This window comes from Malania oleifera, chromosome 3, assembly GCF_029873635.1.
Source record: "Malania oleifera isolate guangnan ecotype guangnan chromosome 3, ASM2987363v1, whole genome shotgun sequence".
Classification (NCBI taxonomy): Eukaryota; Viridiplantae; Streptophyta; class Magnoliopsida; order Santalales; family Ximeniaceae; genus Malania; species Malania oleifera.
Window position 1 is genome coordinate 106,087,415 of NC_080419.1, and position 72,089 is coordinate 106,159,503.

A 72,089-nucleotide genomic window follows, 5' to 3' on the forward strand; every position below is an offset into this window, starting at 1 on the left:
GATTTTTTTCAGGACACTACTCTTTCCAAGTTTTTTTCTCTTCGTTTATTGTTTTAATTCCGAAGGTAGATAATTCTTCTAGTTTTGATAAATTCCAACCTATTAGTTTATGCTCTGTGGCTTATAAAATTCTTTCCAAGATTATTGTTTTTAGACTAACCGAGGTTGTTGATAAGTTGTTCTTTCATGAACAAGACGCTTTTATTCCTGGGCGTAGTATTTTTGAAAATATTACACTTACTCAAGAAATGGTTCAGTCTTTGCACAAAAAAAAAAAAATGGCTGGCGGTAATGTGATGGTAAAACTCGATATGGCTAAGGCTTATGACAGAGTGAATTGAAATTTTCTTCTAGAGGTTCCTAAGGCTTTTGGTATCTCTGAGAGATTTTGCAAGCTCATAAAAAATTGTGTGGAGTCCCCATGGTTTTCTATTTTGATGAACGAAACCTTTAAAGGATTTTTTCAATCTACGAGAGGCTTGCGGCAAGGGGATCCACTCTCTCCTTATTTATTCATCATAATGGAGGAGGTTTTGACAATGTTTCTTAGGAAAAACTATGAGACTGGTCGGATTGGTCAATTTAGTCATCTGATTGGGGGCCCCATTGGAAATGTATGAGAAGTGGTCAGGTCAAAAAATTAGTAAGACAAAGTCAGCGTTATTCCTTTTGAAATGCATCACTCCTACTCGGAAGCGTGGTTTATTGAGAATCACAGGTTTCATGGAAGGTAAATTTCTAGTTACATATTTGGGTGTGCCTTTGGTGTTTGGAAAATTGTCTTTGAGGACATTGGAGCCTCTTGTGGAGAAGATTAGAAAGAATATTGCAGGGTGGAAATCTAAGTTGCTCTCGTAACGTGGAAGATTGATTTTTATTAAGACATGTGTTGTCTATCATGCCTATTCATTTGATGTCTGTTATTAAGGTTTCGTAGGTCACATATTCTCGCATTAACTCTCTTCTTTCTAATTTTTTATGGGGAGAAGTGAAAGATAAAAGGAAGATTCATTGGCGCTATTGGGAGAAAATTTGTAAACCTACCTCAGAAGTGGGTGTGGGCCTGAGAGATCTTAAGGAAGTTCAGAAATCTCTTCTCATGGAATTTGCCTTCAGATTACTTACCTTTAACAATCCGTGAGCAGGTTTTTTCAGGGCTAAATATTGCAGAAATGATCATTTATTATTAAGGAAGGGGAGACCAAATGACTCGGTTTTGGAAATCAATTATGGCCATCATTCCAAAAATTATGGATAATGTTAAAATTTTGGTGAGAGGTGGGAACTCTTCTTTTTGGTTTGACAGGTGGCTGTCATCAGGCTCGTTATCTGTGAGTACTGAGAATATTTTGAACAACAAACTGTGTATTAAGGATTGCTGGCTGAATAATAATTGGAACTCTGATTCAGTATTGGAATTGGTTGGTGCCGATAAAACAATGGAAATTTTGCACCAGGTGCCGGCTAGTAAAAGTGGGCCGGATATTTTTGTCTGGAAGCCTACCCTTGACGGTAATTTTTCTATAAAAAACGGCTTGGGAGGCTGTAAGGAGCAAAAGTGATAATTTTGTGTGGAATGACTGGTTTTGGCATTCTTTATTACCCAAAAGAATATCAATGTGTTTATAGAGAGCCTGGTTTAGATGTTTGGCTGTAGATGATAAAATTCAGGCCAAAGGAATATCAATGGCTTCGGCTTGTGATTGCTACATTCAGAGAAGTCAGGAAAACATTGATTATATTCTTTTTCTTTTTTTTTTTTATCAAAATGGGTAAATATATTGATAAAATGAAAAATATACAACAACCCTGGACATATCCAGGACATATGGATTACAATGAGATCACTCACCGTGCAATTCCAAACAATACATCAAGCCTGGGCATACCTAGGCCATGGATGGCCACTCCTAATAGCCTACTTACATGTCAGGAAATATCAAACTAAGTACATGTCAAATTTATCAAAAATAAAATGGCATATAGGGGTGTTTCTGGATCACTTTAACTAATTCTATAGGGGGGGATTACAATACATGTCATATTCTTTCTTTAGGTGAGGTGGTTTAAGAGGTTTGGCGTCGGGTTAGTGTGGCGTTGGGGATTCCTTTCCAACGATCCTTTCCCTAGAAAAGCAAAATGGCAAATTGGTTCCACTATGCTAAAAAATCGCTTATTAAAGGTATTTTAATAGGGCTGATTTTGTGTTTGATTACGTGGTGTCTCTGGAATCGAAGATGTAAAGCGAGAATGGAAGGAGTTTATTAAAGTGCAGATAAGATGTGGAGAAGTGTTCGATTCTGGGTTAGTTTTATTGCTGAGAGTACCAATTCTTTTCAAAAATTGAAGAAGTTAGACATTAAGATTTTGAATGAGTTTCAAATTAAGCATCAGAGAGTTTGCAACAGGCCTGAAAAAATTATTTCGTGGGTTAAACTTCTAGTAGGGTGAATAAAACTTAATTGTGATAGGAGTTGTAAGGGCAATCTGGGTATTTCAAGAGGTGGAGGAATTATTCGGGATTGGCATGGCATGGTAAAAGTAGTTTTTTCGAGTTATTTTGGCAATGGTATGAATAATAGTGCGGAAGTAAAAACAATCAGGGAAGGAATTCGTTTGTGTAAACGTTTGCATTATTTTAATGTGATTATTGAAAGTGACTCGCGAATTGTAATTGATTGATTTCGGAAAGGTAGATGTACTTTGTGGTAACTTTGGGATTTTTGGAAGAGCTCGTGGTAAAGTTAGAAGGAGTAAACGTCATGGTGATGCTTCAATATAGGGAAGGCAATAGTGTGGTTGATTTTCTTGCTAAAGAATGAGAAATGAGAAATAATGTAATCTATGAAGAACAACACATTCTACCACATTATCTGAAATGTATTCTTCGGATAGATATGTGAGATCTCATTTCCGTTCATCGTTAGTTCAACTCTAGAGTTTCGTTTGATGTATTTTGATTTGATTTTGGTTGTGTTTATATTTTTATCTTCTTTATTAGTTATGTTTAGTTTTGTTATCTTAATTTGGTTGGTTGCTGGTATTTTTTTTTTTTTTTTTTTGGAGGGTTTTTCTGTTATCTCTTTTTTACTTATCTTGTAACCATAGTATTCCCCCGTCAAAAGTGAAGGTATATTAATAAAAAAATGGAGGTGTTGCCCTCTTTTAGTAAAAAATAAAAAAAGCTAAACTTCTTCTATTTTGTTGTTTTTTTATTCTTTATTTTTTGGTAAGAATTCCTTCATTTTCATTTTCATCTAGCAATTGTTGCTTTTTTTTTTTTCCTTTTTTGTAATGTATTTTTTTTTTTCTCTTAGTCACCATTCTTCTCTAGGTAAAAATTTTCTATTATTTTTCTTCCCTTCCCTCTCCACAGTTCTCTCTTCTTTACAAATGAGACCCTCGTCTCTTAGTGGAAAATTGAATTTTTTTTGTTTTTAATTCTGTAGTATTTATTATATAATCTTATAAGAAAAGTAAAACAAGAAAAAAGAGAGATTTTCTTGTTGTCACTGACAATTAGGCTATTATCGCAAATCAACAAGAGTACATTGAAAACTTTTTCTCAATAGTGTATCATCATATTGTTAAAACTTGTCCGCACTAAGTATTATATATGAAAAAATACATAAGTATTTTTACCCATTTAACTGACTTTTTCATTATCTTAAATATCACTCTTCTTTTTGTCATTATTTGGATTTTGTCAATTGACCTGTTTTGATTAGAGAGAGTGATTAAAGATAAATACAATAATGTAATAATCACGTAAACAAGCATGAAAAATAACAATTATGAATGAGAAATAAGAAGCAAGAACAAAATTATGAGACCAAATATGAGAGACTGCGGATTATGAGGGGCATATATTTTTATACTTTTAACATGGGACAACATCTTTTAAAAAAATTAAATTTGAAAAAAAATTTTAATTTTTAAAGTGCAAATTGATTGATTGATAGGAGCAAGAATTGCATCTTTTAATGAGACAAAGCAACATATATAAGACTAAAATTAGTTAATCATTTGACTCACTTCACTTCTTGTTGATTGACAATAATACTATGATTAGTAAAAGTTCCCCTTGTAAAGGAGGGACAGAGTGGCATAGGGCATAGAGCCTAAGAGTTATAAAGTCCACAATATATATATTTTTTTTCCATTTTATGCAACAATTAAGGCTTTGTACTTTGAATTCTTATGCTTTGACCTATCTTAATAAATGAAAAACTTGATAATAGGCAAAGAGAAAATTAATAATATGTAAAAATATTATCAATTAAAATGGATAAAATATTATAGTTTTGATCTAATTATGTGACACTTGTCTGTTTTGATTTATCAGGTGTTATAGTTTTTAACTGTAAAAAATACCTAATAAGATTGAAGTTTGAACCATTCTTTTATAAGATTTCACTGATATTGGTATAATGTGGGATTGTATACAAACTTTAACAATAAGACACTGTCGCATAAAAAATGGTTAATGCATTAAAGAAAATCGATTGCTTGGTGCCTGGTGGAGCCACATATGCCTTGTGTAACCCATCCCAATTTTGAAAGAAAAAGACTTACTCGATGTTTGGGAGCGTGGAGTTCATATTTTGGATTTAAATTTATGAGAATTTAGAAAAAAAAAAATGTAATATGAAATTATATTTAGATAATGTTTTACAGCTTGGATTTTGGCTCTTGGATTTGGACTTGTATAAATTTCATTAAAATTTAATATAATATTATATTGTATTTTGTCCAAATTCACACATATCTAAATCAAATGTGTAAAATCTATGCTCCTAAATGCAAGATGAGTTTTTTTTTTTTTTTGAAAAGAACAATTATAAATCTACACTATTTCAAATTTGAGATTTGAAATCCATAAATTCATACTTTAAAAAACAACATTATGATAAACAATTTTGTACATGTAAAAGTTGAGGGTCGACTCAGTAGAATTAGAGCTTGATCACTTGGGCTCAAGCTCAGACTCAATATCAGGTTGAAATTTCATTTATGACGTATAAATTTAAGTTCACATGTATATGATCAATGCAATAAAGCTTTTTGTGGGGTTTCAAAATCCAATTGAGGAGGAATAATAAAATTAACAACCTCTCGAGGGATTTGGAAATATGTTGTTTTTAATCTTATCCACACTCTGCCTTTTGCATTCATTCTTCCATTCTTTATTTTATTATTTTTTTTCCCTAGAGAACAAACACTCAACAGATGCTTTAGGGCCACAAGTGACTCATGGGCTATGAATTAATGGTTCAAACCTATTGTCAACAAAAACTTTAGGGTTGTGAAAATAATTCACATGATGAACCATCAACAACAAGAAACTGACGGGATTGGTCAACCTAGTCCTACGGTTCAACCCTCATACAAACACAGACACTCAAAACACTTTAAATTAAGAATTTAATTATTCAAACATAAACATCATAAATCATGTCATATTTCACATGTTGTTTGGATTTTTAGAAGGTGTGTGATTTTGTCCAAAAATAAGTCCCAAGAGTTCTTTCACAAAGGAATCAAGTTATATGCAGCAAATATGTTATTCAAAAAGTCAAGAATGTAAGTTCTATTGTTAGCATAGCAATATTCCCAATATTGATTTTAAACTAGCAAGTATCAATGAGTTTTTTCCCGTTTTAACTTTTTTTTAAAAAAATATATTAAATAATACCTCATTCTGGGAAGTATTTCCCAGAATGACCCTGATGTAATCTCGCTACTCCAGGTAGCGATATTTAACCAAATCTCGCTACTTGGAGTAGCGAGATTTTACACGTGTCAACTGGAGAATTATTTGTCTAAAAACAAATCTCGCTACTTTGAGTAGCGATATTTTACCAAATCTCGCTACTCCAAGTAGCGAGATTTTCCACGTGTGAATTTAAGAATTAGTTTTGGAAAAAAATATTATTTAATATCTATATTTTAATAAATGATAAATAAGGAAAAAACTCGGTTCCTTGTGCTATGGTGTTTTTTGGTTCGTTGGATGGATCGTCTCGGGTGGACAGCCCCAAAATGTGCAAAGTTGGATGGCCCATGTCAGCCCAGATTTGTCAGTATCTGATTGGACAATATCAAATGGTTGAGAGAGAGCTTAGTCTCTTTGGATAGCAGCAAATCCCAAGATGGGATTTAAAATTTTTTATAGAAATAATTACTAAATATGTTTATATACATTATATTATTTTTATTGCTTGTTAGTATTCGTAATTGATGGATGCTAGCAAAAATAGGATGGTAGGAAATAATGGCTATATGCAGGCTACTGTGCATGCTCTGCAGCAACTGTTCAGAATTTCGACATGCAGATCACATCCATTATACTGACATGCACAATAAAAATGTAATTCACCTTTTTAGTAATTCATTTCTTAAAAAAAAAAAAAGTTTCTTTAATAGGGAGGCCTAAGGGTAGTTATCGCTTGAGAATAATTAAGAAAGAGGAAGAGGAGGTCATTTGTAACACAATTCCTTAGTCCCAATTTTAAGTCTTAGTTACTTTTAAAAATAAAAATAAAAAAATTAAATCTAATTTTGTTGATTTTAGCCTATTTTTTAAAAATATCTTTACTCATATTAATATTTAAATTAGAAGGATCCGACAGTTTCATTTATTAAGTCAAATGACAAAAATACTTATCATAGATAGTACTAGATCTTGGGGATAATAATAATAATAATAATAATAATAATAATAATAATAATAATAATAATAATAATGCAATTATAATTTTACAAAAAATTCATTAATATTGTATTGCTGCCCCTTTATGTTTTTGGATCCATTTAAATGTTTATTAAGATCAGGCAAGACAACAAAATTAAGAAGTGTATCATCATTTCAAAATTGTTTCATATACTATTCAAAATTTTGAATTTAATATTTTTCATATCAAATTTGTATGATATCCCCCCCATAGTACAAGCATCAAGTTATCTTTTACTTTACAAACATGAAGTTAGACTTGAGTTCATGAACATATTAAACTATATAGAATGTTGAATTCAAGACCATTCAGTGTCAACCTGAAATCTTTAAGAGTTCAGACTTTAGATTAGACCAATGATATAATAAAAAGGATAAATGGCATGAAGTCTTGCATGCATGCCTTTCAGAGATAGCCCCATCACATATCATGATAAAATCAAGAATAAGCCTGCAACCTATAATCCCCAAGACTTCCAGCTTCTAAGCACCAGTCCCATGCATGATGATTAATGGCGCTAAATTATTGAGATTGATCTGCTCTTACCTTCCACATTTAAATTTACCAACAAATGTTCTAAACTTCAATTATAATTTCAGAATGGAGGAAATTTCCCCAACAAATGAGAACCAAGAAGCTCCCCAAACCCCCAGTGAAAAGATAATATATCCATTGTTAGATTACCACTTATAGGAAATACAATAGTTTTAAAAGCCACACAATAAACGCAAGCAACAAGACTAGACCCCAAGACCTCCTGGTAACCAGCTCCAATACCATGTTACATTATCACTTTACCTAAAAGTTTAAGCTATTATGTTTTGGGACAACAATGTATATCAAGCTTCAACATCCATATCCCTCAATATAAAGGAGACATAAATGAATATAACATTCCATATGTAACTTATGGTTGTATGCCTATAAATATTTGTGAATGACTAATTGAGAGGCTTCAAATTACAATGAGATGAAAACACGAAGAGAAGTTGTAAAATAAAACATGAATGATCTAAAAGCAAGAGGTGAGTGGGGAAAAGGATGTCTCTAAGGCACCATGTATTTTACAAGAACTTGGCTCTTACTCGGTTTAAGATAGTACTTATACATTCCTCAAAAAGCTGAAACAATGCATCCAGGTGGTTCGCACATCTTCACATAATCTGATTCTTAATTCTATTGAGCTTTTTGTATAGTGAGAATTCATCATTTGATATCCTGGCCTCCTACAGACTTGAACCTTTCAGGTAGATTTGATTGACGCATTTGGACCAGACAAAGCCTTTTTAGAGTGGATATTGTAGAGTGTTTTTGTGAGCAAGGAAAGATGCCAGGCTTTCACATCCAGCACACCCAGACCACTTATCATTTCACATTCCCTCTCCTTTCCCATCTATAATTTCACAGTCCCTCTCCTTTCATTTAGTAGTAGTTGCAAGTCACCATCCGAGGGAATGTCGTGCAGTTTTTGTTGGGAGAAGTGGGATGCATTAAGAGCCTTGACAGGTCTTTTTGGGCCCTTAGATCCCCAGAATCCATCTCTGATTAGCAATCACCTTGGCCAATTTGCTCCAAACCGTACCATTTGTCCAACTAGGGGAACACCGTAATTACTCCTCCAATGACTACTACAATTATACTTATGGAGTCTTTTGCTCATTTTAAAAGTTATTGTTCTTGATGTTGGGAATTAACATGAAATTCCCCAAGTGTCTGCGAGGAAGAAAGTATCAAAGGCTTCAGCACAGAAAAATCGTTAACTGTTACAGAGATATCTGATAGGGAAGATGAAAACGATGATTTCAGCGATAAAGATTTTAAGGTGGATGTGGTAGCTGGTCACCCAGAATATGGAAAGAATGGGGGTAGATGAAAACAAGTAGCAACAAATGCTAAATCGACAGTAACAGCTGCATGAAAGAAAAGAGGACAAGATAATACGCAACAGCCTTAGCTAGTAGGCTAGAAGCTCCTGACGGACATTTTGATGCCTGCAGAGAATCCATGTATTTCACCAGAGAAGAAGAGCAATTCAGTGTCCTGCAGGATAGGTGGTAATGAAGAGAAGGCAGCGAGGAGCTGAGAGAAAGTCTAATTCTGCTTCTCCTTCAGACGACAATCCCCCTTCGGATTGTCTTCACATTTTCGAATGTTAAACGGTTTCACCCTTCAAGAATCATACAAAATGAGCTAAAATTTGTAAATTATTTCCTTCTTCTATGTTATTAACATGTTCTAGCATATAGAGTTGGGACAACACTGTCCTACATTTAATGTTTTTTAACTTTTACTTCTTCATCATATATGTATCCATTATCGATAAGAGTTAATAGAACTTCCTCCTTTACAGATCATAGGTTATTATTTTCGTCTGGCTTATGTTTAACTTTCTACATTTTGGATTGTCATTACATTTCTGATTTAATGATTGGTTCTATTGTGCCTTTGCTTAGCATTTGGTTTGTGCATTCAATGATTCCAAAGTATTCCAATGTTTTCCCTCGTTTAGTTCGAATTCCATTTCATCGAAGCTGTTCATTCATATCTAAATTCGCAACTTGGTATTAATTAACAAAAAATCTTACTTTATATGTAAAATAAGAAGACATACCCTCCTTTCCATATCAATTTTATTATGAAGAAAAGATTAATGCTCCATGCGAAGGAATCTATTAGCAATATGTTTGTTTTCAAAACATTAAAATTCTTATGTTCATGAAAATTTTGTATCTTTAGTAACACAATTCTGAAGCATCCGAAAGTCGAAGAATACAATGATGCCACGAACCAACTGTTGTAGAAATACAAATGGCTCGGTATACACTTTTTAGGATTATATTTTTTTTTTGGTAGTTCTAAAGATAAATCATCATATCATACAGCTCTTTTACTGAGTATACATTTCAACCCTATTCAAGTTGAATTGCACCTAATTGAATTCTTTCCTTTTTCCTCGGGGGCCCGTTTGGTGTTACTTTTAATATTGTGAAATTAAAAGTAGAAATAAAACCTACGAAACATACATAGAGAGACTAAATTATATTTCACAAAGTTACATTCACGAGATTTGTATACATTGAACCTATCAAAATACTATACTAATTTCGGCAGAGTCCTGTTTAAAAATTGAGCATATCCATCCACGCACCTGTGAAAATAAAACATTATTCAAATACAGTTGATACCAGTTTGTTCACAACGTTACATTCACGAGAATTGTATACATTGAACCTATCAAAATAGTATACTACTTTCGGCAGAGTCCTGTTTAAAAATTGAGCATATCCATCCACGCACCTGTGCAAATAAAACATTATTCAAATACAGTTGATACCAGTATGTTCACAATGTTACATTCACGAGAATCGTATACATTGAACCTATCAAAATAGTATACTACTTTCGGCAGAGTCCTGTTTAAAAATTGAGCATATCCATCCACGCACCTGTGCAAATAAAACATTATTCAAATACAGTTGATACCAGTATGTTCACAGCGTTACATTCACGAGAATCGTATACATTGAACCTATCAAAATAGTATACTAATTTCGGCAGAGTCTTGTTTACAACTTGAGCATATCCATCCACGCACCTGTGCAAATAAAACATTATTCAAATACAGTTGATACCAGTATGTTTATAACGTTACATTCACGAGAATCGTATACATTGAACCTATCAAAATACTATACTAATTTTGGTAGACTCCTGTTTACAAATCGAGCATATCCATCCATGCACCTGTGCAAAGAAAACATTCTTCAAATACAGTTAATACCAGTATGTTCACAACGTTACATTCATTAAATTCGTATACATTCAACATATCAAATTAGTACACTAAATGATACCTGCTTGCCACTTTACCTATTACTGCTCTATAGATTCAGAATTAAGAAAATTACATTATGTACAAATGATACTCCAAATAATTACATTATGTACAAATGATACTCCAAACAAGTAGAAATAAATGACAAATGATATATTCTATACAAATAGATGCTGTACAAATGAAGTCATTAATAAATATATTATGCCCAAATGAATAATGAATAAATACATTATGTACAAATGAAGCTATAAACATATATCTGATGTACAAATGAAAGTATGAATTAATTAACAAATACAAACATCGGCTACTCGGTACCGCATGGAGGTCGTCTCCGGTGTCGGGGTGGCTGCCGTCTGCGTCTGCCCTCACCTGGCTGCTCCTCTGTGTCTGGCGTCCGGTCACATCGAGGGGCTACATGTCTGTCGTCTCCGCCCCTACGTACTGGATAATCCCTCTCCAGGTGAAGTGGACGGGGAGCTATGTCGTATGGGGGAGCTATGTCGTATGTAGTCTCTGGACGAGTCTGAGCTGGCAATAATATGGGTTAAAATTGGAGTCTCATGTATGAGAGAGAGAGATTATTGGAATTATTGTGAAATGTACTAATAATCAATTATTAAGTATTTGGAAAGATTTATCCTATGAGTTAGCGTTTGAAATTGAGAAGGCGTAGCATCCAACAATATATATATATATATATATATATATGAATCATTGTACTGTGCTGGCCCTAATTTTATTTTTTTTATTAGTTTCTTGAAGAACCAATTCATAAATCTAAAAACAAAATAAAACTATTTAGTTAAAGATTAGAAAAGTGAAAAAGAAAACATATTATATAAATATGTTTCTTTATGTGGTCATTTTTCAGTTTTTATTTTAAATTTTTAACTGTTTATGAAAAAAATTGAAATAGAATTCAAATTAATATATATATATATAAAATTATAAAAGCAATAATATAATATTTTTCACAAATTTTCAATTGTCATGTAAAAAAAAGATTTTATTATAAAATAAATTTGGATAGTACAACAATTAATTAAAATAATTATAATAAATTGTATTTTTATTTTTATAATATTTTTATTATATATTATTTGTAATTTTAATTTTTAATTATATATTTAAAATATCAATTGATTTAAAATAATACATAAATATTTTTTAATTAAAAAATTTAAGTTATATTAATTTTCATAAATATTAACCAAATATATTGTCAAATTTTAATTTTTCAAATAGCCCTAAATTAACTGGAGAAAAGAAAAGAATAAAGGGAAGAGAAAAGCCTAAAGATGTGTTCAATGTTTAGAAAATAATTCTCAATTTTCAGATTCTTCTTTTGTAGATTATAAAAATATCACATTTTTTTTTTTTTAGTTCTTTAGCATTAATATAAGAGTCAGAATTTTTTATTTTAAAATTTTCAACATAATTATTAATAACCCGGAAAATAAGGTATAAGATCCTAAGATCTTATACATATGATAATACAATTTATAATTATAATGTGCACTCACATTAACTCAAAGCATCAATTAAAACCATACAATTTACATGTTATGTTTACAACTTTAGTGGATGTGCCCAATTATATTAAAAACAGTACAAGAAAAATTAAGAATTGAATAACAAAATTTCCCATTTTGAAATAAACCATATGATCTCATTATAATTGCACAATTATATTCAAAAGAGTAGAAGGAAATTCAACAAATTTAGTGAGTGGAGGAAACTTCAACAATTTTTAGGGTAGGAAAGATAATGCATTTTACAATGAAACAACAATCCAAAAAAAAAAATAAATATTGAACAATAATCTAGGAAAGATAATGCATTTTACAATGGAAAAAATAAAATATTATCAGCAAAAAATTAAATTCAAATACCCAAACAATGAAATACAAATAAAATATTATCAGCAAAAAATTAAATTTAAATACCAAAACAATAAAATACAAACCTTAAGAGTAATGTTTGTCCACGAATCTTTTAATACAAATCACAAACTTTCTCTCGGATTATCAAAGCTTTCGATGAAATAAAAATAATGTAAAACTCTAAGCAATGAACATGAAAAACATAGCTTACCCTATCTCCTTATATAACTTTCGATTTGATGAAGCCTGCAACGGTCACCTGCTCCGGAGTCTTCCTTCAACGGTCACCTGCTTGGCTCTGCAACAGGACTCTGTTCGAGCAAGAAAGGAGGAAGAACGGGCGAGGTTATTCTAAAACAAATCTCGCTACTTGGAGTAGCGAGATTTGCCACGCGTTGAAAGCCGGGTGGAGGTAATTCAAAAGGTGGTTGGCAGAGCATTAATTATCCCAACAAAATCTCGCTACTCCAAGTAGCGAGATTTACCACGCGTCAAATTGTGGTTGGCAGAGATTTACCACTCGTCGAAAGGCGGCCGACAGAGCATTAATTCTCCCAATTAATCTCGCTACTGGGAGTAGCGAGATTTGCCACGCGTTACCACGAGCCCTTCATGCAAAAGTCAATCTCGCTACTCCAAGTAGCAAGATTTTGTTAAATATCGCTACTTGGAGTAGCGAGATTACGTCAGATTTATTCTGGGAAATACTTTCCAGAATGAGGTATTATTTAATATATTTAAAAAAAAAAAAAGTTAAAACGGGAAAAAACTCAAATATCAATATTGCAATCTATGGATTCAAAGGGTTTATTAAATATGGAATTTTAGGTTTTCAAGCAAAGGGTTTATACAATATAAAACAAAGGTTTATAATCAAATATGGCTTAAGAAGATTACAACCTTACCAAAGGAGAATCTTTGGGATGACTTGAGATTATCCAACACAAGATTAGATCACACCGTAAGTTCTTCATGTAAACTTTGAAATACCAAGATGAACGTAGCTATGGAGTGTCGAGGAAGTGACCGTGTGGGTGTAAGTTGGTGGTGGTCGTGTGGTGTTGATGGAGAACATGAGAGTATTAAATGGAGGAGGGGATGATGGAGTCATTGGATAGATTAGTGGTCTCTCACCACTTGATTTTCAGAGAGAACATTGTAGCCTCACACTACTCACTCACAAAGAGTAAAATTATATTAATTCTTTTTCTGATCATTGTATCCACAATGAAGAATCCTCTAATACCAAGTGAAATTACAAGCATAAAACCCAAAGACAATGATTTAAAAAAAAAACACAACTTAATAAAAGGAAGGAAAGAAAAACCTGTTTGAAGCTAAAAACCCTCAAATTTTTACCTTGGTGAGTTTCTACTAAGTTCCCAACTAGAGCTCTTGATTGATTCAATCCTTTGAAGTTTATCAACTTGATCAAAGTAAAAGTGAGTCCATAAACAGAGATAAATTTTTTTTTTTTAAAAAGGAAAAAGAGAGTAAAGATTGAGATAGTTGTAAGAAGAGATTGGTGAAGAAATTTACCTCAATTGTTGGCTAAAGGGTTGCACACCTACGTGTGTGTTGCCATTGGGCTCCTACCAGCTACGAAGTACGGATGACAAGAGACAGAGAGAGGCGTAGATCAAGGGGCTAGTTGAGAGGCATCAAATGTCAATTGGCAGAGTGGTCAACGTCAACTGTCAATTGCAAATAAATATTATATTTTTAGTCTTTTTCTCATTTGACAATTGTAAGTTTAAACTTTCTATTTGGTTTTCATTAAACAACTTACTAAAGTAATTTTGTCATCTTTCTTTAATGTCTTCATCCTTAACCAAGACAATATCATCCTCACTTTTTATACATTTTACATTTCCTAAGCCCTTACTCTTCCTTTATCTAGTTTTAGTAAGTTTAAATATATCTCTTTGCTCTTTTTTTGTACCTAATCTATTATACAAACTATTAAATGATCTATATTTAGCTTCACTAATGATTTTTTTTTTTTTTTGCATCTTTTCTTGCCTCCTTATATTTTTCAAAATTATCTCTGTTTCTATATTTTTGCCACGTTTTATACCAAATTCTTTGTCTTTATGATTCTTTGTACATCTTTATCCCACCACCAACTCTCTTTTGTATTCGAGAATCTTCCCATTGATTCACCTAAAATCTCTTTTGTTATCTTTTTAATAGAGTTAGCTAATCTATTTCAAAGAGTATTTGTATCTTTCCCATCCTCCATTGTCCAATCCTCATCTTTAATCATTTTATCTTTAAATTTTATTATATTTTCTCTTTTTAGGTTTGACCATCTAGATCTCTTACACTGGTTTATTTTATCCTTTTTTCTTTTATTTTTTAATACATATATCTAACACTAAGACTCTATTTTGTGTGGTTAGGCTTTCACTTGGAATAATTTTACAATCTTTACATGATAAACGATTTACCCTCCTAGTTAAAAAAAAAAAAACCTACTTGACTTCTATTTTGTCAACTTTTAAAAGTTATTAAGTGTTCTTCTCTCTTCTTAAAGTAAGTATTCATTATACTAAAATCATATGACATAGCGAAGTCTAAGATCATCTCCTCGGACTCATTTTTGTCTCCATATCCATATCCTCTATGTATCATCTCATAATTTTTATTATCTTTTCCAATGTGTCCATTCAAATCTCCTCCTATAAATATTTTTTTAGTCCTTGGTATGCTTTGTATAATATTATCCATATCTTCCCAAAATTGTCTCTTAAGATTTTCTGCTAAGTCAACTTGAGGAGCATAAACACTAAATGATATTTATTATCTCTTGTCCTAATACCATCTTGATTTTTATAATTCTATCCGTTACTCTAGTTACATCCACAATGCTATCTTTTATGTTTTTGTCTATAATAATGCCTACTCCATTCTTATACTCTTTTTTTTCAGTGCATTAAAGTTTAAATCCTGATTTATCAATTTCTTTAACTTCCACCCCCACCCACTTAGTTTCTTTGAGGCAAATTATATTAATTCTTCTTTTGATCATTGTATCCACAATGAAGAACCCTCTAATACCAAGTGAAATTACAAGCATAAAACCCGGAAACAATGATTTGAAAAAAAAAAAAAGACACAACTTAATAAAAGGAAGGAAAGAAAAACTTGTTTGAAGCTGAAAACCCTCAAATTTTTACCTTGGTGAGTTTCTACTAAGTTCCCGACTAGAGCTCTTGATTGATTCAATCCTTTGAAGTTTATCAACTTGATCAAAGTAAGAGCGAGTCCATAAACGGGGATAAATTTTCAAAAAAAAAAAAAAAAGGAAAAAAAGAGCAAAGATTGAGATAGTTGTAAAAAAGAGATTGGAGAAGAAATTTACCTCAATTGTTGGCTAAAGGGTTGCACGCCTGCATGTGTGTTGCCATTGGGCTCCTACCAGCTACGAAGTACGGATGACGAGAGGCGTAGATCAAGGGGCTAGTTGAGAGGCGTCATCTGTCAATTGGCAGAGTGGTAGTTGTAGGGCTGTAAACGAAAGTCTAAAGTGAAGTGGAAAATTAGATTTAAAGTTTTTCACAATTAGGCTGGGTCGGGCTTGACTTTTTGTTTTTCCATCAAGGCACTTTTTTTTAAAGGAGGGCGGCACCTCCATTTATTTATTGATATACCCTCACTTTTAGCGTAGGAATACTGTAGTTACAAGACAAGTATTGAGAGATTATAGATAGAAAAACTTAAACGCCTAAAAAAAAAAAAAAAACAACACCAACATCTAACCAAAAAAGGACTACATATCCAAATAAAGCTAAACAAAAACATAACAACCAATAAAACACCCTACACATCAAACCAAACAAAAAGAAACCAACTAAACATACCTCATATAAGTTGTATCCATCTTATCTAGTTTATACAAACCTTTGATAACTTTAGGAAGTTGACTATTATTTGTAAACAAACTATTCCTCTCCATAACACCTTGTCGAGCCAAATCATCTGCCACTTTATTCCCTTCTCTATACAAGTGATTTATAGAAAATTTTATTCCCTCCAATAAACCAATAAACTGCTCCCAAAAATCTCACAAATACCACAAGGAGCATTTACTATATTTGATCCAATTTACTACAATTTTCGAATCACATTCAATGTCAATACTAGTATGACCCAATTGTTTGCAAAACTTTATTCCTTCCATCACTGCTCTTAATTCAGCTTCATTATTAGAATAAAAACTAAAATATTTTGAAAAACCAAAAATAAAAGAACCATCAAGGCACTTGCTGGTTGGGCTTTAGCTAGTCTTCTTGGCCCTTGGCCTTGGGTTGGCCTTAGCCAACTATAATTATAAATATATAAATTATATAATAAATATTTAATAGTGAGTTGTAGTTGTAATCAAGCCTATTTACAAGCCAATTACCGAACCTCAGACATTGTAAAGCCCGCATGGAATATAAGTATAAGTCGGGGAATGCAGTTTGATTATCTGTGAGGTTTTGGCTTGCAAAAATTGCAGAAGGCATGAAAGATAAATATGAATTTATTGGAAGAGTTCCAGGTGAAAATGAAAACACCGAAATTTAGAATTCCTCGAAAAGTAGTTTGGAAAAAGCCTCTAGTAGGTTAGTTGAAACTAATGAAATTTAGATGACTCTTGTAAAGGAAATCCAAAATTTTGTGGTGGTGGTGGTATTATCCGTGACTCATCGAGTAATTTAAGGCCGCTTTCTTTGAAAAATTCAAACCAAGTACTAATAGTGGAGCGGAGTTGCGAGCTTTTACTAGTGGTGTTTGGATCTATAAAGAGTTGGGACATCAGAATATTTTTATTGAAAACGACTTGAAATTGGTGGTGGGATGACTATCGTATGGAATTTGTTTCTCCTGACACTTAAGAGACTTTTGGAAATTGTTAGAGGAGGAGTTACAAGGTCTTTGGTTCTCTATAAAACTCCAATTTAGAGAAGATAATCAGGTGACAGATTTTTTTGCTCGTTAAGGCGAGGGTGGCAATACGATGAGATATTTTGTAGGTGATGTGCTATCAAATAAAATGAGAGGTCGCATTGTATAAATAAGATGAGTATTCTAAGCCTTTATCTTTAATTGTCATTATTTGGTTTTCATATGTTTTTATTTGGTTTATGTTTACAAGTAATTTGTTTTTGTTTGATTTCAATTACACATATGCATATTTAGATTGTTTTAATTAGATAATGGTAGTGATTTTTTTAGTATTGATTTTTATGTCTGTGATGATTTTGATAATTTATTTGTAAATCTCATGTGTCTTAATGGTAATCATGATATTCTTTCACTATAAATGAGGACTATTAATAAAATTAAATTTTTCATTTGAAAAAAAAAAAAAAAAACACTCACTACCAAACCTCTTAATGAACACAGTCAAGCTTGTAATCAAGCTACTCAAACGGGTCGAATCCATCTGGGTCCACGCTCGACTTATTAATGAACATTGCTCATTAAAGTACCGAACCAATTCCAATTAGCAGTTTGTTTGATTTGTCCGCAACCCTAATTTTAAGCGTATGGTTGCGTGGGGTGGTGACAGATTTGCAGTGGGCCGGACAGCGGTGGAAGCGTGGCTCCTTTCCATTGGTGGTAGCGGCCAAGGCTGAGGCAGATGGGCCGTACGATCAAGGGAGCGGCAGAAAAAAACATTTGAATATTTCCGTAGTAATCTCGGAACGCGTGTCAGGTTAATTAAAGGAATTGCTGTCAATGTCCGCACATCTAAGAGTAACAGAGAGAAATAGAGAATCTTATTTAAGCGACTCACTCCCCCGATGACATTGACCCGTTCCTCATCCAGCTGCTGAGTCACGACTCACCACTGACCCACTTCCCTCACCCTTTTTCTTTATGATTATTTTTTTTGGGGGGTACAGTGGGAGAGCTCTTCACTCAGAAACCACGAAGTCGGTGACAGTGTACGTAGTCAGCTGGATACCACCGACCATCTTTTTATATATATATATATATATATATATATATTTGCCCATACAAAATAATTATAGCAATCACAAAAATATATATAAGACAGAAAATATATAAATACAATAAGAATGCGTCAGGACATGAATGTTTTCATTTTTTCGATTTAATTTCTCAATTTTATTTATGAAAATAAAAATTTAAAGATAACATATTTTAGGGTATAAATTATTTTATTTTACTTTCTCTTATAAATATAGATTGTACTTTTGACTTATTGTGCCGGCCAATATGACCGTTGTCTCTTCCATTCTTATCTTGACACATTAATATGTAAGAGTTTATCTTTTAAGATTTTATTAGATTAGATCCTGTAATTAGGTATGATGTAAAATTTAAGAAATGTGTAAGAGTTTATTTTTTAAGAAAATTATTAGGTCAGAGTTCTAATTATATATCATATTAAGTCTAAGAGTACGAATGATTGTTTAAAATTCTCTTATAAATTAAGTCTGATTTGAAATAAAAAAATTTTTTATTTTCAAAAAAATTATAATAGAACTTATTTTATTTTATCTTTAAAATTTTTAAAATATATTTAATACATTTGTACTAGTATGTCACTATAGGGAGACCCTATCATTAGCATATAAGGAGTGTTTTCTTAAAAATTACGCAATGTGTATAAGATTTAAGAATATTATTAAATATCTAAACTTTGTTCAAATATATTATTTAATATTTTCACATTCACACGATAAATATAATGATCCTATTCAACTTTGCTTTCTTTTTCTTTTTTAGTCCCTCTTGGTGCTGTGAACTGTGAACTTAATTATTATAATAACATACCCTTTCCTCTTTTCCTTTAGACACCAAAATAACATGAACATGTTTGGAAAATTTCCTCAGAAAACTAAACCAAGCTATCTAAGAAGCGGAGGCCTAATTCCCAGATAGGAACTAGACAGCCCTATGGCCTAATTCAATATCTCCTTGGATTCCTTCTTCATACCCAGCTGTAAATTTCTCGTCAAAATTTACTGGGGGAAGTAAATGTTCTTTGCAGGGGTGGCTTTTTGTCAGAGTGCCTTGATGTGCTTTCTCAGAACTCCCCCAGATTTAAGAACTCCTACAGTATTTTCACATCTTTGATGAATTTTCCATTTCGGTTTCTGAATCTTTTTCACTTTATTTAATATTTGCCTTGCTTGTTATGTAATTTCTTTTTCATGCTCTAACTAAGCTCTTCCTTTCCCTGTTTTCTTGCTTTCCTTTTTTGGTTCATTCCTTTTTGTTCACTGTTCAGTACTCTTCTTTTTTCAGTTCGTGCTTCAATTCATACACTTCCTGCATCCTGAGCGCATATATGATAAGTCTTTCTTATTTAGGAAACTCAGTTCACCAGTAAACTCTCTGGGTCGGTTAGCTTTCTTACTCTCTCTGGATTTGTTCTGTGAAGAACAAGAATAAGCAAGACAGTTTCTTGCATAAATCCAGCTGCAGATTCAAACCCATGTAGTCATTTGCTTCAAATTTACACTATAATCTTGAAACCCAACTCAATTTCTGTTCAGTATTTGGGTCTGGAGAGGTGTATTTTTAAATTAATTGAAAATTTAAGTTGTGGATTATGGGTTTTTTCGGTGTGTTATTGGGTGGGGTTATCTCCCTTCTGTTGTGCACGGAGGTGGTATCAGTGAGTGGGATTGGAGCCAACTGGGGAACGCAGGCATCCCACCCTTTGCCGCCGTCCACCGTCGTAAGGCTGCTCAAGGACAATGGAATTCGGAAAGTAAAGCTTTTTGATGCTGAATCTGACACTTTGAAAGCTCTCAGGAACTCTGGGATTGAAGTCATGGTAGGTATTCCAAATGAAATGCTTTATGCACTTGCAAATGATGTTTCTGCTGCCGAGAACTGGGTTGCCAAGAATGTTTCTAAGCATATCTCCTCAAATGGTGTTAACATCAGGTACATAACATTATTTTTTCTGTTTATGCTTGTTTCAGATCATGCTAGTAGTTCTATCTTTGTTTCACCTTCAAATCTTTGACAAAGTTGAGTTTCTTATGGTTTTTATGACTGTTTATTGTTGAGTTTTTTTAAGGCAATATGTTAAATGATGAACTGAGTTGGGTTTCTTTGTAAAACTTGAGTTACTATTTACAGATATGAGCAACATTACTGTGTGGTAGCTATAGCGAGTTCTGTCTCATCTAGTTAACGTATTGGATACTTAGTTCAGTCCAGTCTGCAGAATGCTCGTAAAGCCTCTAGAATCATAGGTGCTTCCTAATTGACTCATTCAATTTCCATGAGATGTTCAAACTCACTTTGTCAGTGAAATTTCATTTGCAACGACTAAAACTTTGACCTCTGCCTGCTCTTGAAGTGTAGAACAGGTGGGGTGGTGTTGTAAGGAACCAACATGACCAACAACCTTTTTATTTTATTTTTTATTTTTTTTATTTTTTTGGGGTTTAAAAAATGCAGATACCACCTACTTGATGGAAAATTACTGGCTGACTACATAGATATGCCTGAAGCCACAAGACCGTCATTGAATCAGTACCTACGAACAACCTGCATGTGTATTTAAACACTAATTTATTGTTGGGGAATTATGGTTGCACTTGCACCCTTGTCACGCCTTTGTGAATCCAAGCCATAATTTTTCACTACCTGGAGTTAGAGATGCCAAATGTTTCAATGTACCAGAAGTACCTTCAAGTTACAATAATGTCAATAATTGAAGCTTAGTCAAAGCAAGTTGGATGAAATGGAGGAGTGCGTTTGGTGTGCTGTGCGATCGTTGAATGCCATTAAAATTAAGTGGAAAATTATATAGGACTGCTATAAAAAACCAGCCATGCGTTATTGATCAAAATAGCAACAAAAGAAACAACACATTCAAAGAGTAAAAGTGACTGAAATGCATGCTAAGGTGAATGAGTGGTATAACGTTAAAGGATAAATTAAGGAAAGGACATATTTGAAATTAGTCAAGCATAGCATCTGTAGAAGATAATATAAGGGGAGAATTAGATGGTTTGGGCATTTGAAATGTAGGCCAACTAGTGCACCAGTGAGGGAGGAGAGAGCTAGTCACTGTAAATGGCAGTAGAAGAGGGAGGGGTAGACCTAAAATAACTTGGAATGAGGTAGCAAGGAAGGATTTAATAGCTCTTAAATTAGTAGAAGAAAATTCCCTGACCGTGTGAATTAAGGTTTCATATAGCTGACCCCACATAGTGGGGCTTAAGGCTTGTTATTGTTGTTGTTGTCTATGATTGAAGCTACTTAGTTCCCCAGCAGTCTGTCTCCTGCAACCTCCATCACTCACGGATCACCATCAGAAGCACTAACATTGGGTATTTAAAGCAATGTGGCATCCTGATGTAAAATGGAAGAAGAAAACGATAAATTTAAAAACAAGGGGAAACAAAGTTGGATTGAAAACTCTAGTCCTTCATTGATAAGGAAATGACCATTATATAGTCTAAAAACAAACGGTTACAACAGTACAAAAATAGGCACCACTAACATCATGTTAAACAACTCCTAAGCACCACTTACATCATGCTAAACAACTTCTAGGCACCACTAACATCATGCTAAACAACTCCTAGGCACCACTAACATCATGCTAAACAACTTTTAGGCACTACTAACATCATGCTAACTAACTCCTACAAACTAGGTAGAAAATAAACACATTTGCTGCTATTAATTTATTCAACAAACCCTCCCTTAAACTAATGTTCCATGCATAACATCAGTTTAATAAGACTTAAACTTTAAATCATCATCCCTCAGATGAAGTCCTTTGAACTGCAAACACCAAGTAACTCCCCGAGCTTCTGAAATGCTGGAAATTTGAGAGGCTTTGTTAGAATATCAGCAATCTGGTCTTCACTTCTGAAGTAAACCAGATTAATAATTCCATCATTTGTGAGATCTCTCAAGAAATGATAGTTCACATCTATATGCTTGCTTCGACCATGTAGAACAAGATTCTTTGAGAGCTTTAGTGCTGAACTGTTGTCATAGTAAATGAGAGTAGGCCCATCTTCTTTGAACTGCAGCTCTTCAAGAATCTTCTTCAGCCAAATAGCTTGACAAGCACAAGCTGTTGCTGCAACAAATTCAGCTTTAGTGGTTGACAATGTGACGATTGGCTGCTTCTTTGATGACCATGAAACAACTTCTATTCCCAACATGAAAACATACCCAGATTTACTTTAATGATCATCAGAATCTCCTGCATAATCACTATCTGTAAAGCCAAACAAATCTGACTTTTCTCCCTTTTTGAAGAACAACCCAAACTCCTTAGTACCTTGCAAGTACCTAAGAATTCTTTTTGTAGCCAAAAGATGAATCTCTGTTGGACACTCCATGTATCTACTAATGACACTTACAACATGCATTATATTAGGCCTTGTTGTAGTCAAATATATTAAGCTTCCCACAATCTGCTTGTAAAGAGTACTATTAACCTTCGTTCCTCCATCATCTTTGTTTAGCTTCAAACCAAACTCTGATGGTGTATTTACAGGATTACAATCCTTCATCTGAAACTTGTCCAAGATTTCTCCCATATATTTCTTTTGAGAAATAAGAATGCCGGTAGAAGACTGCAGCACTTCTATGCGAAGAAAGTAATGCATCATGCTAAGATCAAACATTTCAAATTCAGCCATCATGGATTTCTTAAAGCTTCCAAACATGGTTGTATTACTTCTAGTATAGATTCGATCATCTACATATAAGCAAACAATGAACATTTTCCCTCCATCCTCAACTTTTATGAAAAGTGTATGTTCATAAGGACATTTTTGAAATCCTTCCTTCAAAAAATAAGTTTCTATACGATTATATCAAGCTCATGGAGCTTGTTTTAATCCATATAGAGCCTTCTTTAGTCTATACACTTTATGCTCATTTCTAGATTTCACATAACCAAGAGGTTGATCGATAAATACCAGTTCCTTCAAATCTCCATGGAGGAACGCCGACTTCACGTCCAGCTGAACGATAGGCCATGAGTTCTGAACTGCTAATGCAATCACCAATCTGATTGTGTCATGCCTTGCAACTGGAGCAAAGACTTCTTTATAATCAACACCGCACTCTTGCTTATAGCCCTTGGCCACCAAGCGTGCCTTGTACTTGTCTACTTCACCATTCTCCTTCAGCTTTGTCTTGTAAACCCACTTCACACCAATTGTTTTGTGCCCTTCTGGAAGATCAGATAACTTCCAAGTGTCATTCTTTTCGATGGCTGCAATTTCAGCATCCATAGCCTTCCGCCATTTTGATTCTTTGATAGCACTTTCAAACACTGTAGGATCACAATCTGAAAATAGAGCAAAATGAGTGATTTGGTCTTCAGATTGATCAATTCTGGTTACCTCATAATCTGACATCCATGCTAGCCTCCTTCGAACACGATGAGAACGTGATTCAGCTGCTGCTTCAGGTGCTGTTGGAGTGACTTCAGAGGCTGCAGGAGTTTCATTTTGAGGATTCTCAAATGCATCAGTTGCTAGAGCAAGGTGTTGCTGTGGTTGGTTTGCTTCATCACCATCTTCTCCATCAAAACTAGTTGGAATTGGCTCTCCAACTACATTTTTGCTCCAAACCCAGATTTGATCTTCATCAAAAACAACGTCTTGACTGATAAGTATTTTCTTAGTGTTAGGATTGTAAAGCTTATAAGCTTTTGACTGATCACTAACACCAAGAAAAATACATTTTTCTCCCTTGTCATTTAGCTTCTTCCTCTTCTGATCTGGAATATTGGCATATGCAACACACCCAAAAATTCTGAAGTGATCAACAACTAGTTTCCGTCCGCTCCATGCTTACTCTGGTGTCTTATTTTGAATAGCAAGTGTGGGACTTCTATTCAATATATGAATGCTCCAGTTAACTGCTTTAGGCCAGAAGCTCTTTGGAATACAACTCCTTATTAAAAGACTTCGCACCATATTTAGAATAGTACGATTCTTCCTTTCACAAACGCCATTTTGTTGGGGTGTATAAGCTGCTGTAAGCTGCCTTTTGATTCCATGAGTCTCACAAAAACTTGCAAATTCATGTGAGTTATATTCTCCTCCACAATCTGTGCGAAGAATTTTTATGGGACTGCTAACTTCTTTCTTAACCAGCACTTTATAGCTTTTAAAGGCTAGAAAGGCTTCAAACATCTCTTGCCAAAAATAAACCCAACTTTTACGACTAAAACCAACAATGAAAGTAAGTATATATCTCTTACCTCCATTAGAGCATGGAGTTATTGGGCCGCAAATGTCGGAATGAACAAGCTCCAGTGCAGCTTTGGCCCTCCATGATTTCCATTGTGGGAATTGATTACGGTGTTGTTTGCTAACAACACATTCTTCACAAACTTCAGAAGGAGCTGTAATTTGAGGAAGACCTATCACCTTATTCTTCTGTTGTAAAGTCTTCAACCCACCAAAGCTAAGATGCCCATAGCGAAAATGCCATAGCCATTCCTTCTCTCCCAATCTTGCAGAAAGACATGAGTGAGCGGTGTCATGGAGATACAATGGAAACATTCGGTTGACTGTCATGTTGACTTGAGCTATCAAGCCCAACTTCTCATCTTCAATTCTGCAGACTCCATTTTTGATAGAGATTCCGTATCCCTTTTCTTTTAGCTGACCAACAATGAGTAAGTTTGTTCGCAAATCTTATACAAAGAGAACGTTAGAAATAGTTTGAATAGAATTTTTGTTGGTTTGAATTGCTACCTTTCCCTTTCCCATAATAGAGATTGTTGGGCCATCACCGAACTTCACAACATCACGAAAGCTTCATCCAATTTAGAGAATACAGACTTCTCTCCACTCATATGGTTGCTGCAGCCAGTGTCTAAGTATCACAAAAATTTCTTGTGGGTTTTCTCCTTCACGTGACAAGCCATCAACAAGGACACTTCTTCTTCCTTCTCAGCAAAATTGGACTGCTTTCCACCATCTCTCCTTAGATTAGTATGGCAATCTGACTTGTAGTGGCCAAACTTGTGACACTTGTAGCATTCAACTCTTGATTTGTCTATTGACTTTGACTTGGAAGGCGTTGAATGATTGTTGTTGTTGTCATGGCCTTTTCCTCTCTCTTGAGAATCAGAATCTTCAAATTTCTGATTTGAGTGTTTACCATCATTGCCACCTCTGCCTCTTCCTCGTCCATGACCTCCTCCTTTTGATGCCGAGGCTTGTAACGCTTGCTCCTCCTTGTCTTGCCGATTCATTATCTGCTCATGAACTAACAAATAACTCTGCAATTCATCAATGGACATGCTGTTAGTGTCTTTAAATTCCTCAATCGAACAAACAACATAGTTGAATTTTGTTGTCATCGAACGAAGAATCTTCTCAATGACAGTGACATCTGTCATTTGGTCGCCATGGATTCTCATCTTATTTGCGATTGCCATCGTCCTGGAGAAGTAATCTGTCACCGATTCTCCATACTTCATGTGTAAAGTTTCGAAATTGCCTCGAAGTACTTGCAGCTGTGCCCTCTTTGCCTTTGCTATCCCCTCATGCTTCTTCTTCATAGAGTCCCAGATTTGCTTGGAAGTTTCTTTACAAAGAATGGTTTCTAGGATGGAACGATCAATTGCCTGGAAGAGATAATTCTTTCCTTTGAGATCCTTCAACTTTTGCCCTGCAAGCTCCACCTTCTGTGCATCTGTTAGCACAACACTTGCTGCTGGTTCTGCCACTCCAGAAACAGCAACTGTCCAATATTCTTTGGATCTCAAAAAATTTTCCATGAGCATGCTCCAATGGTCATAGTGACCATCAAAGAGTGGAATGACTGGCTGCACAAAAGTTTCAGAAGCCATTGTGGAACTCTAACTTGGCTTTGATACCACTGATGTAAAATGGAAGAAGAAAACGATAAATTTAAAAACAAGGGGAAACAAAGTTGGATTGAAAACTCTACTCCTTCATTGATAAGGAAATGGCCATTATATAGGCTAAAAACAAACGGTTACAAGCACAAAAATAGGCACCACTAACATCATGCTAAACAACTCCTAGGCATCACTAACATTATGCTAAACAACTTCTAGGCACCACTAACATCATGCTACCACTAATATCATGCTAAACAACTCCTAGGCACCACTAACATCATGCTAAACAACTTCGAGGCACCACTAACATCATGCTAACTAACTCCTACAAATTAGGCAAAAAATAAAACACATTTGCTACTGTCAATTTATTCAACACATTCCAGGAATTTTCAACTATTGAAATGACACAAAGCAAAAGGCTACCATTTGTAGACAGATATTGGAAACATGGATGGTAGCCAGCTAAGGTAACATTTCTGGAGATGCTGATTTCCAGATTACCTGTGTGCTGGGTGGATAAGCACTTGCCAGTTGCCACCTTACCAAGATTGGCCTTCTGCAAAAGCACAATAGTGTTATCAATTTAGTGATGTGTTAAAAAAATGTTTTCAGTGCATTTCCTTGCTGCAAAAAATGGCATCAAAAGTTCGCATGTAAGTTCTTAGGAGGTGATGAAGATTCTATGAGCTTCATTTTGTGTTTGCTATGAGCTATGAAGTGTGGGGAGATGGGTATGGTTCTCAAAAATTACAATATGGCATGGATTTGCTTATTGTCAAGGAGGGTCTAATGCAGTTCACTAATGGCTTCATGCACCCATTTTTTGGAGCATGTTTATCCTTTTCCTTTGAAAAAGTAAACAGACCTTTCTTGTAGACATGGATATGCATGGATGAATATTGGGGCACATGATCATTCAATGTTTGCCAGTTTATTTCATTTATTAATATATATTTGTTTCTTCTACCTATATACACATAACTTACAACTGATTTTTAAAATTTGTGCTAAATCATACAATTAAATTTGATTCTTGATTCACAAAATTAAGATTCCAATTCACGATTCATAATTTGACAGCAATAGTTCCATCCTGCTCTACCAACCTTGATTTGCTAATGATTGTTCTTCAGCTAATCCCATTCAATAATGCATAATGATATTGTTGGATATGGACACTTCTGTTGCCTTCAATTTCAGTGAAGAAACTTTTGGCTCTTCATTTGGACAGTAGACTTGATGCTTGATGGTCTTGTTGAGGACCATGTAGCTAATGCAGTTAAATGGTATGATAGTGCTATCTGATGCTAGTGGTGTCTTCAATCAACTCTTTTTATAGGTGTATTCAATCAATAAGAGGGAACATATATCTTTTATGTACAATTTGCTCTTATAGTTTCTCTGGTTCTCTATATCAACTCAAAGAGGGTCTATCCTGATGGAATGGAAGAAAACCTATTAGACTTCCTCTGCAAGATTCTGCCTTCTTAGCTTTGTGCTGTAGTGAACCGCAGTGGAAGCAAAATAAACAAACACAAACAAAATTGATTGCACAATAGAACACAAAACAATTTAATGTGATTTAGCCTCCACATGGCTTACATCCACTATCTGTACAATGGCAAAACACGATAATTGAGAAAAGAGTACAATATCTCACCACTCACCCCAAATCCACATTACACCCAATTTCACATGATAAAACAAATTGCAATTTATCATCATTCCAAATGCTCACCACTTGCTCTCTGATGTCATGTTGGACTCAGCATACTAGTCAAAGGTGTTGAGGTGAGGCGACCTTTCCAAGAGGCATAGGGAGGTGCCAGGTGCTGATACTCTGTTTTTTTTTTCCCCCCTTTTAATCTCAACCATCTGTTTTTTGTGTGATTATAAAAAAAGAACAAAAGAACAATATAATATGTTATCTTATCTTGCATCTAATATCTTTCAACTCTCATCAAGATATTGTTCTTTGTTGAAGGCCTACTGTAGATTCCCAAGGCTAACACTCAAGCTTTAATTGAAGGTCAACTCAGTCTTTTCTTCATCTTGATTTACCAGATTTCTCCTTTTTTTTTTTCTTTCTTCTTTTTCTTCTTCTTGATTGACCAAAAATCAGTGAGTCTGCTGCCCTCACAATCAGTTAAGAGCCTTTTTTTTTTTTTTTTTCAAAGAGCCAGAAGCCACCCACATAGCGGCCCCGTCCCAAGATTATTAATACCCTCACTTATGGCGGAGGAATTCCGTGGAAACAAAAGGACACTTGGAGCTTACATAATAACCAATGAAACACCCCATGCATCAAACTAAACAAAAGAAGAAACAAACCTATACCAGTACCAAAAGAAAACCAACTAAACATACCTCGTATAAGCCGTATCCAATTTATACAAACCTTTGATAACTCTAGGAAGTTGACTACTATTTGTAAACAAACTATTCCTCCCCTTGGCACCTTGTCGAGCTAAAACATCTGCCACTTTATTCCCTTCTTTATACAAATGATTTATAGAAAAGTCTACTCCCTCCAATAAACTAATAAGCTGCTCCCAAAAATCCCACAAATACCATAAAGAGCATTTATTGGATTTTATCCAATTTACTATAATATTCGAATCAGTTAAGAGCTATAGCGATGCCCTTTTTCTTTTTCTTTGTGTTTTTTGTTTTCCATTTTTATGGAAATTCTGCTACTTTTTTCTGCTCAGCTGCACTCAGGCTGCTTCTATCTCATTTTCTTCTTCTTTTCTTCATCTGGCCTGCTGTGCTGCTCTCACAGAACTGTGATCCCCCTAACCCCCCCGCCCCCCCGAAAAATATTATTTTCCCCCTTTTTTCTTTTTTTGGAATTTCTGCTCCTTTTTTCCTGAAATTTCTGCTCTGCTCCTCAGTGTTCTTATGAATTGTTCTGCTGCAATTGGTCCCTTTTTGTATGTTCTTTTATTTCCTTTATTTTATTTTATTTTATTTTTTTCCCTGTTTTTGTTTTGAAACTGACCTGTTTTTATTTTTTTATTTTTTATGGAAGCATTTCTTTTCCTTGGCCTTTCTGCTTCTGTTATCTGGAACTTCTGGCATCTCAGTCAGAGTGGCACTGCTGCTGCTTTTGCTGTTTTTTTGTTTCCTGCTGCTTATTTCTGGTTCTATTTTGTGGAACTTGTGGCATGAACATTGCATATGTTTACAATCAAGAATACATTATATAGGGCATATTGCAGACAGTCAATAAATGTGCACCTCCCCTTTGTGAGGCGCCTTGCACCTCTAACTACTACTTGGACATGTCATTATGGATGCTCACCTTCTCATGAGTTAAAGGCTCGTCTTTTGAGTGGAATCCACCTTCTCTTTTTATGCTGAGGTGTGTGTTCTTTTAGCTTTCTACAGCCCTGCTCTCCAACAAATCCTTTGGTTGCAGTTAATTAAGTCATAGAGCTTTGGAAAATTTGATTTTCTTTGAAATTCCCAATAAATTAATTTCATAATTTCGGTTTGTATTGGAGGCAGTCGACGGCCTGGAATATGTCACCATCTGTTCCAAGCCATATTGACTGGTCAATGAGTACACAATATTGGTCTACCACTCTCTACAGAAAACTCCATGAGCTACATCATCACTTCTTTGTAGTACCTCACTAAGTGGAGTTAATGCACAAAATAAAGTCACACCCCAATACTTGGCTTCAGTTTTTGTGTTGTTTGGGTTCAGAAGATCTATTGTCTCATTGGTTGCCCTTTCCTCCTTCAGAGGAGGGGAATTTCTTCATTTTGGAGGTTTCTGAAAATAAACTTTCTTTTCAATCATGGAAGTATAAAACATCATTATGGGAAAAAATATCTTTCTAGGTTATTCAAGTTTGCACAAGTTAACTTGCGAAATTTTTTTTACAAGTTTTATGCTTTGAGTTTGTAGAACTGTTGAAGTTTGGGTACACCAAATGATGGAAATCATCTTATTATTCTCTTTTTTTTTTCCTGACTACCGGGGTCTTTACTTTTATGATTCATATTTTTCTGATCTATATCTATATGCCAGACTTTTGTTCTTATAAATTGCATAATGTCTAGTTAGAAAAGTTTGAAAACACATTTAAAAGTAAGAAGTGTGATAAGCATAATTTTGTACTAATAAATGCAGGAAGCAGGTGCAAGGAGCACTTGCTCTTTTGAGATCTGAAAATTAAGTCTATGAAGAAGCATCCAAAGAGTTAAATGTGTGTGTGAGGAAGGGGTAGTGCACACTTTGTTTAATATATTTGCTATCATACGTTATGTGTATGTGCGTGTGGAATGATCAATGAAGAAGAAGAAATAGTAATTGAAGAAAAGTAAAAAATAAATTTCTTTTTTGGATTCATTTATGAGGTGAAAAAAATTATATTTTTGGAATGCCTGGAGTAAAATATTCATTTGAAACGAATTTCTATTGTTTTTCTTTTTCTGGTTGATTAGATATTTTAATCAGGACCATTTGAGATTTTTTCAAAGTAGGATTGAAGCATAAGTGTTCAAGTGTTGTATCTTGCAGCTAAATGCTAATGTGACTAATTTGATGGTGTGCTTCTAATGTTGTTGATCACCCAATGTATCCCATTAATGTTTTATAACTTTATTGGTTGACATGAGCAGATATTGCTGATTTGAAGCACCCTCCCCTTTCAACACCATCTTGAGTGTGACTTCAATGAGCTTTGTCTGCATTGGACACATCAGTTTTCTTAGACTGCCTCTCTTCTATTATTGACACCATTGAAAATTTCTCAACTGCATAGCATTGTCTACAGTAGGGAATATATGGATTACAATTGCGGAGGGTGTTAGTCTCCTAATTGGATTGATCCTTTTTCTAATCTATGTGATCTAGGACATCCCGAGTTCCATTATGTAGGAATGACTTTTAAGCAAGTAATTTATTTGAGTTTATAAGCTACAAAGAGTATTGTGGTAATACAAGTTCCTAACAAGAACCTCGGCGGCGATTGAACCCTAGCTCTCACGACGGCGGTCTGTGCCATTCCGAGATTCGCAGAGGTGATTCAGAACCAGGGAACCCTAGCTCTCGTGATGACGGTGACTCTGTGCCGTTCGGGGATTTGCAAAGGAGACTTAGAGCCAACGGCGGCGATTGAACCCTAGCTCTCGTGATGGTGGTCTGTGCCGTTCTGGGATTTGCAGAGGAGATTCAGAACCAGGGGTAAGTTCAACATCTCACGAACGCAAAGCTGCAACGGCGGCGTTGACCCACGGTGACTTTGTGCTCTGTAGGCCGTTCGGTGACTTCGTGATCTTGTCTAGGCACCGCCTCGAATTGGCATCCTCTCCTACAACACCACCACCACCATGGTCCCAGGTAAGTATCATATCTCCTAGGGTTGTTAGGAAGGGGTCGTTCCCCTCTGATGGCCTCATCATCGGCGGGGAATGTCGGCCACGCTGGTTCGGGGGTACAGTCATATGCGCAAGTTGTGAATAAAAAAGTGGAGATACCTGCGTTCAAAATTCTTATGAGATTTCCAATTAGTATCAATGGGGAATTGAGATTTAGCGAAGATGGTTAAGGCTGAGGAAGAGTTTCGTTTTGTATTAGTAATGAAATTATTGAGGAATCGGCCATCTATTGACAAAATTCGATTATTGATTGTGAAAACTTGGGGCTTGACGGAAATTTCAACGATCAATGTTATGGATGATTATCATGTGTTAATTCACATGAAAACAAATGTGATTTTCTACATGGTTGGGCAAGGGAAGGTAGAACTATGGAAGACAATTCTTTTCGGCTATTCAAGTGGACGAAGGATTTTGATACCAAAAAAGAATCTCCATTGGCTCCTCAATGGATTTTCTTACCTGGGTTACTAATGCATCTTCATCAAATGAATTTTCTTCGAATTATAGCGACTCGTTTTGGTCGTTATCTTGGAGCTGATAATGCAACAATCAACTGTACAAGAGCATCAGGGGCACGTATTTGCGTGGAAGTCGACTTGACGATGAAGTCGGTAAAGGGATTTCCTTTTGTTTTATATCGAAACAATGTATTTGGCAAGAGGCCAAATATGAAAAGATGAGTTTTTTCTGCTCTAAATGTTGCCGGCAGGGACATACCTCGATTGTTTGTAGGGTGGGAGAGAAGTGAAAGGATGATGGTCAATATAAACGAAAAAATATATGGAAACCAAAGACTAATGATGGTGTAATGGAAACCAATACCGATGTAGATAAAGGGACAAAGAAGGTGGAGCAGGAAGTAGGACCCAGTAATGTGCCTATGACGAAGAAGATCAAAGATAGGTGCCCTGAATTATTGGAAATTCCTGTGGCTCAAGAAAAAGGGGATTATGTAATGCAAAACTCTGATGTACCGCAGAGAGGATTAGAAAATAATGGAAATGAAGGTTCAACAGAGAGTGATGAAGATGAGTGTGAGGAAGTCAGGTGTGATGATGATGCTAGAGTTTCAAATGGTGAACCTATGTCTCAAGAGAAAGTGGATCATGTGGATAGTATTAAACTGACTGAAGGTGGGAACCAAGGCTTGCATCAGGAGGAATTGGCTCAGGGTTATTCGTTCGGGAGGGAGGAAGGTGAAATCTTAGTGTTGAAGGGCAAAGAAAAAATGTACAAGTCTGATACATGGCAAAGATGGACATCTACAAACACCAAAACTAGAAAGGAAAAATCTGTGAGGAAATCTCAGAGGGTTCTCATCTGACTGCATAAATTAAATTTATGACTGATATATTTTTTTTTTGGAATATTAAAGGGTTGGACAGGTCTAGAGGTAGGTTAAAGAAGCTAATTAATAAGTTTAATGTTGGTTTGTTTGCCATTTCAGAACCTTTAACAGCTGAGGAGCAGATGGTAATGCTGGGTAATTTTCCGAATTATCACAATTTTATATCTAATGAAAACTAGGGCGGTAAATTGTAGCTGTTATGGAAGGATATGAATGCCTTTGAGGTGTTTTCAATCACGGCTTAGATGATTTTCGGGTGATTCTTCAATGACGGACAAAGGATTTTAGTGAGTTTTGTCTATGCCAAATGTTCTTATGTTGAAAGAAGAGAGTTATGGCGACAACTGGAGGAGTGCCAATCAAATTTCCCTTGGTTGGTCCTAGGTGATTTTAATGTTATTCGAACGGATGCCGAAAGAATTGGTGGAAATTCAAGACCACTTTTACCTATGATGGAGTTTAATGACCGTTTACATTATTGTGGTCTCTTTGATTTATCAAACACTGGCCCACGTGTGTCATAGTGCAATGGCCATGAAGGGTGGCTCATAGTTGGGCTAAGCTTGATCGAGTTCTTATTAATAATGGTTTTTCCAACCTATATGATTCGACTCAATTCAAATACCTAAGGCAGAAACCCTCAAATCATAGTCCTATGGTGGTTTATACGAATACGTCATTCTTTCTGTATGGCCCTATCCCAATTTGGTTCCTTAATATGTGGAGCTGACATGATTTGTTTTTGTCGTGTGTTAAAGATGTCTGGATCAGGAATGACTTGGCCTCAGGTCTTTTGAAACTTGCTATTCGTCTTAAGAGAACTAAAGTTGCTTTATGTGCATGGAATAAAAATGTCTTTGGGAGAGTGGGAGAAAACCTAAAAGCTCTCGAGGAAATGATGAAATATCTAGAAAATCAGCTGCAAGCAGACTTTTCTGAGGACGTCAAAGCCGATTACTTGACTACTAAGTTGAAGATTTAGGTGTGGGAGAATAGGGAAGCATCTCGTCTTGAACAAATTGCGAAAAAAAATGGTTGATTGAGGGGGATCAAAACTCTAAATTCTTCCATTTAGTTATCAATCAGAGGCGGATTAAGGGCCGTATAGATCGTATGGTGCTGAACGACGAGAGGATATTGGATGGTGCAGAAGTAATACATAATGAAGCTGTTACTTTTTTTCAGAATTTTCTTTCAGAATCTCTAGTGATTGAACCTTGTGATCTCTTCGAGTTAATTCAAAGACAAATCTCAGATGTTGACAATAATTTCCTCTGGGCTGAACGGACAGAAGAAGTTAAAAGAGCGGTGTTCTCTATTCCCAAAGAAAGTAGTCCGGGACCAGATGGATTTGACTCTGATTTTTATATATATTGCTAGAACATTGTAAAAAAAGATGTTTTGGATGCGGCAAAGAATTTTTTTCAGGGCATTCCTCTGTCCAGGTTCTTTTGCTCTTCGTTCATTGTCTTAATTCCGAAGGTGAACAATCCTTCTAGTTTTGATAAATTCCGGCCTATTAGTTTATGCTCTATGGCTTATAAAATTTTTTCCAAGATTATTGTTTTTAGAATAATTGAGGTTGTTGATAAGTTGGCCTCGCATGAACGAGGTGCTTTTATTCCTGGGCGTAGTATTTTTGAGAATATTACTCTTGCACATGGAATTGTTCATTCTCTGCACAAAAAAATGGCTGGGGACAATGTGATGGTAAAACTTGATATGATTAAGGCTTATAACAGAGTGAACTGAAATTTTCTTTTGGAGGTTCTTAAGGTTTTTGGTTTCTCTGAGAGGTTTTGCAAGCTCATAAAAAATTGTGTGGAGTCCCCGTGATTTTCCGTTATGATGAACGGAACATTTAAAGAGTTTTTTTAATCTACTAGAGGCTGGCGGCAAGGGGATCCACTTTTTCCTTATTTATTCATTATAATGGAGGAGGTTTTGACAAGGTTGCTTAGGAAAAACTATGAGACAGGTCATATTGGACAATTTAATCATCTGATTGGGGCTCCTTTGGTTTCGCATTTGCTATATGCGGGTGATATTCTTATTTTTACAAATGGTGGTAAGAGGTTTATTAGAAATTTGGTTCACGGTCCGGAGATGTATGAGAAGTGGTCGGGTCAAAAAATTAGTAAGACAAAGTTAGCATTATTCCTTTCAAAACACATCATTCCTACTCGGAAACGTGGTCTATTGAAAATCACGGGTTTCATGAAAGGTAAATTTCCAGTTACGTATTTGGGTGCGCCTTTGGTTTCTGGAAAATTGACTGCCAGGACCTTGGTGCCTCTTGTGGAGAAGATTAGAAAGAAAATTGCAGGGTGGAAATCTAAGTTGCTCTCGTAAGGTGGAAGATTGATTTTATTAAGACATGTGTTGTCTAGTATGTCTATACATTTGATGTCTGTTATTAATGTTTTGCATGTCACATTTTCTTGCATAAACTCTCTTCTTGCTAATTTTTTATGGGGAGAAGTGGAAAGTAAAAGGAAGATTCATTGACGCTCTTGGGGGAAAATTTGTAAACCTACATCGGAAGGGGGTATGGGCTTGAGAGATCTTAAAGAAGCTCAGAAATCTCTTCTCATGAAATTTGCCTTTAAATTGCTCACTTCTAACAATCTATGGGCAAGTTTTTTCAGGGCTAAATATTATAGAAATGATCATTTATTCATTAGGAAGGGGAGACCAAATGACTCTCGGTTCTAGAGATCAATTATGATCACCATTTCGGAAGTTATGGATAATGTTAAAATTTTGGTGAGAGATGGGAACTCTTTTTTTTGGTTCGATAGGTGGTTGACGTCGGGCCCGTTATCTGTGAGTACTGAGGATATTTTAAATAAAAAGTTATGTATTAAGGATTGCTGGCTAAACAACAATTGGAACTCTGATTTATTATTGGAATTGGTTGGTGCCGATAAAACAATGGAAATTTTTCATAATGTGTCGGCTGGTAAAAGTGAGCAGGATATATTCGTCTGGAAGCCTACCCCTGACGACAATTTCTCTACAAAAAGGGCATGGGAGGTAGTGAGGAGCAGAATTGATAATTTTGTGTGGAATGACTGGTTTTGGTATTCTTTATTGCCCAGACAAATCTCAATGTGTTTATGGAAAGCCTAGTTCAGATGCTTGGCAGTAGATGATATAATTTAGGCCAAAGGAATATCGATGGCATCGGCATGTGATTGCTGTATGCAGTGAAGTCAAGAAAACACTAATCATATTCTCTCTTTAGGCTAGGTGGCCTCAGAAGTTTGGCTTCGGGCTAGTGTGGTGTTAGGGATTCCATTCCAGCAGTTCCTTCCCTGGAAAAACGGAATTGCAAATTGGTTCCACTATGCCCGAAAATCGTCTATTAAAGGTATCTTAATTGAGCTGATTCCGTGTTTGATTACGTGGTGCCTCTGGAATCGAAGATGCAAAGCGAGAATGGAAGGAGTTTATCAGAGTGCGAATCAGATGTGGAGAAGTGTTCGATACTGGGTTAGTTCTATAGCTGAGAGCACGAATTCTTTTCAAAAATTAAAGATGTCAGACATTAAGATTTTGAAGGAGTTTCAAATTAAGCGTCAGAGAGTTTGCGCCAAGCCTGGAAAAATTATTTCGTGAGTTAAACCTCCAGCAGGGTGGATAAAACTTAATTGTGATGGGAGCTGTAGGGGCAATCCGGGTACTTCAGGAGGTGGAGGAATTATTCGGGATTGCCATGATATGGCGAAAGCGACTTTTTCAAGCTATTTTGGCAATGTGCAAACATTAGTGCGAAGTTAAAAGCAATACGGGAAGGAATTCGTTTGTGCAAACAATTTCATTATTTTAATGTGATTATTGAAAGTGACTTGCGAATTGTAGTTGAGTGGCTTTGGAAAGGAAGATGTACCTTGTGGCATCTTTGGGATTTTTGGGAGGAGCTCGTGGTGGAGTTAGAAGGAGTGAACTTCATGGTGATACATCAATGTAGGGAAGACAATAGTGCGGCTGATTTTCTTGCTAAAGAAGGAGGAATAGGAAACAATGTCATCTATGAAGAATAACATCTTTTACCACGTTATCTAAAAGGTATACTTCGGATGGATAGATTGAGTCTCACTTCCTTTCGTCGTTAGTTCATTTTTCGAGTTTTGTTTGGTGTTTTTGATTTGTTTAATGTTTTTGGGAGGGTTTTATTTTCTTTATCTATATTCTCCCATTTGCTTGTCTTGTAACCATGGTATTCCTTCGTTAAGAGTGAGGCCATATCAATAAATAAAATGAGGTGCCGCTCTTTTTTGGTAAAAAGAAAAAAGAAAAAAACGAAAAGAAAAGTAGTGTTGTGGCAATTTCATTCTTTTTATAAAGTAAAATGCATCTGAATGTGCGCTAGATATGGATCTCCCATGCAAAGTGTTTGGCAATTGTAGAGCACCAGCAATTGATCTAGCCCTAAATAGGTTTCCTCGTACTCATATAATCCCACTCTATAGTTGCTTTTATATTCTCTAGAATCTCTACAAATACTAACAGAGTCACTGTAGGCATTTAATATGAAGAGAATACTCTTATGTGTTGGCCTTACAAGACTTAGAATCTTATTTTGGTAATAACAAACCAAAGGAACTTAACATATTTTGTTAAGATAAGTTTCAGGGCTCAAAAGCTTTTATAAAGAGATCAAACTCAAAAGTTTTTATAAAAGATCAAGTTCTTAAAAGATCAAGCTCAAGTGGTTAAAGAAGATCACATATGCTTAAAGACATGGCTTATGATAAAGTAGAAGTCAGTTGAAGGAAGAAGCTCAAGAGAGATACAGAGAATGGAAGCCAATACATGAAGACTTAGCGCTTAGAAAGTTATAGTCTTTAAGAAGTTTCATGTAAGTACTTCAAATGATTTCAATATGGATGCATGAAGCTCTTAGGTTAATTACTTGGACCTAAATACCTTTTAAAATACTTGGAAAATATTTTTATAAGATCAAAAGTTATTTCAAAAAGGTTAAAATTATTTTTGAGATGAAAAGCACCAAAACAGGATTCTCCGAATTCCCTTATTTTTTCTACATCTGCATTAATGAGCACTTTTCTATATCAAACACTCCTTATCTTAAAAAGTGTTCAACATGAAAATTGTGGGATTTTCTCTTAGCTTTCTGTTGATACCAAGAACGTCCAATTTGGAGTTGTATAGAAAAAGTTATGACCAAAATACTGAAGGAAGGTCAGAGTTGACAGGCGCCTCACGAATCCTTCTCAGGCGACCGACAGGCTTTTGAGGTTAAGTCAGGCGGCTGACTGAACACACTCAGGCACCTGACACAACACTGACTTTTTATCTTTGTTGGTATATGTAATCCTTGAGTTTAGCATGTATTTATAGAGTTTAAAAAGTATTTTTCGTGTTGCCTAAGTTGCTTGGAGTATTCCCTAAGTTTTCACAAAGTTTGGTGGCCAAGAAATCACTTTTGGAAGGTTTCCTAACTATTAAAATTTGAATTTTACAAAGGCCAATCGCCTGTCAAAAAGTGTCAGGTGCCTGTCACTGTTGGGAATAAAGAACAAATTCCTGAAACCTGTGAGAAACAAAATAGAAGAAAAAAAACGCCAAAGAAAAATCAATCACACGCCCAAGACAATATTTACGTGGTTCGGCAATTTTGCCTACGTCCACGGAGTTGCAGGGATTTCAATATTATCAGGAAGAAAACACAGAGAGTGCAGCGATACAATGCTCTCTCTCTCTCTCTCTCGCAGGTACAACTACGCCAACCCTAATCACCCGAAAGCAATCCTTTTTATATGTTGAGCCTAGGGTTCCGTTCCGAATGGGCTCCAAAAAAATTTCCCACCCACACGAGTACGGCTTGTACGGCCTAAGCTTTCGCTCCATGGACTAAGCCTTAGGATAGAAATCTCTAATTAAATAGAGGTCGGGTCATTATCTAAATTAAAACACAACTAGGCTCCACAAAAGCCCAACAGTCACTTTAAAAACCAGTCTCATTCTTTGTTTTCAAAAGGTGTAGTTTACACTGCAGAAGGGAGGTGGTGTATAAGAGGATTGACCCTTGGCAAAGGGAGATACACCTAGGTGTGCCATATGGATCTCCCATGCAAAGTGTTTGGCATTTGTAGAGCACTAGCAATTGAGCTAGCCCTAAATAGGTTTCCTCGTACTCATATTATCCCACTTTATAGGTGCTTTTATATTCGCTAGAATCTCTACAAATACTAACAGAGTCCTTGTAGGCATTTAATATGAAGAGAATACTCTTATGTATTTAAGATCGGTGAGCATCTATCATGGGGAACTGACTTTGATGCCATTTTTTCCCCTTTGTTTGCTATCAATGCTTTTCTATCTAAATAAAAGCAATGCATCATAAGCTACTCATTTGTCCTTCATTAACTGCATGTCAAAAGAACAGTATGTGGGTTTAAATGTGGTATTAGACCTCATTTGTGCAAAGGCTGTTCAAAATTAACCAGTATCAATAAAACAAACATGTAAAGTAGACATGGGCTTCAAAGATCACCTACACAAGGTGAAGGATTCAATTGAGCCGAGTGTATGATTTTTGGGCGGTGGAGTGGTGGACACAAACACAAGCAGCATTGTGGTTTGACATGGATATGAGCTGTCTGCAGGCACCTCTTCAATATTTAGGGACAAGAGCACATTCATTTATGCTTTTTATTTATACTTTGTTTATTAGTGCATGTATCTTTGTTTGAAATTTTCTGTATATGCATTTGTGTCTGCACCTAACATGTACTAGGAGTGGCTTTATCTCTTTTAATAAGAAAATTATTTTTTAAATCGAAAACTTAAAGGCATAATTCACTTCTTATTTACATTTTTAAGTAAATAAAGTTGGATGGTTTTTAAGTGCCTGCAAATGTGTCAGGCTGGTGTGCTTTGTTAATAAACAACCAATGAACCAATCATTTCTAATAGAGAAGGAGTCAATACATGAATAATCCAATACCCAATGGAAGACCAGGCCATATTTGGTCCCATGTTTCAGACAAATTTTCTGGTGGTCATATAATTTATAGAGCCAAGATTGTCTGTTCTTTCATCTATATGAAATTACAGAAGGCAAGCTGACCATCAAAAGTGAAATGATGTTACATATGGAAGTTTCTCTTTGGAAAATTTAAAGCTGAGTGATAGGTAGGGTAGATGGTTAAGAAAAGTGAGAGTGGTGAACTAAGCCTATCACCAGAAAGATTTTTGGTATGATGCACCCTTTTCTGCTAACTACTAAACATTTATTGAGAAATGAAAAGCCTTAGCCCATGCCCATGGAAATACACAAAACGAGCCATTCAAAAGACCATGGCCAGGAAGCCTTATAAAGCACACGTCATAGCCTGAGAGTTCCAAAAATATGAAGCCAATGTGGAACTCCCTCAATTTCCTGCCGTTGGTGCTTAAGATGACAGGACAAGACAAACATTTTGATAAAAGGTTGTAATCAGCGGCATTATGCCTTCTTTTTAAAGATACATGGAAGTTCTTGATTGAGGAATGAAGGATTGAATCAATATGTATAGGCTGCCTCGGGCCACATTAGGCTTCTACATAAATCTCTTAAGAGGAAATTACTTTTAGTCAAATTCTCTGCTCAGGGAAGCTATGGTCCTAAAAAGTTATTATTTAGTCATAATCTAAGATTTTTATATCTCCTTCATATCAGGGATATATATTATCTTTTATAAGCCAGAAGAATATTTTATTTCTCCTTCATGCCAGAGAGAACATTTTCTAATTTATAAGCCAGTAGAATATTTTTTTATCTTTTTGTCAGAGAGAATATGTTGTCTTTTTCATAAACCAGTAGAATATGTTATATCTCCCTCATGTCAGAGACAATTTAGTGCATCTACCTAGTACTCCTGTTGCCGTCTCTATTTCATTTTACTTCCTGGATCCTTCAAGATGGGCCCATGGTGGGTTTTCCTGTTCGAAATGAATGAATGTCTATATCTTTCCCTGCAAACTTAGGACTTTCTTTATTCATATTAAAGCATATATTTGCATCCTATATCAGTGATCTAATGGATATTAGATTTCATATGCTCTAGTCTAACATGGTTTCTGAAACTGTTGATTTTTTACATCAAATCTTCATCATCTAGCCGTTTTAATATTTTCTTATTAGAGTTGGAAGACGCTGGAACTTGAATTTGCACTCAAATTTTTTTGAATTGACAAGCTCCAATTTTTATATAGATGATTAAATATTTAAATCTGTTTGACTCCCCACTATCCTGTGCCATTGTTGGAAATTTTCTTATGCCTAAAACTTCCTGCAAAATATGGTATAGCTATGTGAGAATAAAGATCCCACAACATAGTTCCCTTTGTATTGAAATTCCTAAACCTTTTCTCTTTTAGTCTTCGCATGTGTATGTGCTCTTTTTTTTTGGTTTCTTAGTGATAATGTTCAACCATCAAAATAAACAAAAACAACGTATAAAGCAAGAAGAAGATCTATTCCTCAAGCTTTGATTGTCTATATAAAGGGAAATACCCCATTTCTCCAAACCCCAAAGAGATTATGCGTTTTTTCTCCCTAAAGCTAATAGAGATATGTGACTACCTTTTCTTCAAACACCATAATATATATATAATATCTGTTGAGATAAATGGAATATTGAAAAGAGAAAAAAAAAAATAAAAAATAAAAAAAAATTTCCTAGATGAATATTCCTATCAAAGTAAAGTACACTAGAGAAATTATACTCATTTTTAGATCCATTTAAATGGATTAAAAAATTTAAATTGCTTTAGTTTCATTTCTCCTTTTCGGCCAATTTTGCTGATCTAGTTTAGAATTTACAGGTCTTCGTGTGTCTCCAACAATCCTCTTAACTGTTCTTGTGCAACTGAGATACCAGAATTTAATTTAATATCTCAAGCAATTATATTATGCATTTTTACATTTTGATTTCTTTGTTTTATGGTTGGACAAAATTTTTAGGTTTCAATCAATTTTGTCCTCTGATCATATATTTGATACATAGTGCAAGTAAAGGTAGTAGGGCCATAACTATGGATTAGGATTCAATATTTTTGAACATTGTTGCATATTACTTCTGGTTCAAAACTCTTTGATAATAATGAATGTACTTTGTATTGTGGCTATACTTTCTCTCTACAGCCGCAGCAAACTTTCCCTCATCATGATCAAACACGTGTTTTTGATGTTCAATGTGAGCTGTTTGTGTGAAAGTTGGGTATGAAAATTCCTTTTTGTTTTGCTTTTGACAAATCGTGAGAAAACTGAAAAGAGCATCAATCTTATGGGATGGTGCTGGTAAATTTTGGAGGAGAAAAAAAATTCAATGAGTTGAGGAAACCTCATTCTTTGACAGTTGTGGTTATTGTTGTTCATGAATTATCCACCTTTCAGTGCTGCCAACAAAATGGTTCTTAAATTTTTCACTGTAACAATTTTTTATGTGTTTTTCCAGTTTTTCATTTAAATCAATTTTCTGCTGAGTTACTGATTCATAAATACCTCTTTTCAAGATATGTTGCAGTTGGGAATGAGCCGTTCTTGCCGACATACAATGGAACATACCTTAGTACAACTCTTCCTGCTCTCAACAATATTCAGGCTGCCCTTATAAAAGCTGGTTTGAGCAATCAAGTGAAGGTCACTGTACCCCTCAATGCTGATGTGTATGAGAGTTCAACAAACCTCCCTTCTGGCGGTGACTTCCGTTCAGACATCCATGATCTCATGTTGGAAATGGTCAAATTCTTGAATGACAATGGAGCTCCATTTATTGTCAACATCTACCCATTCATAAGCCTCTATAAGGACCCTAATTTTCCTGTTGATTATGCTTTCTTCGACAGCAACTCTTCACCAATCAATGATGGTGGGACAATCTACAACAATGTGTTCGATGCAAATCATGATACCCTGCTGTGGGCCTTACAGAAAAATGGCTATGCAAACATGTCCATCGTTGTTGGAGAAATTGGGTGGCCTACTGATGGAGACCAAAATGCAAATTTGGCAAATGCCCAGCGATTTAACCAAGGTTTCATGAACCGCATTATGAATGGACAAGGGACACCATTGAGACCCAGCCCTATCGATGCATACCTATTCAGCCTTATCGATGAAGATGCTAAAAGCATTCAACCAGGTAATTTTGAGCGTCACTGGGGATTATTTTACTTCGATGGAAAACCAAAATACCAGCTCAACCTCGGGACAATCCAGTCTAGAAGTCTGGTTCCAGCAAAGGGTGTGGAATATTTGTCTAGACAATGGTGCGTGCTGTCCGATTCAGCAAACCTGGATGACCCCCAAGTGGCAGACAGTGTGAGCTATGCTTGTGGGCGTGCCGACTGCACAAGCCTTGGGTATGGAACTTCATGTGCAAATTTGAATGCTCGCGGGAACGCATCATATGCATTTAACAGCTACTATCAGCAGAATAATCAGAGTTACTTGGCGTGTAAGTTCCCACATGTTTCGGTTGTAACGGGAAAGGACCCCTCTGTTGGAACTTGCAAGTTCAGGATCATGATTCAATCTGGTGTGGAGAGATTTGGGTCTCCATCAAAGCCTCTTGGTTTGTTGGTTCTTGTGTTTTTGTACCTGTGTACGTTCTTGTGAATTTTAAGGCTTTATTATTGTACTGGATTCATATTTTTAGTATTCACATAATTACATTCTATTGTGGGAGACACCAGAGGTACTGAGAATGAATGGAACCACCATATATATTTGCAAAATTTAATTACACTGTCAACGGAAAAAGGTGTTTTATAAAATGGGGAACTTAACTCTTTTTTGAAACTACATATGTATGATCAGATGCTTAATTAGGTTTAAAAACATATTTAATGATGAGTTTAAATACATATGTACATGACTTATTTCACGTGCGAAAAATGCATTGTTCCTAGTTTCTTAATGTAGAACCACCAACAAGTAGAATACTTATTTTTGGTAGAAGTCAATGTAATTGAAGAGGAGTAGAAGGCACATCAAGCCATAAGCCCATAACACTAGGTTGTGTTGGAGGATGATGATGATAATACTGAAGATTAGGCTCATAACAACACCAAACCACCTTTAATATACCAACTAATCACCCCAAAATAGATACTTGTGGGTACTTTAATCTTTTCAAAGTGGAAGATGGGAAGATGAATTCCTCGAGGACAATCATGGTTTGTGTTGGATTTTTATTTGATTAGTAGAGACATGTATAAACGGTTATAAAATCGTGACAGACTCTTTAACATATGTACAAACCTTTTGTTTTTAAATAGACGACTTTGGATGGAGAATGTGAGATTGAGTAGTTTTTCTCCTTAGACCCTCAAATTTGTAATCCTCATTCTTAATATATATTTTTTTCCCAAAAAAATTAGTAAAAAGTTCTGCACTTTTGCTATGCTACTATGTAATCTGGACATTAGTAAGGTGGTTGTCTCTCTACACACACTTCTTAGATGCTATTCTAATATATGTATTTTAATTCTAATATATATCTTGCACTTCATTAAGGAGTTTATAATTTTGATAAGATTCTTTAATTTTGATTACTTTTCTCACGTTAAACAATAGTAGCATAGTTTGGATGTAATAATAGTTATTATAATATGATTTCTATTGATCTAAGTGTTGGGGTTATCCCACATCGGTTGTGGAAGGGGCTGGTGGTTTATTATCAAGTGTGAGGAAGAGTCTCACCCCATGAGCTAACTTTTGGGGTTGATAAGGTCCAAGACCACCTAACACTGGTTTTAGAGCCTATGGTTCAACGTTTTCTCCGGGATACCGGGTACGTGGGGCTGCCAATTTGGAACCCGATGTGTGAGGGGAAGATTGTTGTGGTTATCCCACATCAGTTGTGGAAGGGGTTGGTGATCTGTTATTAAGTGTGAGGAATAGCCTCACCCCATGAGCTAACTTTTGGGGTTGAGAAGGCCCAAGACCACCTAACACTAAGTGGCACTTAAGATGAGGTGGATTGCACGTATTAAATTTTATCTTAATTTCAAAGTGACTTGTAGAACTACTAATCTAAAGGCACCACAATTCACATGTAATACAACAATTAGAGTATAGAGATAAAGAGATAAGGAAGACAAATGCTTTCATATTTGATTAGATCACAAAATGTCTACATTTCATCCTCGGGATATTGTCATGAGTGTTTTGCTATTTCAAGGAATAATATTACAAACAAGTGCTATATATAACATTTTACCATGAGTTGATGAACTAACCATAGCTTACGCATCCTTAATTACCAATAATTTACTAATTTCACAAGATTACTTGAATTTACCACCCAATTAATCTCCATGGTCCAAATCTTCAACACTCGAACTATGAATGTGCACAACTAGGACATTCCTCACACTAAATTCATTCAAATACAAGAACTAGGATTTGTGGCTAAAGTTGAGATGCACAAACGGACAATTTGAGTTAAAGTCATTTAAAGAGTAGTAGAGTTGATGAGTCATCGATATTTTTCTTGGTCTTCTTTTTCTTTTATGTTCATCAAGGTATGTGTAGAAATATGGAAGTCCACCTTAATGAACTAGTTGTTTGATGGAAGCGATTGTGCTTGTTAGGGTTAAATAGTTTTCAAGAAAATTTTCTTACGTTGTGTATGTCTAGTCCCAACGTTCGAGGCTTTTGTATTTTGAGTATTCCAATCATTAGAAACATTATTCTTTTTATATTGTGGATGACTACTTGTCCTTTTTTGTAAATTCACCAAATGTATGTGTTGTGAATAAGGATCGGATATAGGATGCACAACAGAATAAAAATGCAACAAAAAAATTAAACTCAACTAGTAAATAAGAAACAACAACACAACAACAAGATTTACATGGTTTGGCAAAGCTTACATCTACGAAAACAATGACACAAGAATTTCACTACGGAAATATCAATGTACACAATACACTTCACAAATGATCACTCTCACTGTCAATACACGTCTAAAATGACATATATAACAGTCCCTTAGAGGTTTCCCTCCAATTACCTAACCAGCCCAACGTTTAAATTCAAAATTCAAAAAATTGCTTGCAGCCCAGAAACACTCATCGATGAGGATAGGGCACTCATCGACGAGACAAACAAGGACACTTGTTGACTAGTCTAGCCACTCGTCGACGATCCTTTAAATCTTCTTTTGGTATCTCAGAAACTCTGAATTTTTCTTGCTCGTCGACGAGTCCCTGCTGCTACTCTACACCAAGAACACATCCATATGATTTTCCTCCCTTTGTTTATAAACCCATAAAGTATAAGAGCCACACCATAAACAACAATCTCCACCTTGGCGATTATACGCCCCTTAGGAGAACTCGAAAAACATATCTGACTGCTCCACCTTAAACTCGGAATACTCGATTGGGTATGTCTCCCTTTTATTACTTGGAGACATGGAGTAAGTCCAAGCAATACTTGAACTTCTCATAAGTAACCGATTTCGTAAACATATCCACTGCATTTTTAGATGTGTGAACTTTCTCCAATACAAGTTCACCTGAAGTAATCAACTCTCAAACCCTGTGGAACCTCACATCAATATGTTTAGTAGCATGGTATACTTGATTTTTCGCCAAGTAAATGGCACTTTGATTGTTGCAATGCAGCAACACTCTATCTTGCTATAATCCCAGTTCTTTGACCAAATCGGTAAGCCATAAGACTTCCTATGTAGCTCCGGCAACTACCATATATTCCACCTCAATCGCGGACAACGCTGCCAGAGATTGAACCATGGATCTCCAACATATAGGTCCTCCTGCAAAGGTAAAGACATAACCCGTTGTAGACCTTTTGTCATCCATATCTCCTACATAGTCAGCATTAACAAACCTCATAACTGAAGGACAACTTTGTTACTTGCCATGATGTCGTATCCCGATGTATCTCGTAAGTATCTAAATATCCATTTGACGATTTCCCAATGCCGTCTTCCTGGATTAGAGAGAAACTTACTCACCATGCTCACAACATGTGCCAAATCTGACCTTGTACATAACATGACATACATTAAACTCCCCACAGTACTAGCATAGGGGACCTTTTACATGTCTCGGATATCGTCATCCAAACTTGGGAAATCTGCAGTAGACAACTTAAAATGACTCGCTAAAGGTGTACACACTGGTTTTGCATCAATCATGATAAACCTCTCCAACACCTTATGCACATAACCGCCCTGAGATAGCCATAACCTCCCTGTATTTTTGTCCCGGCGAATCTCCATCTCAAGTATTTTCTTGGCTGATCCAAGATCCTTCATGTCAAATTCCTTATGTAGTAGTTCCTTTAACTGATTCACCTCAGTTAAATCTTTTGCAGCTATCAACATGTCATCAACGTACAATAACAAGAAAATAATAGAACCATTATCAAGTTTGTTCACATATACGCAGCTCATACTCACACTTTTTGTAGCCAATCTTGATCATGTAGGAATCAAATCTGTTATACCATTGCCTTGGAGACTATTTCAACCCATAGAGAGATTTCTTCAACTTACAAACTAAGTTTTTTTCCCCTGATTTACTGAATCCCTCCAGTTGTACAATATAAATTTGTTCCTCAAAGTCACCATGAAGAAACGTCGTCTTCATATCCATTTGTTCCAAATGAAGATCATAATGAGCTACCAACCCCAACACAATCCTAATAGAAGTATGTCGGACCACAGGTGAAAAGATCTCATCATAGTCTATCCCCTTCTTTTATGAGTATCCTTTTACCACTAACCTTACTTTGAATTTCTCTCATTCCTTTTCTGAAATTGCTTCCTTCTTCCTATATACCCATTTACAGCCTATCGGTCTCTTCCTATATGGAAGTTCCACCAAATCCCAAGTTTGATTTTTATGTAGTGATTCCATCTCTTCAATCATTGCTCCCATCCACCTACCTTTCTCCTGGACGTGCACTGCCTCTTGAAATGTAGTTGGATCATTGCAACTGGTAAGAAAAGCATAAGACACTAACTCTTCAAACCCATACCTTGGCGGAGGCCAGATAGTGCGTCTAGATCTTCATATGGGAAGATTGTCAACTTGCTGGTTTCCCGAGCTAGAACTCCCTGCAACCATAAGACCATGATCATTTTCGTTGTTCTGAGCTTCCAACTCCACTTGTACAACATGTTCATCACTATCCCAGTTTTCTAACTCCTATTTTTGTTCATAGCACTCTTGAGCACCCTTCACCATAGAATTCTTATCAAAGACTACATCTCTACTAATCTCCACCTTATTTGCCCCTAGGTCCCACAACTTGTACCCCTTCACACCCTTTTGATATCTTAAAAAGATGCAATGATGAGATTTCAGATCAAGCTTAGATCTTTCCTCACTAGGCACGTGAATATAGGCTGGACACCCGAATACTTTCAATCTAGAGTAGTCTACTACATTTTCCGTCTATACCTCTTCTGCCACTTTACCCTCCAGTGATGCCCTTGGTGATCGGTTTATCAAAAAACAAGTTATACTAATTGCCTCGACTTAGAAGTTTTTCGGTAGCCCTGCATTAAGCCTGAGACAACGAGCTCTTTCAATCAGAGTCTGGTTCATCCTTTCCACCACACCATTTTGATGAGGTGTTTGGCGAACGATAAAGTGTCTCTTAATGCCCTGCTGCTCACAAAACTTCATAAACCAAGAATCAACATACTCGGTCCATTATCCGACCTCAAGCATTTGATTCTCCCCGTCTAGTTTTCCACTTCAGCCTTCCAAATCTTGAACCTGACAAATGTATTAGACTTATGCTACATGATGTACACCCAGACTTTCCGTGAGTATTCATCAATAAAACTCACATAATACACATGTCCACCCTTTGATGCAACTCTAACCATGCCCCAAACATCGGAATGCACATAATCAAGAATACCTTTCGTCTTGTGAACAACTGACTTGAATTTTGCCCTGTTTTGTTTTCCAAGCACACAAATCTTGCAAAAGTCCAACTGACATGATTTAAAACCCTTCAAGATTTTCCTCTCGTGTAATTCTTTCATACCATGTTCCCCCATATACCCAAGTCACATATGCCACAAGACAGTCTCATCAGATTCAGCATCTACAGCTACAACTCCATCTACAACAGTAGTTCCCTACAATGTGTAGATATTCTCATCTAACTTTTGCCCTTTCATTATTGTCAGATTTCCTTTCCATACTTTCATAACTCCACCTTCTGAATTGTAATTGAAACCATTACAATCCAAAGTGTCAAGTGATATCAAAATCTTCCTCAACTTCGATATATGTCTTACAGTGCTTAAGGTTCTCACAACACCATCAAACATTTTTATCTTAACACTTCCTAAGCCAATGATTTTGCAAGAAACATCATTTCCTATAAGATCTGAAATTGAATTCACTAACCTGTAAGTACTAAACCACTCCTTGTTTGGAGTCATGTGGTAAGAACATGCCGAATCAAGTATCCAAGAGTCCGTAAGATTATCCAACCCTGATGAATCTGAAAGAACATCACCATCGCTGCAAACTGAACCTCCTTCTTGAACCACATTCGCTAACTTCAAAATCCCCTCATGCTTTTTAGCATTTCCTTTCTTCTAATCTGGACACTCCGGTTTCACATGCCCCTTTTTACTGTAATTATAACACTGGATTTCCTTTCTCTTCTTGGTTTGAGTGTGAGATTTCTGAATTGACCAAATTATGAACTTTCCTTTGCCACGCTTATTATTACCTTTCACCACAAGTCCTTCTCCTTTATCACATATTTTCAACCTTTGATGAAAATTCAGTAAGGCGCTTGTTACCTTTTCTAAATCAAGAGTCTCTTTTCCCCACGTAAGAGTGGTAACTAGATTTTCATAGGTATGAGTTGACGGTAAGGAGTTTAGCAACATCAATACTTTATCATCTTCATCAAACTTAACATCAACTCTCATCAAATAACTTATGATTTGATTAAAGACATTAATATGCTGATCTAAGTTCATTCAACCATCTTAAGCTAATAAAGACATTGCTTAAGAAAAAGTTTATTATTGAGTGATTTGTATATGTACCGTCTTTCTAACTTTCGTCATATAGCTGCTGGAGAATCCTTCTCTATCACACGATGGAGAACTTCGTCGGCCAAACACAAGCATATTGTAGAAGCAACCTTTGCTTTCAAATCTCCCCATATTGCCTTATCCATTCCTTTCAGTCGAACGTCTAGTAAAGCCTTAGCCATTCCTTGTTGCACAAGAATATCCTTGACTCTCCTCTGCCATAAACCAAAATTTTCGGTTCCATCGAATTTGATAATGTCAAATCTTGCAGAAGATGATCCTGATGCCATAACAACAATCGCTCTGATACCAATTTGTTGTAAATAAGGATTGAATATAGGGTGCACAGTGGAATAAAAATGCAACAAGAAAATTAAACTCAACTAGTAAATAAGAAACAACAAAAAAATAACAATATTTATGTGGTTCGACAAAGCCTACATCCACGAAAGCAATGACACAAGAATTTCACTAAGGAAATATCAAAGTACACAATACACTTCACAAATGATCACTCTCATTGTCAATACACGCTCAGAATGACATATATAACAGTCCCTCGAAGGTTTCCCTCCAATTACCCAACCACCCCAACGTTCAAATTCAAATTCAAAAAACTGCTTGCAGCCCAGAAACATTCGTCAACGAGGACAGGGCACTCATCGACAAGACAAACAAAGACACTCATCGACTAGTCTAGCCACTCGTCGACGAGCTCTTTGTATCTTAGAAACTCTAAATTTTTCTTGTTCTCGGGATCTACTCTTCAACAAGGACAGGACACTCGTCGACGAGTTCTGCTGCTGCTCTACACCAAGAACACATCCATATGTTTTTCCTCCCTTTTTTTATAAACTCATAAAGTATAAGAGCCACACCATAAACAATAGTGTAATGATCCAAAAAATAATGGTATTTAAATATTAAGAGAGAGGAAAATGGAAAATTTAAAAGGGAAGCGTTCGTTGACAACGTTGTATATAAGGCTCAGCGACGAGGGTGCGTCTCGTTGACGAGAAAATACTGCGAGGCCATTTTGTATAGCTCTGAATTTCATTGACAAATGGGAACACTCGTCAACGAAGTTCCTTCTTAACCTCGTCGACGAAAGCCAGTGTATAAATGAGTAAAAGCTTCATTTTTGGCCGAATTCTTGCACAAACACTCCTTTCTCTCTCTCTCTCTCTCTCTCTCTCTCTCTCTCTCTCTCTCTCTCTCCTCTACGTCCCTCTTACCTTCTCTCTACGATCTCGGGCTGGATTTACGTCGGTTCGAAGATCTGAAGCCACCACGACGCTCCTAGAGAAGTTCTTTGCATATCTGCTAGAGTGGATCATTGGTGGGCTTGAGTTGAAGATCATCCCTGGTTTAAGGTAAGACATTTTATTCAGAATTTGGGTTTTTCATAGTTATAGAAAATGTTATACATGGAAAAATACTGAAGTTTAGTTGTGAGAGTTGTCATTTTCAAGGTGTTGATCGGGGAACCCTCAGGTGCAGGACGAGCGTATTTAGGGGGTTTCTTTTCAGTGTCAAGTAAGGGAATAAACTAATGCAGTTATTTTCCATGCAAATTATATTGTTATTATTTATTAGCAAATTTATTTTCAGGAAACATGTATAATATATATGAAGAGATTGGTAATAATGCATGTTTGGGAAAATACTGCTATTATGTTGAAATGTATATATATTAGTATAAGATGCCAAGAAATACGATTTTTTTAGAATGGAATGTATGGTTTATTCAGCATTGTGTGGCATGAATATTATTTTATCTGAAAAGTATTATGTTATGAAAATTTTACAAATAAAGAATGCTTTACAGATTATGAGATAATGTAGCACCTTATGGTTGCAAATACATGATAAATGAACTATTTATTCAGAACGATATTTATGAAATGTTCGGCGCAAGGCCGTGATTGATAGCTGGCACAAGGCCGTGTATGATATATGATTTTGGAGCAAGGCCGTATGTATGATTTTGGCGCAAGACCACAGATATGAAAGAAATGGGTGCAAGGCCCTATGTATGTATGTTATTTTAGAAAATGCTATCAATATATTTATGTTAGATAAGTATATTATCGTGTATTATATGTTATCAGAGTCTGGATGTTAGTTTAGTTCAGTTACAGAAACACGGTACCTTTGCTATACAGATAAGATATTATGTTCAGACTTGTGCTAACCACCCCACAAGGGGGTGGGAGATAGATAGTCGATATGACTTTTAGTGTAGAGTTGTAGACATCCACCTGGCAGTTCAGACCAGGGTGTGGCGGGCCCATCGTGCTTACAAACATTTTTGACTCAACAGTGATCAGCCAGCCATTGTCGGGTCCTGCCTTCAGGTTGCACAACCCGTTATGGGGGGTAATACATGACACCAACTAACTATACATCCTGGGTGAATTTTTAGTATTATCAGTTATATCAGACATTTCATGATCAATATGAATTATTAGAAAGTATGAAAGTATACAATTATTCCATTATGATGTGCTGAATGTTTACCAGCTTATTAAATGTACTGTATATGTATTATAGCATTAAATATTTATGTTACCACACATCTGTATTTAGTTTATTTTCCCTTACTGAGAAGTGTCTCACCCGCGAACTTAAATAACTTTTCAGGAAACCCAGAAAGACTGACGAATCGAGGCTGCCGTTGAGTATGTTGAGTTACCCCGCTAGGAGGGTAAGTTTGGACTAGGATCAGAAGTTTTTTGTTGAATGTGGGATCCTATAGATGTTTTTGTATAATTTTTGGGAGATGTATATAAACACAGTCTTTTTGTTTATAGTTAACTCTGGTATTTTATATATATATATATATATATATATATTGTGGTTATCTGAATGATGATTTATATTTATTGCTGCCTAGGTTCCACTGTGTATGACAGTTGTCCCCGTTACCCACGGGTTCGGGTTGACCTCATTATTAAATATGTTTTATTATATGATTAGATACGCAGGTTGTTACAAATAGTATGTCTTCTAAAAGCTTGACTTGGTTTGAATTTGAATTACTCTCCAATTCCAAACTTTTTTAGGCATCTTTAAATACAAATAAGCTCAAAATTTCTCTAAAGTAAAAATATATATATAATCTTGTATTTGTGATATTGTGCATCAAAGATCTTTTCTAAAGAAATGTTCCCTAAAACAATCTTTTGCAACTTATAAAACATTTATGAATGGATTTTTTTTCCTTTTATTTATTGTTATGACCTCACTTTTGGCGGAGGAATACCATGGTTACAAGAGAAGAAAAAGGGAGAATACAGATAAAGAAAATAAAACCCTCCCAAAAACATTAAACAAATAAAAAACACCAAACAAAACTCGAAAAATGAACTAACGACGAAAGGAAGTGAGACCCAATATATCTATCCGAAGTCTACATTTCAGATAACGTGGTAAAAGATGTTCTTCGTAGATGACATTGTTTCCCAATTTATGAATGGATTTGAACGACTAACAGGAATTCATACATCATGCACATAAACTTAGTAGTCTTGTTAGGACATGAAATGTTCATTCTAACATATGTTTACAAAAGTAAACTAGTCAAGTACATAATTTACGCAAAAATATTTACAGAATCAAAATGTTCATATCTAAACCACCTAAAAAGTCTATATAAACCCTCTAAACCATTTGAAAAAATTCATGAAGTAAACATTCAACTTGAGCAAAATCAAATTTACAAAAAAATAATTATTTTGGAAAGATTTAGTTGTCTTATTTTGAAAATTAAGATTTAAATTTACAATTTTATTTATATTATCTTTGAAGAGGGATAAAACAAAAAAAAAAAAAGAGGCAAACTAGCCTTTAATTTATAGAAGAAAAAAAGAAAGGCAAGAGGAGGAGAAATAAAAGGAGCAAAACAATCATAAGAACTACTCCAAGCAACTTAACTCTTTGCATCTATTATTAATATATGCTTGAATAAAATAGAGTGTAAGGTCAACTTTAAAGGAAGACTGGTAGTATTAGGTTAATTTATAACTTCGAGAATATGATGTATAGCAGTAGTCCAAAACGGTGGTTGAGAATTGTTTTCAATCTTCTCCTTCTTTTTCCCAAGCCTCTGGAATCCTTTTCTACAATACTTCTACAATCCAAAATCTTTTGTTCCTCAGCTTCTCTTCACTTCTCGATCTCAATCACTCAAACTCTCATCCTTTTTTCTGACAACTCTTTCCCAATTTTTCAATAAAGTAATTTCTTTCTTCCTTTTCTATTTCTTTATGTCTCAACCTCTGTGTGTCCTTCATTCTTTCTGAAATCCTCTATTTACAAGCCTGAGGAGCGACTGTATTTAAATTTGTTTAATCAATCAACACCTAATTTGATCAATCAAATTTATTTCAAATTGATTCACATGTTTTAATTCGCAATTCCCATATGTATAATTGCATAATTTCCTTTTGTGCTTGTAGGTTTGAAGCTGAAGATGTTGGCCCACCATTTTTATTTTATTTTTTTCCTTTTCTGTATGTTTTTTTTTTTAATTTTCAATGTACAATCTTCATTTTCCATGTTTTTTTTTTATTTTTTTATTTTTTGGGTGTTTTCTCACTTTATTATATTAATAAATTTTGCCCAATTTTGTGTTATATAAGCCCCGAACAAAATGAGGTGTCTACAATAACTTTTCCTAAAAAAATTAAAATAATACATATTATAGAGGAATTTATATTAGGCTTTAAGAGGAAGTCAATAATAGTATGTTAAAGAAGATGAAAATCGACACCAAATCCTGTTTAGGGTTGTGCAAAATTTGGTTTTTGAAATAACTAATCAGACCGAATTGTTTCGAATCATTTGGTTCAGTCCTAAATTTTTGGAAACCAAAAAATATTGCTTCAATTTTTTGATTTTGAAACCCAAATATCGGTCGGTATCGATAATCAAAATTTCCTCTATAAGGCCACATTAATTTTCTCCTAAACTAGCTTATGCCCCCAATCCAAGCCCAACAGGCAAGGGCCCACTCAAAAATTTCACACAAACTTCAACTAATTGCCCAACTCAGACTTTGCGCAAACTTAAACCATTAATTGATTTGCATGTGGCCATGCATGCCATCCCATTGCATTGCCTTAATTCTAATGGTCCACCAGTTATAATCAAAACATATTTTTTAGATTAGCACTTGTTGCTACTAAAATTCAGATCAGGATTTGTTGGATCGATCACAACCTTGGTCATCTGAAAAAGAGAACAAGAAAGACTTGGAAAACCTAAGGTGTACTTCGAGGATCACTCCTATACCTAAGTCATGAAAATGGAAAGGTGCATATTGAACATAGTGTAAGATTGAGAATTTATGAGATAGTCTTACTTCTCCCCAGAGTGATCCTTTCATAGTCGTGTAAGCCTTTCTCTTGCTCATTCCCCACTTATAAGGAATTATTGAGGATTTATGAGTCTTCATGCTAGATATTTCTTATTGATTTTATAAGTTTTCATTATAGGAGTTACAAGGGATTGCTTATCCCCTTTAATGCTCTTTTGAAATTATGTATAGCCTTATGAAGGTTCATTAACACTTTTTGGATCCCTTTTTCGGCATTTTTTGGCTTTTCTGAGCCATTTTGAATATTGATGAGCCACCTTGTGGCTCATGATTGTGAGTCGCACTTTGCTTTTTTGGCTAAGTAGCCTTTTGGCTAGAAAAGATTCCCATTGATTTTGGCCGAGTGTTGACTTTTTGAGTCCGATCTCTAGTTTTGATTATGACAAACTATATATTACTAATGTGTGTGCCTAGTACTTGAACAAGTCATTAATTTAGTACACACACATGCGAAAGGATTGTTGGAAGCTTGAAAGACTTAAAGATCATACTCCTGGCATACTCCATGGAGAATCCGAAGACCAGAAGAAAAAAGAAGAAGATTCTTATTGTAAATGCATTTATGTTTCTAAATTTGGTCTATAATAATCTATATCGGTCTATAATAATCTCTACATGTCATGCATATAGGTAATTGTAAGCTCAACATGACCATAGACTGACCATAGGGTACCGAATGTCATTAGGGCACCCTTCGGTCGACCGACGCCGGATTTTTGGGACTATCTCAAAACGGCCTTTGAAATGACCTTAGTGAGACTTTAGGTCCCCACACATATGCACTAATATATCCCCATAATATCTTGTCAAATAGGGGATCAATTTGAAATGGAATGAACAAGCTAAGCATAAAATGAGAGGGCTCGGGCGACCGAACCCTAGGGGTTCATTTCACCTCGGGCACCTGAACTATTAGGAAGTTAACAGTTTGACTTGGGTTCGGGCTACCAAACCAAAAAAGACTTTATCCCCCCTCGGGCAACCAAACCCCTAGATGTGACCTTTTCACCAACTCGGCCTGCTGAGTAGTTCAATTCAAAATAGGCCTCGGGCAACTGAAGACGTGCGTTCGGGTGCCCAGTGAGCTACCGAACCTAGGACCGGGCACCCGAACCTACAAACAAATGCTACTGACTTTTGTTTAGGCTACCGTATCTGGACTCAGGCTGCCGAACTATTTTAAAGTGTTTTTGAAAATGAGTCTGTTCGGGTGACCAAACCTCGGTTCAGCCACCCAAACCTTCTCAGGTTAAATTTATTTTACCCGAGGTTAATATGGGTTAAAATGGATAAATGACTCTTAAGTGTTTTTATACTTTTCTAAGAATTCCCAGTAGGTCCCAAATGGTTATATTTTTTACCTTGTCTATAAATATGAGTTCATTTGTGAAGATTAAGATGAGAATAATCCAAATTATTAGCAAAAATCCTCTCTATCTCAAAATCTCATTTTACCCAAAATACTCTCAAATATTATTTTGAAGAGTTTAGCTAGGTTTATCCCACAGATTTGAACATCATAAATCTTGTGTTGAGATAAACTAACAAGCTTAAGGATCTTTGCATTGTCATTGCAAGATTCCTATAGATTTGATTTTGTTGTGCAAAATATTTTTCTACAAGCTAAAATATTTTCAAACTACTCTTGTGCTCATTACATTGACGGAAAATATTTTGAGTTAAGTTTGAATATTTGATTAACATATTTAAAACCCTGATTTGCTATTGAGATTTCATTTAACTTGTTTCAAAGATAAAACTTGTTTAGAACACTCTTGAACATTCTGGTGATAATATTTTGTTGAGTGTTGTTTGCACAAATATTCACATCATTGAGCTTACATTACCTATTTGTTGATGTGCATTTTATTGATTGTCATTGGTACAAATCTACTTGTATTAGAAGCACTTTTCATTGTATGAAAAAAGCTTTATCTGTTTGTATTTCTAGGCGTGGCCTGAGGGGGCTTGATCTAGCCTGGAAGGATCAGTTTGGGGTTAGCCTTATGAATTTGACCTAGGGTCTTCTTCGCCCTGCAAGGAGAATTTGTAAAGGTTGAGGTTAGACCTGTGCTAATTGACCTGGTTGTAATTGGTGCTGCTCCACCCATTAAGTGAGCTTTAGTGGAATTCTCGGGTTTGCGAGCTAGAGGCGGGGACGTAGGCACAGTTGGCCGAACCCCGATAACATATCGTGCATGTTCTTTATATTTCAACAAATTTATTTTTCGTACTTTTATTTTCAGTACATGTATGTTGTATGCTTGATTCATTATATGTAGTACATGTGTTGATTGAGTTTATAATTAAATAGAAAGACCCTAGGTTTGTGTAATGCTGCTGCTAGATTGGTTGACCTAGGGACAAAATTTTTAAATACCCAATTCACCCCCTCTTGGGAATACACCAAAGCTAACAATTGGTATTAGAGCCTCGCAGCATTGACTTAAATGTTTTTGCTAAAAGATCGAGATGACTCACATTGGTGTATCCCCATTCGATGAGGGATAGTCACCTTCTAGTCCTCCTTTGTTTTGTGGTGTAAACTACACCCACTGGAAAATTAGAATGAGCATATTTGTAAAATCTATGAATTGGAGGGCCTGACAGGTGATTGATAAGGGAATTTGTATGCTAGTAGAAAATGATATTAATTTTATGCATGCAAATTCATATGCCACGGATTTACTGTACTGTGCTATAGATACTAATATTCTTCATGAGATTATGGCATGTAGTAGTGCACAGGAGATCTAGGTTGACCTGGAAAACAAATATGGAGAGACCCAGGAAAAGGAGGTAAATCATGAGCTAGTAATCAGCAATGAGGTATATGATTCTTACTCTACCTCGATTGATGATTCATGTGTTGAATGCTGTGGTGCTACATGTGCCGAATCATCTACTAAATATTGTGTTAATCCTGTTTTTGATGCATGCGATGATTCTTATGCTAAATGTTATATTGTTCTTATGATGAATCATCTAATAATCCTTGTGATAATCCAGCTAATGACACATGCAATGATCCATATAATGATCGTGTTGAATTTTGTGAGGAATTATGTGATGAACTAAATGTTAAAAGCATGCTCTCGTATGGAGAACTAGAAAAGGCTTCATTTAGATTTCATAAGTTTTTAGTTAGATTATCTAAGCAGGAAATTGTGGTGAAGAAGGAAAATAAAAGATTGGAAAAACAATGCCATCTTAGAAAAGAAAAGGTTTGTCAAAGTGTTGAAAATCATCTGCTTAGAAAGAAAAACTGAAGACTATCCTCAAATGATTTTCAAACCCTCTTGTGAAAAGAATAACAATGAAAAACCCTAGGAAGTTAAAAAAAAAAAATATTTTCATTAAGGGCTCTTGTTCTATTTATCAAACCCATAGTCATGTCTCATTAGGTAAAAACTGAGTAAATAAGCTTAATTCTTCACGTATATACAAAATATGCTTATTTCATGAAAGGAAAGGGCATGTGTGGTTTAACTGTCTATTTAGAAGTGCCAGAGGCTTGAGTTAAGAGATGATATGGGTATTCATGATAGCAAACCTAGTAGGAGATGAGGAAGGATGGTTTCAATAGAAATAGCATAATTATTTAATTCTTCCTTAGTTCCTAGGTTTAAGGGGTTGTGATGACTATAGGTTTGGGAAGTGGTTGTCGCTTAAAATGAAAATCTTAGTAGATGCATTCACTATACACTATACTGAATACTAAGAATCCTAGATAATTAAGCCAATATGAGAAGTCAAGTAAAATATCCAATTTAATCATTTAATGAAAAAATATCATGACGATTGGACAAAATGTGACAACATTGGCTGCAACATAATTGAATGAAATCCACTTCCAAATGGACAAAGCATTATTTGCTTGGTAAATAAGTCAAATTGCTTAACTCATGCCTAAATATGATCATCTAAAGTTAAGCATATTCTGTCCTTTGCACATGTTTGAGTTTTAGGAAATGAATCCTTCTAGTCAAACATCTTTTCCTAAACTCATCTTGAAAGCCTTAAATGCCTAATAAAATGTTTAGTCATCATTCTAGGCTTAGAGCACTATTGATCATAAATGACTAATACATATTAATTGCTCATCATTAGACATCCCTTCTAATCACCAACTGTATCCTTGCTTCATAATTATAATTATATCTAAAGGATACATACCACTGTCCAAAGAGCTGTATTCAAAAATCATACTCTCCTAGACGCTCTTTGCTCATACCTGGACATGATTACTAAGCAACGAAAATATTTTGGAAAATGTCCACTCATTCTAAATACTCTTATGAAATAAATGATAATTTAATTATTAAGAGTATTTACTCTTTCTCACTTCATAAGCTCTCAAACATTAAATCAAATCCATTAGAGATTCACATGCTTGGAGATAAGATGAATGACTAATATGATTGTACTAGGTCCCAATCTAGATGGATGCATAAAATTGAAGTAGACCTATGCACATGCAGTTTAAATTGAAAGTCATTCCTTCTTGTGCCTATCACATATTCAAAATCATAAGAAAAGAGGCAGACATTGACTTATCACTTTAATGAATATGCATTGTGACTTTTTTGTCTGATAAGCCTAAAGCGTTCATGCCAAGTCCAAAATCCATTGAAAATCTTAGGAACCTTGACTAAAATATTTGGAGATGAAAAAGACATAAAATGAATAAGTGCATAACTCAGGGGGAACATTTCCTTTCAAAATTTTATGACTCTTTTGAATGCTCTCATTATTATATTTCCATATGCCTTTAGGAAAAAAAACACAACACTAAACTCATAACTATCCACTGTTGTTTATTGTTCATATTATATCTTGATGGATAGTGCTTTTTGATTATCTAGTATTGTGAACTGTTATTGAATATACTGATTGATAATACTAGATTGCATGGAACACCATCTGCAAGGCTGTTGCAGAAACTTATTTAGTTGCATGCTTGTATGGAATGCCAATTGCATGGTTGATGCAGTATATTGTGTATTGCATGCTGGTAGTAGAAATAGGTTCTCGCATGCTCAAACTGAATTATTTTGAATTGATTGCTTGAATCAATTAGGTTTTGGTACATGAAAATTTGGGAAATGTTCAATTTATAGACGGCATGCTGCCAAAATTTTGACAGAATTTTTTCAAACTAAAACCTTGTGTTAAATATGATTATAATAGAATAAAAGTTAAAATCTTTTTGAAAGGGTGAGTAAAAACTAATTGAAAATTAAGTTTCATCCTTGCATAATCATCAGATAGTTAGGGGAGCTGAGCTCCACCCTTATATAAAGCGCTTAAAGGACTCATACACATCTTACGGATTTATTTCTTGTATATTGATGCTCTTCTATAACCCTGAACATAATATCTAGCTTTTATGGCTTTATATTTAGATATGAATTGTTCTTGGTTATGCGCTATACAGTACGCCTTAATATGTATTTATGATGCATTTGTGACCTTTGGGTTGACTATACTAATCAAGTGACAAATATATATATACATCCAGTATAGTTGGTTCAAGGAATCTAAAAATAACTGCTTATACTACTTAGCATAATGAAATTAGTCTTTAACTGGTATAAGTAGTTTATTGAATCTAAGCTAGAATTCAATCTGAAAAGGGGAGTATCTAAACATAAATTCCTATCATGTTATGCTCACCAATATTTTCGGCTTAGATGTGTTTTGAAACTTCTGTGGCATGTGCTTAAATGAAATGATATTATTGAAAATCTTAATTTGAAGCATGATTTTTATTTTTGCCAGTCATCTGTTTTTTCCATATGATCTTGTATTTGATTGATTAAATTTTTAGGATCTATATAGTTGTTCTTTTCTGGTTATATGTTGTATTGCTCTTAAATGAAATACCAGAAAAATATTGCTTGCTTGCATTAAATTATAGTCTCTTTTTCAGCAAGCATCCCTAGTATTTCTTAAAAACATCAAAGGGGATATATATTTTTATACACATATATTATTATATATACATTTTTATTTTTGCAAGAAATGTTTCTTTTCGTGGCATATATTTTATTTCTTGCTTATGTCTTTAAATGCAATATTTTTAAAAAAGTTTTAAATTTTTACATGCCCTTTTTTTTATGCCAAAAGGGGGAGAATTGTTTGAGCAAAATGTTGAATATCTTTTATACTCATAATTTGAATGGTCTGAGGTTGAGTGTGTTTCTATGCTGAAACTAAATTCATAACCATTTGTAGTGTCTTCTTTATTGAATATGCTTGTATTGTACTGTTTCTCTTTCAATTGTTCATATTTTTAATAGGAGGGGTTTTAGGCTAAACCCCATTTTGCTCGAATGCATTTGTCATCATCAAAAAGGGGGAGATTGTTGATTTTTTGAGTCCGATCTCTGGTTTTGATTATGACAAACTGCATATTACTAATGTGTGTGCCTAGTACTTGAACAGGTCATTAATTCAGTACACACACATGAGAAAGGATTGTTGGAAGCCTAAAAGACTAAAAAATCATACTCCTGGCATACTCCATGGAGAATTCGAAGAGCAGAAGAAAGAAGAAGAAGATTCTTATTGTAAATGCATTTATGTTTTAAAATTTGGTTTGTAATAATCTATATCGGTCTGTAATAATCTCCGCATGTCATGCATGTAGGTAATTGTAAGCTTAACATGACCATAGACTGACCATAGGGTACCGAATGTCATTAGGGCACCCTTCGGTCAACTGATGCCGAATTTTTGGGACTATCTCAAAACGGCCGTTGAAAAGACCTTAGTGAGACTTTAGGTCCCCGCACATATGCACTAATATATCCCCATAATATATTGTGAAACAGGAGATCAATTTGAAATGGACTAAACAAGATAAGCATAAAATGAGAGGGCTGGGGCGACCGAACCCCAAGGGTTCATTTCACCTCGGGCACCCGAACTGTTGGGAAGTCAACAGTTTGACTTGGGTTCAGGTTGCCGAACCAAGAAAGACTCTATCTCCCTCGAGTGACGAAACCCCTAGATGTGACCTTTTTACCAACTCGGGCTGCCGAGTAGTTCAATTCAAAATAGGCCCTGGGGGACTAAACACTTGCGTTCGGGCTACCGAACCTAAGACTGAGCACCCAAACCTATGAAAAAATGCTATTGACTTTTGTTCATGCTATCATATCTAGACTCGGGCTACTAAACTATTTTAAAGTGTCTTGAAAATGAGTTTGTTCAGGCGACCGAACCTTGATTCAGCCACCCGAACCTTCTCAGGTTAAATTTATTTTACCCGAGGTTAATATGGGTTAAAATGGATAAATGACTCTTAAGTATTTTTAGACTTTTCTAAGAATTTCCAGTAGGTCCCAAACGGTTATATTTTTTACCTTGTCCATAAATATGGGTTCATTTGTGAAGATTAAGATGAGACTAGCCAAAATCATTGGCAAAAATGCTCTCTATCTCAAAATCTCATTTTGCCCAAAATACTCTCAAATATTCATTCCCTTGATACATCTTGATATTGTGAGAGTTTATTGATTGTTCTTGTGTTTATTAGATAGTGCTAATACTCCCATTTGTTTGGTTGATTGTTTGATATTATTTTGGAGAGTTTAGTTGGTTTATCCCACATATTTGAACATCATAAATCTTGTGTTGGGGTAAACTAACAAGCTTAAGGATCTTTGCGTTGTCATTGTAAGATTCCTATAACTTTGATTTTGTTATGCAAAATATTTTTCTACAAGCTAAAATATTTTCAAACTACTCTTGTGCTCATTACATTGAAGGAAAATATTTTGAATTATGTTTGAATATTTGGTTAACATCTTTGAAACCCTAATTTGCTATTGAGATTTCATTTAGCTTGTTTCAAAGATACAGCTTGTTTAAAACACTCTTGAACATTCTGGTGATAATATCTTGTTGAGTGTTGTTTTCACAAATATTCACATCATTGAGCTTACATTACCTATTTGTTGATGTGCATTTGATTGATTGTCATTGGTACAAATCTGCTTGTATTAGAAACACTTTTCATTGTACGAAAAAGCTTTATCTGTTTGTATTGCCAGGTGTGGCCTAAGGGGACTTAATCTAGTCCAGAAGAATCAGGTTGGGGTTAGCCCTATGAATTTTACCTAGGGCTTTCTCCGCCCCGCAAGGAGAATTTGTAAAGGTTGAGGTCAGCCTTGTACTAATTGATCTAGTTGTAATCGATGCCACTCCACCCGTTAAGTGAGTTTTAGTGGAATCCTCGGGTTTGCGAGCTAGAGGTGGGGACGTAGACATAGTTGGCCAAACCCTGATAACATATTGTGCGTATTCTTTATATTTTCGCAAATTTATTTTCCGTACTTTTATTTTCAGCACATGTATGTTATATGCTTGATTCATTATATGTAGTACATGTGTTGATTGAGTTTATAATTAAATAGAAAGACCCTAAGTTTGTGTAATGCTGCTGTTAGATTGGTTGACCTAGGGACAAAATTTTTAAATACCAATTTACCCCCCCCCCCCTCTTGAGAATACACCAAAACTAACAATGAGCAACCCTTTGTCTTGTACCTTTTGAGTAAAGCTTATTAGTTGAACTATTTTATGAGCAGAGCTTATATCTTCTAACCTCATAAGCAAGGTTCATCAATATGGCTTGGGGCCTAATGAGCAAGGCTCATCAGTTCGCCCTTTTTTTTTAGTAGAGCTTACATCTTCCTGCCTCATAAGTATAACTCATCAATAGGGATTTTGGGCTTTATAAACAAAGCTTGTGTTGTTAGCCCTGGGGGTTACATAATCATGATTTATGTGTTTTGATGATATTAACCTATTTTGTGGTTTCTAGTATTTCCTATCTTTGCAGTTCATGTTTAGTACAGGTTCCATTGACGATTACATGAAATACTGGATCAAAGGCAAAGATCGGACCGAGTAGACGTCAAGCAGGATAGATCAAAAGGACACTTACTTGGAAAGGACTCAAGCACAACCAACGAAAGTTTAATTGTTAAATTATATGTAATAAGGGTTGCGCGTGGTACGAACATTTTGTAACTCTTGCGGGTGTGTTTATTGCATGATTTGCGAGCAAGAGTTGAGCAAACACATGCATACTAGGACACATAAGTTAACAGGATTTCGCCTAAAAGCACAACCTCAACTTTAATTGTTTTCAAAGTTAAAATCAAAGAGTTTGCCAAAAGAATCCTAAACTCAAAATATGTTTTCAATGGGACAAGTTTTCAACATCTTAGTTTTACAAACATTTTCATACTTTGTCCCGGTTGTGTCAAAATGAGCTTTATGTCCTAAAGCCTTGAGAAAGTCAAGCATATTTTTATAAAAGGACATATAAGCATATAAGATATCAAAATAAGATTTCAACATGTTTTCATGAACAATATATCTTATATTTAAGGGGAAACTCATTTGGACAAGTATAAATCTTAATTGGATTTAATATCTTTAATTTACTTTTGTCCAATATTAGTCTAAGTCATTAAAAGGCTCATTAGTAAGAAAAAACAACGGACTTGTCGACAAATCACATGGATTCGTCGACTAATGGAATTTCAGTTATGCACCTATCAAATTTCCTGAATACCTTTTGGTATTTGGGGCATAACATTTGCTAGAAAAGTCCAAAAATGATGATTTTGGTGTCTATAAAAAGCTAAGAAAAATCCCACAACTTTCATGTTGATAACTTTTTTGATTTGGGGTACTCATCAATGAGAGGGGGCCACTAATAGACAATTCCAGGCAGAATGATTACGATTGTTGGCAGAGTGCCACTAGTCGATGAATGGGGGTCACTAGTCGACGAGACGCATTCTGAACAGCGCAATAATGGCTAGAAAATTGCTAGTTTCTTTTGGAACTTGCTCGCAACGGTCTAATAATGGCTAGTAAGGGTTTTTGGCTATAAATACAAGTCCATGGACTTGTTTAGCATGGTTTTGGTTATTTATACAATTTCATAGTGAAAAATATCATTTTATACAAAACCTAGGCACTTTGCATATAGTTATTCATTCACAAGTGCTCATTTTCTCTTGCTCTCTAATCTTGTGTGATTCAATGCTTGAGAGAATAGTGTGAGATTTAATTTTTAAGTGATATTAGCTCAATTAAGGAGCATTTCTTTTTAACCCATCCTTTTGTCAAAGGTTCTTGGTGAACAAACTTGGTGAAAGTTCTTGGGGAACTGAACTTGCAAGGCTCTTGGTGAACCTTGTGGCTCTTGGTGAGCGCGGTAGGGATTTGTTCCCGAGTGTAGGGTTTGGTGGTAGGTTGGCCAAGTCTTGGGTCCTCAACTACCTAAAATAAAATTTATAAAGCCTAACTAATCCCAAGTTCTATAGAAAGTGAGAGAGTCGGGTATCGATCCACAGGGACTTAAGTGCAGTTATTAACAACTTCCAATTTAGTTTATCAAAGCTTTGTGTAAAAGAAAGTAAAAAGGATAGATTTTGATTTGTTTTTATAACAACCTATTGAAAGCATATAAATTCTATATTAACTCTACCCCTACAAAGTAGTGCTCATTTCATAAATCTGACTTAGACTGTCGTGTGTGTAAACTATGTTCGATCAGCTATCTGTATTAGGCTAAATGGTGAAAGGAGTCATTTGAGGGCATAGGGTAGCAAGGGTGCACCAATCGGGAACCAGAGTATACCCTATCTTAATGATCACGAAAACCTTTGTAGTATCCATAGCCTACTTTGTATATTTGACTAAATCAATAGTAGTGCTATCCTATCCCTAAGATTTCATCACAATCCAAGCATTAAATGTGCATGAAAGTAAAAGTATGGTATTGAAGTGCAAGCATTTAAATGAAAGCAAGTAAAAGATGGTGTTGACTCTATGAGTCCAATCCTGTTTTAATAATGACAAATCACTTGGTATTTGATCTGTGCATTGAGATTGTGAACATGAACTATATATATAGCATGCACGGAAGGATAACAAGTCATGGAAACCATGAAGATAAAAGCATACATATCTTGGCACAACCCATAGAACCCAAAGAGTACAAGAATGAAGATGCAAGCAACAAGTTCAAGAGGGTCATGGGAATGGGTACTTAGATCTCATGTATTTACATTTTCATATGATTTAATTTGAGGCTCAAATCATACCTTAGAATGACTTTAGGACTCATGCATTTCATAAACATTATTAGGGGACATTCATGGACTTAGAAATAATATCAAAACCCCAAAAAATATTTTTATAAAAAGAAAGAAAGCAAAACAGATTTTTCAAACTAAAAGAAAAAATCTAGGAATTGGGAACTTCAGAAGATTGAAGTCAACGGTCAGTCGTCTGAAGTGGCAACTTCAGAAGACCAAAGTTAACCTCAGTCGTCTGAATAATTTTTTCAGAAGATCGAAGATTAAGTTCAGTCGCCTTAAGTATTTCTGGTTAAACTCATAACCTGGCAGAAGCACCTGAGAAGGTTGAACTCACACTTCAGTCGTCTGAACCCGACACTTCAGTCGTATGAACCCCAAACTTAAGTCATCTGACCTTGTGTCTAGTTTGTTTTTTCAAAGCTTTAAGGAACTTCAGTTGTCTGGGCCTTTGATCTCAATCGTCTGAACTTGCGGGAAAACTTAAAAATTTAATTTTTATTAAGATAACTTGCGAGATATTTTTTGATCCAACGGTTGAGATCTATTCTAAAGGCAAGAACACTATATATACTGAATATCTAAACCTTAGTATGAAAGCCAAGATAAACGAGAAGAGAAGAGAACATCTTTTTGAAAGAGAATTGAGAACTTTGAACACATCGATATACGATTGCCTGCACTCTTGCACATACTCATCAAGCTTAGGCAAATCAACTCAGAAAATCAAAGGGGATTCATTTACACATCTTGATTTCAACTTGGTATTGAGGTTTGGTTAATCCATTTAGTGTTTTCAAGAGTTTCTCATATCATCATTTGTTATAGAACATCATTTGAGAAGATTGATATTGAGTTTTCATATCCATATAGAGATTGTTTTTAACAATTCATTACTTGAGAAAGTTTGTCTTTTGCCATTGATATATATTTTTCAAAGAACTTCTCATTTCAAAATCTATTGTTGAAATAGGCTAAGTGATAGATAGTGAGTATACTTTCATATAGCTTATTTAGATAATCTCACTACTTGATAAAGGATTTCATCATTGGTTAAATAGATTTGAATCAAGTGTGTGTTTAGTTAAAGGATCTATATTTTAGATATATTAAAACACTTGATTAAATATCTTTGGTGTTCATAAATATACATTTTATTGAGGGATATTTTCTAGAAAACAATATATTCAGTTTGTGGTATTTGGAAATCATATTATATATATATATATGTGTGTGTGTGTGTGTGTGTGTGTGTGTGTGTGTGTGTGTGTGTGTATTGGTTTATTACAAAGATCATTGTGTGATTGAATATTTGAAAGAAAGTTGTTGATTTTTATTGATCCAATACTCAAGACAAAATTTTTGAATAAGTTCACATTAGATGTATTTGTGCATTTTTACAAAGTGAAATAGAACCTTAATATCTCCAAAGCGTTTAAATATATCTTTACTTGGGAGTTTTTGATAAAAAAAAAGATTTGTGTGTTGAAGCATATAATTCATAAACGATTGTATCGTTTCATTCATTCTGAGCTTCAAGTTTCATCGTATGTTAATGCATTAGGAATTTGAATTGTACTTACTAGCTTTGTTTGAAGCAATTTTGAGTGTTTTATAGATTTCATTGTATTCACGGTTCGGGTTGTGAACCGGGTTTGAGGAGAGCGTTGTATCTCTTGTAAGCAGTAGAGTAGGAGGAAACTGTACCTCTTGTAAGCAGCGAATTGTAAGGGAAGCTCTGTCCCAATTTAAGGAGCAGGGATTATAGTGGAATCCTTGAGTGGGTTGCTCAAGGCGAGGACGTAGGTCGGTTTGGCTGAACCTCGTAAAAACTGTGTTTGCATTCTCTCTTCCCTTATCTTTTTACTTTACGCACTACATTTCATTACTTACATTGCATGTATGTTTGTTGAATAATCTCACACGAACTTGATAAGTAATTGGTTAAATTTAGACATAGGGACTGAGTTGTGAATAAGTTTCAAAGAATTTTTAAAATACCCAATTCACCACCTCTCTTAGGATTACACCTAAATCAACATTTGGTATCAAATAGGGTTTACATAGACTTAATAGTTCATTTGTAAAAATATCACATGACACATATCAGTGTAACTCCATTCGGTGAGGGACACTCATCCACTAGACCACCTATCTTCTGTGGTGTAAATTACACCTATTGGAAACGTAGGATGAGCATATATCTATTGAATGTAAATTGGAAGGTATGGAAAATAGTGACTAAGGGAATCATATTCCCATGAAAGTAATTGATAAGGTTAATGTACCTAAAACGGAAGATGAGTATATAGAGGAAGACTGGAAATCAGTACAAATCAATGCTACTGCCATGAACTTGCTTTTCCATGCATTAGATGTAAATGAATTTAGTAAGGTAATGACATGTAACTCCGCTAAAGAAATTTAAAAAAAATTAGAAGTTACATATGAAGGCACTAAGGAAGTCAAGGATAGTAGGATAGACATGCTCACCAGTGAATATGAAACATTTAAGATGACTGCAGATGAATTTATTCAATCCATGTACACTAGATTCACACATATCATAAATTCTTTAAATGCACTTGGAAAAACTTACCCTACTTATGAGTTAATCAGGAAAATACTCAGGCGATTATGTAACGACCTGCTATTTATAAATTTTTTTTCCTTTCTATATGAATATAATCAATGTCATTTATCTGAAGTACTACTAGTAACCTCATACTCCAATGAGTGCTGAGAATAATTCTATATATCACATGCATATAAGCAGCGGTAATTGAAAAAATGTACACTGTCTTATACACAATACCAGGAAACTATGATAATCAGAAATATATCTTTATAATACTAAATACCCAGTGACAATATCAAAATCTGGAAACTATTCCCAATCACTGATACCAAAACACACCTACCTTTCCAGTAAGGGCAGCTCTAGTCAACCTCTACCCGTAAGCATGATCTGCTCATCTAGCCAGATCTCCTGAAAAACAGTAAGTCACTGGAATGAGACAACGTTCAGTAAGTGGAAATATGCTATTACTAGTGTGTGGCGGCTAAGTTAAACATTTAAAATACTGAAATAGTACTGATACTATAATCTGAGTAATCTGATAAACTGTACAGAATATTTAGAATATAATTTTAAAACATAGCTGTGTAACTGAGTTTACTATCTAAAGGTACTGCTAATATAATAGTATAAATTGCTGCTGTGTGATATATCAATACATAGGAACTTCTGCTATACCCTAGGATCTGTATATCATGATATATCCCCTCATGCTAGGGTTGTGGCCCTAGGCTGGACTTACTCTAGTTGGCCTACCAGGTAAGTCAATCTGAATCTCTAACATCCGCCAATCTGTGTGAATCTAGCCCACTACAATCACTCCGGGTCATCTCTAACCTCTGTCATCGTCTAACTGGCTACCTTAACCCAGCATATTGGAGAGACTGCAATCTCTCCTCACACGGTTAGACAAAATCCACATACTATCTAAGTCATGTGGTTGCACTTGTTTGAACTAGCAACTGTACCGTGCTTTGCTATATATCTATGTCTGTAATATCCACAGGCGTCTGAAACTGTGTAATACTGTATACATATATAAATATATAATCATCTTGCTTCTTTTACCATGATTTCAAAACAACCATAACACTATAAATCTGAGTTGTAATATCTGAAATATCTATCTGAATTATCTCTTGTATCCATTTAAAATATCTGAAATATATGTCTGTAATAACTGTGATATTGTAGTGATCCTAAAAAAATAATAATAAAAATAAAAAAATTTAAAATATGTATATTTAAATTAAAATTAAAATTAAACGTTTTAAAAAATAATAATAAATAAATAAATTATTATTATTATAAATTAAATAATATAATATAATAATATAATATTATATATATAAAAGTTAAAGTGATCTTGAAGGCTTATCCTTGAGAAAACAGAAACAAATGTTTTTGTTTTTCTTCTTCTTCTTTCTCACTCGGCGCAGAGGCAGAGCTTCATGTCCCTCGTCTCCTCTCTCCGACTCTCCTCCATCTCGTCTCCGTTATTCTACCGATCAAAAATTTGAAAATACCGTTGGGCTCTGCTCATCGCCACCGACATTTCTACTAGAGCGAATCTGTTATGGGAGTGACGTAAACATATCTCTTGGGGTAAGGTCAAATCTCAAACTTACTTTAATTTTTTTTAAACTATAAGCCCCATTAACGAACGAAAATTTCCAAGAGACTCGTAGGGAGATTCTCTACAATCTAACCGGAGCGAGTTTTCGAATCGGAGCTCCGGGGTACCAATCCTAATTCAGGGGTAAATTTGATAATTTAGGCTTTTATTAGGCTATTTAGGGTATTCAAAACTTAGGTAAATTTTAGGGAAAGTTACTCTAAGAATTATGACAAATAATATGGTGAAATTTGAATTTCAGGGTTCAAGGGTTTTTGAACACCTGGGGCGTAGGTCGGGGTGCTATCGAACTTTTTCAAGAATCAGGTAAGGGGATTAAGTTAAGTCAGCAATTTTATGAAATTTGAATCAATTAAATTGTTATATTTATATAAATATACTTATTTATTTATTTATTTATTCATTTGGGAATTTAAAGGATATTTTGAAAACCAACCGTTCGAAATGGATTTTACAAACCTAGGATATATGGTATGATATTTTTGAATAAAATGAACGGTGGAAAACTTATTTGTTTATATCGATTTGTTAAAATGTGGAGAATTGTGTGGCAGATGATTTAATTTGTATGGATTATTATATATCTAGATTTGGGATTTTGAAATACTGAATTGTCTGTGAAATACTGAATTATTTGAGAAATACTAGAAATGCTTGTGAAAATACTGGAACTGTTTATGAAATGCAGGTGTTTGAATTAACGGCTAGTGGCTGGATATTTTTTGATTGGCCAAGGGCCAGGATTATTATTTGACAGCCGAGGGTCGAGTTTTAATTGATGGTTATATGTCGAATTGTATTTTGTGGCCGGGGGGGGGGCTAGGCTTTTGGAATAATAGGAAATATATGTGAATTAATGTTTTAAATGGAGATTTCTATTATCTAAATTGCATGATATGCTTTAGGAACCCTGGGGACCAGTATAATGTGAGCACGACACTGTTGCTAGTTAGATCATGTGCACCCACACTGTCTGGATATAAGTGTATGGGGTCCAGCCAATTGCCTGCGTGAGGTTGAAGTAAAGGTGTCGGACCTGCAACTTTGCTGTGGATGCCTACAGATGTGTTTATAGAGGATGTTATTTTTCACTTTGTTTGGACTAATCACCCAGACTTAGTCCAACCTTCGGGCCGCACAACCTGTGCCATGGGGATGTAAATGGTGTATTTGTCGCAGGGAGTGTCTTATATGCATATCTATTAATTTATGTGAATACGGTTAATTAATAAGATAATTTTAAGGGCTTACTGA

At 35.1% G+C, this 72,089-nt stretch overlaps 1 protein-coding gene across 1 annotated transcript; it reads left to right on the forward strand.

Moving 5' to 3' along the window:
• The first annotated feature begins 19,132 nt into the window (after positions 1 to 19,132).
• On the forward strand, positions 19,133 to 43,803 carry LOC131151620 (glucan endo-1,3-beta-glucosidase 5). Its single transcript, XM_058102889.1, has 2 exons — positions 19,133 to 20,375; positions 42,575 to 43,803. The coding sequence occupies exons 1-2, from the start codon at positions 20,035 to 20,037 to the stop codon at positions 43,677 to 43,679; spliced, it is 1,446 nt and encodes a 481-aa protein (XP_057958872.1). The 5' UTR covers positions 19,133 to 20,034; the 3' UTR covers positions 43,680 to 43,803.
• Positions 43,804 to 72,089: the final 28,286 nt, after the last annotated feature.

Bases quoted from the DNA above. Each gene is read 5' to 3' on its own strand.
- LOC131151620 (XM_058102889.1), top strand. From the start codon at position 20,035: ATGGGTTTTTTCGGTGTGTTATTGGGTGGGGTTATCTCCCTTCTGTTG. The intron at 20,376-42,574 runs GTACATAACATT...CCTCTTTTCAAG, and splicing joins TCAAATGGTGTTAACATCAG to ATATGTTGCAGTTGGGAATG.